At 39.6% G+C, this 58,285-nt stretch overlaps 2 protein-coding genes across 3 annotated transcripts; both read left to right on the top strand.

Annotated features, from left to right (window-relative positions):
* Positions 1–2,659: 2,659 nt before the first annotated feature.
* On the top strand, positions 2,660–12,166 carry LOC132155434 (potassium voltage-gated channel subfamily H member 2-like). Its single transcript, XM_059564277.1, has 4 exons — positions 2,660–3,010; positions 3,783–4,013; positions 11,035–11,193; positions 11,712–12,166. The coding sequence occupies exons 1-4, from the start codon at positions 2,935–2,937 to the stop codon at positions 12,164–12,166; spliced, it is 921 nt and encodes a 306-aa protein (XP_059420260.1). The 5' UTR covers positions 2,660–2,934.
* A 249-nt stretch (positions 12,167–12,415) lies between these two features.
* Positions 12,416–46,411, top strand: LOC132154980 (potassium voltage-gated channel subfamily H member 2-like). 2 transcript variants are annotated; one of them, XM_059563736.1, is made up of 11 exons: positions 12,416–12,611; positions 38,890–39,312; positions 40,160–40,556; positions 41,377–41,576; positions 41,713–41,965; positions 42,688–42,881; positions 42,967–43,087; positions 43,161–43,415; positions 44,504–44,699; positions 44,794–44,986; positions 45,073–46,411. In XM_059563736.1, the coding sequence occupies exons 1-11, from the start codon at positions 12,501–12,503 to the stop codon at positions 45,430–45,432; spliced, it is 2,703 nt and encodes a 900-aa protein (XP_059419719.1). In that variant the 5' UTR covers positions 12,416–12,500; the 3' UTR covers positions 45,433–46,411. The 2 variants fall into 2 exon arrangements, with proteins under 2 accessions (XP_059419719.1, XP_059419718.1); XM_059563735.1 differs by lacking the exon at positions 12,416–12,611 and adding an exon at positions 28,950–29,296.
* The last annotated feature ends 11,874 nt before the right edge of the window (positions 46,412–58,285 follow it).

The following is a 58,285-nucleotide window of genomic DNA, read 5'->3' as shown; positions in this document are numbered from 1 at the left end:
CGCATATAGATTTGTTCTTGGTTCTCAAGTATCAAATACATGTCTCAAATAAATTTAACACCATACTGCTGCTGCTTTTGTTTTTTTTATAAGTAAGATTTAAAGGGTATACAGTAAATTAAACGCCAAATGAATATACAATAATAAACCTTTGCTTTTATCAAAAAGTAAATCATGACACCACATAAAATATAAAAAGGTGTAACAATTTCTCCAGTTTAATAAAATAAATAAACACTTAAAGTAACAAACTGACTCTAATATTTTTTTTTTTTCACATCATGCTAAAGTTTTACAGACTATGAGACATTCACACTTCCCATAAAGGACTGATTATGGAAATGTAATGGTTCTTTTGTATTGCAAATGATACTTGACTATGAACTGTTGCTAATCATTATTATTTTGTCTATAATATTCTGACCATTGGTGCCCGTATCACACCTAGATTGCCTACACTTTTTTGTTAACAGTATACCGTAGCCTTTTCGAAGTTCTTTTTGCCCCTAAATGGAGAACGAAAATGAATTTCGTTTGAAGTATCTGGGCCTGAAAGTTCAATTTGATCAGCCAATTCGAACTTCCAGTATGAACTCAAATGAGCTTTGTTTCGGTTTGATTTTTTTCTAAATGACATCATATCAGTTCATTGTTCGATTTTGTTTGAAGTATACCTGGGCCTTTACAGAAAACCCTCTCTCAGAAAATGCCCAAGTATTGAAATGAGAACTCTTTTGCTGCTTATTGTGCTTGAATGGTTTAAAAAACATTTAAACTAGCAAGACTAGCAAACACATGCAGATACATTGTCAACTGTCCAGAGTGTCTTTCAAGCTGAATATTGTTGAAAATATATAATTAATGTCCACTAATGAGCAGTAATGGAAAGAATATTGAAAAAATATACTCAAAAGTACCATCACATTCCCAAAAATGTAGTGTGAGTAGAGTAAAAAGTTTATCTGCACACGGAGAGCCACACAAAAACGAACTGAGCACTTCTTCACTTCATCCCATGCTTGAACGAACAAATACACCTTGCCAGTTTAAACATACAAACACGAAAGGCTTAATTCAGCACCAGCGCACTGTTCTGTGCACACAGTGTGCATGCAGAGATCCGCGTCTCACAGCCCTTGAACACTGAATTGAGTTTGGTCTCTTCTTGCTCTTGAAATAAGTATCCTCTCAAAAAATTATCGGTTATGTCTTAAGTGAAAGTAAACCGTTGAGAAAGAAATCAGATATGTATCATTATACTGAATGTATTGTCTCTTAAAGTGACCGCACCTACTAGCTGCTGTCAGTGTCCTTAATGTTAATCCAAGTTATTAAATGGGAGAAAATCATTTACTGCTCTTTACTGAATTACTTTGTAGTTTTAACAAGAATAAATCTTTAATCTTTGATTATTCGGTTTCTGTACCTGGACACCTACAACCTTGAAAAAAACGTAACGTTGTTTCATTTGTTTATTTGTGCTATTTACATCAAACAGGGCCTACAGGTACAACCTGCACCTGGGCCCCACAAACCCCATCTACGGCCCTGCTCATGAGTACTGAGCTGCAGTTTCTGCCCCCTTATAATAAACTCTGTACACTAAAGTTTACATTTACAAAACATTGTACATAGTCCTACTGTAATTCACATTATATATATCTTAAAGATGATAATTTATGTTACAATTTAAACATAAAATACTATGAGAAAATTAGCATTTTTTTGATTTAAATTATAAAAAAAGACATTTTCCATGATTTTCTTTTTTTTTAGATGCACCTATATATATATATATATATATATATATATATATATATAGGTGCATCTAAAAAAAAAAAAAGGATATCATGGAAAAGGTCTTTCTTTATATATATTTATATATATTTGATGTTGAAAATAATGTGCTTTTAGGCTACTTCCTTTAAAACAGTGGTTTTCAACTCCGGTCCTGCTCTGGACATTTTGTATGTCTCTCTTATCTGATACTGAAACACTCAGTTCAGTTCATGCAGCTCCCTCCTAACGAGCTGATGATCTGTCAGATGTTAAATAAGAAAGATACAAAATGTGCAGAGCAGTGGATCCCAGGACCAGAGTTGAGATATACCTGTATATTTTCAGTATCCACATAAAGTATACAGGATAAATGTGTACATTAAGAAGACTTTAAAACAATGGTTCCAAAAAATATATATATAAATATTATCTTATATTATAACATCTTTATTTTAATTATTTTAATTTATACTTGCAAGTTAAAAGGAAGGTCATTTGCAAATAGCCTATATGAAAATCATCTGAAGGTTACTCTATCCATGTTATCTAAATACAGTAGGCTACTAACCATTTTTTAGCTTATCTATAAGTATTAGCTATAGTTTACGCTTGACCTGGTCTAACTAACTTACAATCGCGGTATGGCACTCTAAAATCGGATTTGTGCTCACTGAACACTGACATACTGAGAGGTAACATCAGGGTGAGTGAATCATGTGGTTCTCCACAGCCTTGACTCCTTCCCCTCCCCAACCATCCTCTCAAATCTATACACTATTACTCAATCTTATTTTTAAGCGCTCCCAAACACACAGAGGGGCTGTTTCACCGCGTGTAGGAGCAAGTGATTGAGTGGACTGGGACAGAAAGTAGATTTGCATCCATTTGCAAAAAAGGAAGCAGGTGAAGTGAGGTAATTGGTCAGACACAGAATTTACTGACCGCGGGGATGCGCTCACTGACAGATTCCATGCTTAATTACTGTGAGACTTTAAAGAGGCGCGCGCTCGTGTTGCTTTTACGTCGATGAGTAAACGTAAAGCTTGTGTGCATAAGTGAGACCGGGCGGCGCAGTCAATATATCTCTCTAAATAAAGATAAACACAAGCTTAGGAAGAACTTGCAGAACTTTTTGCCCTGCTAAAGTAAGACATAATGCCTGTTCGACGGGGACACGTTGCGCCTCAGAACACCTTCCTGGATACCATCATTCGCAAATTCGACGGGCAAAGTAAGTGTATGACTTGTTAACATATTTATGATAATGATAATAATATTCACGATTTTAATAACTTTACTATCGTTATCATTCGAATTTTATTATTACAGTTATTTAGACTTATTTTTCAAAGTGACGAAATACAAGGTTTAGCTCTTCGAAATGTTAACTTAGAATATATATATATATATATATATATATATATATATATACATATATATATATATATATATATAAACACAGACATTTTGTTTTGCTTCTTATTTTCATGACTTTATTTTTACAATGTTAATCTGATTAATATTATTTTTTCTTGTATTTTACTGTTATTGTTAAGCACCACTACACCCAGATAATTACCTTGTACATGTAAAACCCTGGTACTTGGCAGTAAAGGTGATTCTGATTTAAAACAGTTGTTTCCTATTGTAATTGTCAAGCCAAGAAACTGGACATTGTAGTTGTAAATTCAAATTCACAGGATCTTTTTTTATTTTTATTGATCAATTTATTTAATTTTGATTTAATCTAAATAAACAGAATACACACATATACATACATACATACATACACACACATATATATGTACTGTATATATATGAGCACACGGGTGAGGATTTTTTTTCTGAGACTTTAATAATAACTTCTTCATAATTTTAATTATTTAAAGTTATAAGTTGATCTTTCTTTTAAGCGAGGTAAAACAGACATGCTTTTTTTGTTGGTTCTACATGAATGTGATTTATGAATAACTTGCATCTCGTTTCATGCTTTACCTCAACAGATCGCAAATTCATCATAGCCAATGCTCGAGTTGAAAACTGCGCCATCATCTTCTGCAATGATGCCTTTTGCGGCATGTGCGGCTACACACGTGCAGAGGTCATGCAGAAGCCGTGTACCTGCAGTTTTCTGTATGGACCGCATACTGGACGACCAGCGATGGCCCAGATGGCCAAAGCCTTACTGGGCTCTGAAGAAAGAAAAGTGGAGATCTCCCTATACAGGAAAGATGGTAAGTTTCTTGGGGGTGTTTGTTATATTTGTGAATTTATACATTCATTTTGTACGTGGCATTACAGTGACATAAAAAAAAACTGGCCTAGCACTCATCGTATTTCATCGGACCCACCAATACTCATTCCCTGAACATTATGCTATTTCTATTCTGCTGTATCCATCTATGTGACATTTGATCTGTCCCATAATGATTGATCTTGAAGTTTAGCCTCTCTTGTGGAAGTCTCTCTTACCATAGCATTCTTTTATTGTGGATACTCAACTGAAAGATGAGGATTACAGTATAAGTGCTATTCTAATTATGTCTATTTCTGTCCTCTCCTATTTAAAGATTGCATTTCTGGATGATGTATTGCTTTCCAGGACAGCTGGGAGTTTGAGAATAGGAACAATAGTCATACAAGACAATTGCAACAGACAATTTCTCACTATCCAGATCAGTTTCCCTACCCAATTCCCAGTGCTATATGCTAGTAATCCAATTGGTTGCATAAGGGTGTCATTACAATGTGTCCTCTAGTGGTGCTCAGGTCAGAGGACGATGCATACAGTGAGGATTTGAGTCTACAATGCTAACAAGTAAGCAACTCAACAACATCCATGATAAACCAGAGATGCTCCATATGACTATTTTAAAGTGAAAAATATGCTAAAATGTTAACAGAGCAGATAAACATGCACATAAACCATCCTAGGGTTTAAGCAGCAAGTCCCCAGTACAGGGTGTTTTTCCACTGATCTGGATGTTAGGAATACTTCTCAGTGTGACCCTATGTAACCTAACCACCCTAAAATTCTCAGGTGTGCTCAGACTACATTTAGTCCTTCCGAAATATGAGACCTCTCAGTTTTCGACTTCCTTACACCGTCGTCTCAATTTCTGTACAGTATATCATTGGTGACAAAGTTTAGGATATGTGTATAATCTTGGTTATCTATTGACGTATGGGGGTCTGTGGGTATTGTCATTGTATCTTATGTCAATCCATCACCCTATGCCTACAGGATTATTATTTGCTGGCATTTTCAGTATGTTTATCAGAATACAATAGCAATATAAATATAAGCTATAATTGGTGTTCAGATGCCATGTTCGAAAGTTTAGGTGTGTTTTATTAAGGTGGTGTAAAATGCATTATGTAAAATACTTTTTAGCCACAGCTATCTCACGGCAAACAGAATAAAAATGTAAATGATTAAGGAATGATCAAATCTTGACAGAATTGTTATTAAAGATTTTAGACTAAGTTTAGACTCGTATAATCTGCATCTAGTGTAAAGTGATTGAAACGAGTTGAGTTGAAATCACACAGACCAGAATAAAATTCAGGCAGGTAAATGTGGTAAATAAATGTGATGTCATTGAATATATTTAATTCAGTACAGTTAAAATCAATCTATTAGTTCCATGAACTAAATATTTAATGAACTTAAAAAGATTTGTAAACATTTGTACATCTCTGAAGTTGTTCATACATGAAATGTTTACATTTGAATGAGAGCTGTTAATATGATAATGTAAGTTTAATGTCTATGCAAATTCATGAAAATGTCTGTGTGTCAGTAGCACATTTTACATATGAATACATATGCATAACATATGCATTTGCCATTGTGTTTATGGGTTTCTCCTATTTGTCAGTGGGATGCATTGTCACCAATAAAAATCGAATTTAATTCTTAATTAGTCATGGAAATTTAAATAAAATTCTTCACGCAAATATTACACAAAGAAAAAATGGAACTTGCCTTGGAAGAGATGTGCTTTCTTGTATCAGTGCCAAAAGAGACATAAAATGACTTTAAAATGAATTAATCAGTAGCAGGACTTTGCTTTTTTAATATTTTTTTAGCCAAAAAAACCTAATGTGAAATGTGAAATGTGAAACCTAATGTGAGGAAATGAAGGTGTCACGGTCAGGAATAACGACCTGCAGTCTGGAGAAGACTACTGGAAGTTTCAGCACAAATTACCTGCTGGAAGGAAGGACACACAAAAAGCTCCTCCAAGGGAACTTTGAAGGATAAAGATGCTTCAATGAAATTCTGCAATATGCTAAGGCCATGGGGCATATTTAAAATCGTCTAGGGATGCACAAAAATCTATTTCTGATTAGAAAACTAGTATAATCGGCATAAATAACAGTTTTGTTTTATGAACCTCAAGACGTAGTGCCTTCTCATTATGTTACCCAGTGCACCAATGCCAGTTTCCTGTAAATGCGCTCTTGTTGCAGTAATGATCCTTGCCTCTGAAGAGAGTCCTTGGGAAGGATGTTGAAAACAAAGCGTGTAACTGATGGTGGTTGCACCAGTAATCTTCCAACACAAAAGAGCAATTCCAATTAGGGAATGCCCATCCCTCTTTAAAGCCTGTTGCTTCTCTGAGGTATATCTATGAGGAATTTATTGGGAATTGCATAAAGCCTAGCAGATAATCACTTAATGATGACCCCTGGGGCAGATTATGCTCTTGCAGTAAATGATCTGGGGATGACTTTTAATAGGAACTCCCCATTTCAAACTTTGCTTACATTTTTTTTTCTTTAACTTAATGAGATAAAACAGAGCCTCATTAGCTTGAGCTTTATATTTGATGGAAATAATGGTGATATTCTTTCCTTGTTAAGAAATCCTTCACACAAACTGAAAATTTAAAGTCATTTGTTGCATGTCTTAATGAGTACTTATTTATAGTAGAGTAACCAAGCTTCTCTTTCCCATAATAAAAGTCAGGGCAACATTTCCATCTATTCTTCACAAAAACTATTGTATGACTTCAGAGCATTCTGAAATACATTTGGAGCATGAAAGTCTCTGGTCCCCATTCACTTGCATTAAAGGAATAGTTCACCCAAAAATGAAAACATGCTGAAAATCCACTCAAATTCATCTACATCTTGGATGACCTGAGACTGAGAGCAAGTACATTTTTTCACCAAATTAATTTTTTGGATGAACTATTCCTCTAAAAATTTAAAATAAAGAATCTAAATAATATAACATGACCAGTGTAAAGACAACAGCTGTCACTTTAAGAGGTGAAAACTCTATTTACAGTATTTTTCACCCATCTTCTCTAGACATTCAATCTTATAAGCATGAATATCTTTCTAAGAAGTATTTTTTTTAATAACAAGTAAAAAGCAATTAGCAGTAAGCTATTTCCCATTGAATCATCAAAAATTCTAAAACATGACCCAATTATGAGTGTAATAAGGAAAGCTCAAAAGGAAAGCCTCTGATCAACAGATAAGACAGAGGATGACCCTGCTCATCAGTCTTCATATTCTGGTAATGGCCTCCTCAGCTATAATTAGACAGAGTAATGACTAAACCATCTCTGGGAGTTAATTATTTAAATGTCCGTTCTTCATCCCTGAACTCTCATAGGAGAGTCTAGTCAGAAAGCCCTCCTTTCCGTTCACCTGAGTTTGGAGTTTATTTTTTTATTTTTTTGTATGTTGCTAACCTGGTTTTGCAGTTGATATCACCATTGGATCGAAGTTGGAGTCAAACTTAATGAATACTTTACAAGTGTCAAAGAAAACTATCAACAATATTTAATCTTTAATGTTAAAAGATAATCTGTTATTGAGTTTACAGTCATCCTGTATAGTCCAATTCTCTTTACATTTTTTAATGTTTGGTTATTTTATATTTATTTAGCTGTTATTTTCCTGAAAGAACCTTAAACCTGTTGTTTGTCCATTGACTTACTGACTATATTTTGTTTGCTTTATCCATGCCACAGGTTCAAAATTTGTTTCATTGCTCGAATTTCGAGATATTTTCAGAGCTGGCAGTGTAACATGAACCCCAGCAGGCTTGTGTTGGTGTTTTCCTGAGAGGAGTCATAAATACACCAGTAGTTCAGCTCAAACCTCAGGCTATTATCTAAATTTGCATGCAATTTGCCTTTGATATTAAAATCCTATGAGTAAGGAGGCAACAACACGTACTGGTGATACAGAGCAACCTGCTACATCTTGCTTTCTTTATTGTAGCAGGTATTTAAAAATATAAATAATTGTCCACCATGCAAAGTGTAAAGCTGCAGTATTTATTGTACCACATTTAAATAAATTCTGTAGAATTTAGCAGTTAAATTTTGATTATTTTGGCTAATTTGATCCTTTCAGAAACAAATACTAAAGCAGAGGTACTTAATTCTAAAACCCTCTTTGAGATCTTGATAATTTTTAACATGAAATTCAGAAAACATAAATAAATAAAATAATAATAATAATAATAATATAATCATTTTGGAAATATGCCTATTTATCAGCAGGGGCTGTTCTAGGGTTAGCAGATATCTAAAGGGTTATCCCAGAGATATCCATGTATGTGTCTGAAGACACGGGATACACTTCAAATAAAGTAGGTTTAAAAGTTACAGGCTAAGTGGCTTAATATTTATTAAAGTGACAAGTATATTTAATCACACAATGTTCTTAAGCATACACATATTTTTAAGGAGCTCCTGCATACATTTACACTGCACTAAGAAATTGCATAAATATTGAGATTTATTTATGAAATATAAAATGTAGAACACAGAAATATGAAATGATAGAAAAAAGTAGAATGATACTTTTAAAAATGAGACTAAAATTGCCAGTAGGAAGACACTGTCTTAATGACTGATTAGTTGAGTTATTCAATTGATTTGTTCAAAACGGCTGATTCGTTCAGGAAGGAAGTAAGAAACTGTTTTAATGAAAGGGTCAGTGAATCACTGATTCAAAAACTGAAACAAAAAATGAAAATTCATAGAAGCACATCATGGCTTTGTTTAGAACCATTTCACGAAATTGAGCAAAAATACCCTTTTCTCTATGATTTAAATCACTTAATATTAATTTCTTGTTTATTAAATTGTTGCCCTGAAACTTAGAAAAGTCTACCACAGACCATGATAAAAGATAACCAATCTGTTCATATAATCACTTTAAGTGTGTGTGTGTGTGTGTGTGTGTGTGTGTGTCCGTGTGTCCTAGAAAGTCTGTGCATATAATACCATGATTAAAGGTCTATATTTGTTGCTATACAGTTACAATAATCTAATTTTGACAGATGGTGAGATTAAGTATTATAAAGTTATACTGTAAATTACAGATAGAAGCAGCAGCACTTTGCTGTTTAAGTGCTGGTTTAATAGAAATGATTTTAATGCACATGAAAACTCTTGATGTCTCACAAGATATGGTAATGAAAACATTTGAGGCTTCAGCCCCCTTAGCCCACCCCTAGTGCTTCCCCTGTTTATCAGTTTCATTGCTTTAAAACAAGGCTTAAGGTATACTCTTAAAAATAAAGATTCTTTATTGGCATTGATGGTTCAGTGATGAGCTGTTAAACCAGATGTAACCTCTCCACTGCAAACCTTTTTTTTTTTTTTTTTTTTTTTTTACGTGGAAAAAGGTTTTATGGTTTCTCAAAATGTTTTTCATCCAAAGGGGGGAAAAAGATGCAGCTGGGGAAGGTGGAAGGTTTCAAAGGAACTCTGAAATTGTGCTGCAAAATGCTCTAGTGCAAGCTAACCAGCCATATAAATGTAAAGCAGCAAGCACATTGGGTGCATATGCAATATGAACCAATCAGCTTGTGCCAAGTAGTCTAACATTGTAAATATAATCAATTTGTGGTAAGGACCCATCAGCCTGTGCCATCTAGAGTTTCATGACAGAATTTTGAAAATTTTGGAATGAAACATAAAAAATCCCCAACACAGTTTAAATCAGATCTCAGAGAGCATAGTTAATCTCCAAATGAGAAAACAGAGTGTTAAACCAAGGTCAAAAAAGGCATTTTAAACTCAATTGATCAATTTGTATTTTTTCTATAATCACCACTTCAAAGAAAAATAGCATTTTTATTTTCTCATTGCAGTAGCTGGTTTGGAGGATGAAATAGATAGAGCGCATCTAAAGCTAACAAGAGGATATGGTGGAGAGGAGGAAGAAAAAGATGAGGGGGGGGGGGTGTCAGGCTTTAGAGCCACTAAATCCCATTGTTAATTTCAGTTTTCTATGGTGCTTATGTGCTTATGAAAACAATACAATTTCCTCTGGTGGCATTAACCTCCCTTGTCCTAATAGCGGTCTCTGTCCTTGGTACTGAAAAAGTCAAAATCCGATTTAGTTTGTAAGGTTGGCAAATTAAAGTTTGCCTTTTTCATGGATGTAAACAAACATACCTTGACATTTGCAAATTAGGGCTTGAGATTCACTTGGGAATGTGTGCGGGCATCTCTTAAAAGGCTTGGTTTTACAAATTAGCTTGACATTGGCCAGGTCACATCTTTTTTGTTTTTCACTACCAGTGTTATTTCTTGAGAAATTTTGATATAAAATGCTTTTATGGAGCATTTAACGTATAATAACCTTTCAGCATTTCTGCTCACCTGTATTGGTCTGCTATCTTGTATCCTCTGAAGAGAATTATGACGCAGAAGATGCTGGTGTTAAGCAGCAGATGGTTACACTCTTTGTGGTTTTACAGTAGCAGATGCTGCTGGTATGAATGAAATTATTTACAGAGGAATAGAGGAGTGTGTTTCATTCTTTAATCCCTGAGAGATGGCACTGTGTTCCCGAGCCATTGTTGTCCTGTCTGCCCTTGAGTTCATCTCACTGTGAAGTACTCCTGGCCATCAATACTGGCCCATCAGACTGGCACAGAGAGGGACTGATTGGTTTGGCATTGTGAGAGAGCAGGAACCACAGTGCCAATGTGGGGTAGCTATCAGTTGCCACAGTGAACAGTTGGGGCTCAGGACATCTGCCAAGCTGGTTATCACAGACCTTAACACAGACCTTTGCCACACTCGTTGATTGTAATAGTGTAAATCCTCTAGTGGAAAAAACCACGCATCAGTTATGTGTTTGGAATGTAGTGGGTATCTTTTGTTGTATGCTCCCCTCTAGTGGTGACAGAAACATATGAAGAGCTTTTCCTGTACTGATGTTGAATGACCATTATTGAAAAAATTTAGATTTCTCCTCTTTTCACAGGTGTGTGTTTACCATGCTTAGTGTATGTGGTTCCAGTTAAGAATGAGGATGGTTTAGTCATCATGTTCATCCTGAACTTTGAGCTGGCAGATCAACCCCACGGCAGCTCACCGGGCAGAGACATCAACCTCAAACACACCATCCCATGGCTCTCTAAAGGTACTCTGATGGGACAGATCTGATTCATTATGTTACAATATTTTGAATGTTATGTTATTTTGTCTGTCTGTGTGTTTATCAGTTCAGAAAGATTGGCTCTTAAGTAATTTAAGTGAAGTAATTTTTTTAAAAACACAATTTTATACACATTGTTGAATGCTTTTCTTTAGAGATCCACCAAATAGTGGTATTTATCGATAGACTAAGGTGTAAAAATAGCATAAATATTGCCACAATTTGATTTTATGCTTTAAGAGTCAATCATTCACCAGCAAAGCATCTATAAATTCATAAAATGATTAAATATTTATACTGTATGATGCTTGTAAAACATTTAATTTTGCCAGAATACACACCTATTTTAAAATGAGCTTCAATGAAGGTGCATTCAAGGTACATTAAAGTTTTGGCATTTATGGGACTTCAATTCATGAGTTACCATCACTGTGTTTGATTCACATAATGCAATAATAATCTGTCAAGATACATAAATTCCTTACCCTTTGATATTTCCTCAGCAAGAAGACACCGTATCAGGTTGCCTCTGCCTTTGCTGCGTTCCCTGAGTGGCAGTAAACAGTCTCTGCATGAAGATGCTGAAAAAGGCTACGTGCAACCGATGCCCCATATGGGCCATGAGTCAGTAGCCCTGGACAAACTGCTCTCCCTGCCTGAGTGTTCTGCAATCGGAGGATCTCAGCTGTTTTTGTGGGAAGATAAGGCTCAAAATGAGCCTGAAAGTGAGCCACATCCATCAGAAGTGTCCCCTCCCCTGCCTCAGGGCGTCTCTCAATCCTCCCTTCGTCTGCACCACCTCACCTCAGAGGCATCTCCGTCCAGCTGTAGCATGGCACACAGTCGCTCCTGTGAGAGCCTGTGTGGCATGCGGCCCTCACCCTCCACCAATGACTTCAACTGGGACAGGAAACTGCCCATCAGACCCAGTAGCACAGGTAATGATTCAACCAGTTAGCCAACTAGGTATTCTAAATTGTGTTGCAAAGAAAAGGGTGATAAGAGAATAAGCACCAACATGAATGATAGTCCAGTAAACAGTTTAATGGTCATTATAAAAAATATGACCACTGAACAGTTGCAACTGACCAGTCAGAATGAAGTATTCCAGAGAGACGTGTGATAATTGAAACCAAACACAGGCAAAGTAATAGATGAGATTAATTAGATTTTTGCTTTATCCTCTTCCAGGTGCCATGCACCGTAAAGCTAGCTTGCAGAACGCTACTTCCGACTCAGATCTCATTCGGCTCCGGACCTCAGTTCAGGGCCCCCGAATATCACACAGCTTAATGGATATGAAGCCGGATCCCTTAATCGCTGTTCCACCTGGTGAGATTGACATCATTGCTCCATGCAAACTGATAGACCGGACCCATAATGTGACCGAGAAAGTCACTCAGGTGAGGTTGAAACACTTTTCTGAGCAAAAAGCATTGTGACTTATTAACAATCTTTTTTTTTTTTTATTGAGAGAATGTGGCTCAATGACAGAACTGCTCCATAAAAAACAAATTACACAGTGCTCTGTTTTCTTTATGATTAAAAAAATGTTTAAACGTTTTTGGGTTGGTCTGTCTCTGCGGTCTAACAGCACTTGTCAGTGTCAAAATTATTAGAATGTGCCAATCAAGTCAAAGTAAGCTGGGTTTACTGTTCACAGAGGCAGAGTGCAAATTCCAGCATGACATCAGTCTAACATTGAAAGAGAGTGAAACAAGATGGAAGTTGCAAATCATTTAATATTAGCCAGCTGTTTTACAAAAGAAATGTTAAATGCCCGATAGCTATATCCAGTGATTTAAACTACTCAACTTTTCTCAAAAATGGCTTTTTTTAAGAGTGAGGATGAAAGTTGTGTGTGTGAATTACATTCGTCTGTGTGTCTCTTTCTTTCTCTACCAACAATGACAGGAGCTGTACTGAGGGCTCCTGTAAACATGAGTCCGTAATGAGACCCAAGCTGCTTAGGCTGAGGACTACATAACATAACCATCTCCAATTATGAAGAGGATTAGGTTGAATTCAGCAAATAAAATCTTTGTATGACAGTGACATCCATGTTATAAAACCTGTTGAAGGTAGACAGTGACGTCCAGCTGGTGGCTGCATAAATATCACCTATAGAAATCCCACTGGACCAAGCCTAGGAGGATGTCATTCCTCTGGTGGAGTGGGCCCTCACACCCATAGGAAACTGCAAGCCCAAGACGTAAGCCTTGGCTAAAGCATCCACTATCCAGCAAGATAGTCTTTTGCTTCATAACTGGCAGCCCTTTAGAGTGGCATCCTAAGCTATGCAATAATGTAAGGAGGATGTTTTCTCTTGTCTTTAATTACCACTATACACTTTTTCATTCAAAAAACATTATTTCTATCTAGCCAAGTTTCATATGTAAGTTTCCCCTTACAGTAAATGAGAATGTTGCAAAACCGGAAGTATACACAAACTTGCGTCGTTGAAGTGCATCGGCGCCATCTTGTGCACCGAGCCCATTGGCCAAGCTGACACGTTATCTGTATCAGCTGCTTAATTAGTCTAACTGATATATATATAGGCCTGTCACTATATAGTGCATTGTTATTTCACCCTCCCTGGAATGATGTAGTAGATGATACAGTGGTTTTTAGCAGTTTTCTTTATCAAGTTGGTGGCAGTACAAACTTTTATGTAATACATATGCATGTAGCACTGTACATTTAGGTGGTATTTTAAACTGTGGTCTCAAGGCATTCTCCAAAGAAATGTAAAGACTGTCCGTACAGTCTTTTATAACTGTCCCGCGGGAATATCTCATACCTGGCATAAATGCGGCATCCTGTTCAGGGTCATATAGATGACGGCTCAACCCTCTACATCGCGAGTAAATCGCTAATATGTGACTAAATCTTTTTCAAGAACTGCTGGGTTTTATGGCAATAGGCAGAACTAATGCGCAAACGAAAATCTCGTTGGCTGGTGCTCACCTATTGTTCCTGTTTTGATTTCAGCAAATCAGTTCGAGTGAACGCACACAACCTTATTAATATTCATGAATCCAGTAGCTCATTAATCCTTACTGCTTTTTATATTGTTCTTATTATCAGAATTCGTATCATTATTATCTTATCAGTATTTTTCTTATTTTCCCCCCATTTGTTTTTTTTACAGAAACAGTGAATGACCAAAAAAGCACCACAACCAGTCCAGTTAAGGTTCAGTTAAAATGACTAATATGCATTCAAACATGGTTATCGAGTTTTAATTCTAATTACTATAGTTATATTATTAAATAATACTTAATTATCATGTTATAATGCTTGACAGACTTATGTTAACAGTGTACTTTCAGTTATTTAAAAAGTGCAATTTTACAGACATTTATTATACAGGTGCTGGTCATATAATTAGAATATCATCAAAAAGTTGATTTATTTCACTAATTCCATTCTAAAAGTGAAACTTTTTATTCATTCATTACACACAGACTGATATATTTCAAATGTTTATTTATTTTGATTTTGATGATTATAACTGACAACTTAAGAAAATCCCAAATTCAGTATCTCAGAAATTTAGAATATTACTTAAGACCAATACAAAGAAAGGATTTTTAGAAATCTTGTCCAACTGAAAAGTATGAACATGAAAAGTATGAGCATGTGCAACACTCAATACTTAGTTGGGGATCCTTTTGCCTGAATTACTGCAGCAATGTGGCGTGGCATGGAGTCGATCAGTCTGGCACTGCTCAGGTGTTATGAGAGCCCAAGTTGCTCTGATAATGGCCTTCAGCTCTTCTACATTGTTGGGTCTGGCATATCGCATCTTCCTCTTCTCAATACCCCATAGATTTTCTATGGGGTTAAGGTCAGGCGAGTTTGCTGGCCAATGAAGAACAGGGATACCATGGTCCTTAAACCAGGTACTGGTAGCTTTGGCACTGTGTGCAGGTGCCAAGTCCTGTTGGAAAATGAAATCTGCATCTCCATGAAGTTGGTCAGCAGCAGGAAGCATGAAGTGCTCTAAAACTTCCTGGTATACGGCTGCATTGACCTTGGACCTCAGAAAACACAGAGGACCAACAGCAACAGATGGCATGGCACCCCAAACCATCACTGACTGTGGAAACTTACCACTGGACCTCAAGCAACGTGGATTGTGTGCCTCTCCTCTCTCCCTCCAGACTATGGGACCCTGATTTCCAAAGGAAATGCAAAATTTACTTTCATCAGAGAACATAACTTTGGACTACTCAGCAGCAGTCCAGTCCTTTTTGTCTTTAAACGCTTCTGACGCTGTCTTTTGTTTAAGAGTGGCTTGACACAAGGAACGCGACAGCTGAAACCCATGTCTTGCATAGGTCTGTGCGTAGTGGTTCTTGAAGCACTGACTCCAGCTGCAGTCCACTCTTTGTGAATCTCCTCCACATTTTTGAATGGGTTTTGTTTCACAATCCTCTCCAGGGTGCGGTCATCCCTATTGCTTGTACACTTTTTTTCTAACACATCTTTTTCTTCCCTTCGCCTCTCTATTAATGTGCTTGGACACAGAGCTCTGTGAACAGCCAGCCTCTTTTGCAATGACCTTTTGTGTCTTGCCCTCCTTGTGCAAAGTGTCAATGGTCGTCTTTTGGACAACTGTCAAGTAGGCAGTCTTCCCCATGATTGTGTAGCCTACAGAACTAGACTGAGAGACCATTTAAAGGCCTTTGCAGGTGTTTTGAGTTAATTAGCTGATCAGAGTGTGGCACCAGGTGTCTTCAATATTGAACCTTTTCACAATATTAAACATTTCTGATATACTGAATTTGGGATTTTCCTTAGTTGTCAGTTATAATCATCAAAATTAAAATAAATAAACATTTGAAATATATCAGTCTCTGTGTAACGAATAAATATAATATACAAGTTTAACTTTTTGAATGTAATTAGTGAAATAAATCAACTTTTTGATGATATTCTAATTATCATCAGTCTGGTGATAAAAAAAAAAAAAAAATTACTAGCCAGTGGCGATTCAATTGCCAAGGTGTCCGTAGAGGGTTGCAGCTGTTAATGGCTGGCTGAAGAGACACTTACCCTCCATTCCTGTTTGAAGGGCATTCCAACAGATCGCAGAAGGAATGAGGTCATGCCAAAAGTCACATGGTACATGCAGCGAGGTGTCCTTCCATTTTCAGCTGAGTTATCTGGATGCCCAGATAAGACAGAAAGATCTATATCTATTATCTAGATGTTATCTATATATAACTGTTTTTTTTTTTTTTTTACAAATCGCACCTTGATGTATAGTTTCACAAAACTGAAGTCAAACCATTCTGTTTTTGCTTAAAAATTTCGAAATTATACAAACTATTTTAAATTAAAAACTGCTCATGTTGCATGTATGCAACATCTTTGTTTGGATCATGATTAAAATGCAGTGGTTGCCTCTAATTTTAAATGGAAACAGCACAGACCAAGCCTTATTTTGTTTATATGAATTTAGATTTATTTTATTTGTGTTATTTATTTGGTTTGGGGCTTGTTTTAAAATTTCTATTTAGTTTTGTTATTTACATTCCATTTAATTTTAATCATTTAGCAGGCACCTCTCATCCAAAGCAAATTAGGACAATAGAAGCAATCAAAACCAACAAATATTATTATAGTTATATTTCAGTTTCACAAAGAAATGTACAGAATTTTGTCCAAACAGTGATAAAAGGACACATTCAATTCATAATTAGTCTTAAATAAAATTTTGTAAAAAATAAATAAATAAATAATAATTGTGAATCGATTTGTGAATTGAGTGAATTGTTACATTCCTAAAGTAAGTTGATAACAATAACAAATGTTTAAGAATGAAGGATCATGTGACAAAGAAGGCTGTAATGGCTTGTTACTTAAAAAAATATTACAATAGGAAACAATTAATTTAAATCAGAATCACCTTTATTGCCAAGTACCAGGGTTTTACATGTACAAGGTAATTATTTTGGTGTAGTGGTGCTTAACAATAACAGTAAAATACAAGAATACATTATATTAACCAGATAAACATTGTAAAAATAAATTCAATAAAATAAGAAGCAAAATAAAATGTGTATATATATATATATATATATATATATATATATATACATCAATTTTTTACATTTTTTTTTTGTAAATGTTATAATTTTTTTGTAGCCTAATTCGAATTCATTGGGCCCTCCAATTGATGTCATTATTCATTTCAAAATGTATTGATAACACCAACTGAGAGAATGAACTCAGTGCCAGACACTCTGGACCCCCCCCCCCCCCCCCCAAATGGTTTAGTCCGCCCATAGACGGCAGCCAGCGGCAAACAAGTAACGCAGTCGCAGTGAGTCTTGAGCGGTCTAGAGCCTGAGAGCCTGATCATGCTGCGCAAAAAAAAGCCCAAATCGGGCTTTCAAAAAAAAGAAAGACAGGAAGGAAAAAGAAAGGAGGCAGAATGAGGGGAAGCAGCTGATGACTGATTTCTTTCCAAAAGGTGAACTGAGTTTGCTTGTTATGCACCTACATCCAATTAAAGTTAACGTAGTCAACTCCAGACAGCTGCTGCTAATGTATGTATGCTAATGTTAAATCTTTAGCTTAGTTTGTCAACCAGGCTGCTTGTTACTGTAAGTAAATTATGGGCCAGGCCTAACGTCAGGTTGCCAACATTAACCAGTTTCAGAAACAAACAATGCTGTGCTTAAAAGCTATAGTCAATGCTCAATAAATTCATGATGTTATCAAAACCAATGAATAGGGTTGCAAAATTCTGGGAATTTTCAAAGTTGGAAAATTTCCATGGGAGTTAACAGGAATATAAGGGAATTAATGGCAATTTACAAAACTGAAAGGTTATTCCTTTCTTTTTTTTTTCATTATGGCAGGCTTAGCTTATTTGATTGGTTTCTGAGGGTACAGTTGTCTCGTGTTCTCCTGTTCAAAAATAAATGTTTTTAATTTAAAACTTGCATCAGTATCATGGATCAAAATGTTAGTACACAAACGAACCCGATGTAGCCTAAGGTTTAAAGGTATTTGAGCACAAGAAGGCCAAATGCATCAATTCAGGTGGTGAATGAAAGAACCAGTCATTACTATAATCTGATATGATTATAGATTTAAACACTATTTATACTTGTTTATATTCAAATAATTAAAAAAAAAAATTCATTCAAAATTGAATTTTCATTTTGCTAACCCGCATCGTACAATGGCATGTGTAGGGGGCCCACTGACATTGAGAGTATACAGGGCCCAGAATTTGGTGCTACGCCCCTGTATATATATATATATATACAGTACAGACCAAAAGTTTGGAAACATTACTATTTTTAATGTTTTTGAAAGAAGTTTCTTCTGCTCATCAAGCCTGCATTTATTTGTTCAAAAATACAGAAAAAAAATTTATATTGTGATATATTATTACAATTTAAAATAATTGTTTTTAAATTTATTATACTTTAAATTATCATTTATTTCTGTGATGCAAAGCTGAATTTTTAGGATCATTATCACATGATCCTTTAGAAATTGTTCTAATATGATGATTCATTATTATTAAAGTTGGAAACAGTTCTGCTGCTTAATATTTTTTTCAGAACATGTGATACTTTTTTAGGATACTTTGATGAATAAAAAGTAAAAAAAAAAAAAAGCTATGTTTTTAAAATATAAATATTTTGTAATAACAATATACACTACTGGTCAGTAATATTTTCTTTCTTTCTTTTTTTAAATAAAATCAATACTTTTATTCAGCAAGGATGTGTTAAATTGATAAAAAGTGATAGTAAAGAAAATATATTATTAGAATATTTATTATTAGAATTTTTTTTTATTTTGAATAAATGCAGTTCTTTTTAACCTTTTATTCATCAAATATATTAGACAGCAGAACTGTTTCCAACACTCATAATAAATCAGAATATTAGAATGATTTCTAAATGATCATGTGATAGACTGGATGTTACATGTGACACTGAAGGCTGGAGTAATGATGCTGAAAATTCAGCTTTGCAACACAGGAATAAATTATTTTTTAAAGTATATTCAAATAGAAAACTTTTATTTTAAGTTGTAATAATATTTCACAATATTACTGTTTTTTCTGTATTTGTGATAAAATAAATGCAGGCTTGATGAGCAGAAGAAACTTCTTTCAAAAACATATATATATATATATGCTATGAAACATAAATATAAAAATATGGGAAAAATACAATTTTAATAATATTTCACAATATTGCTGTCTTTATAGTATTTTTGACCAGTAGCCCTAAATGCAGCCTTGGTGAGCGAGAGACTTTAAAAAACATAAAATCTTAAAACACAAAAAATCCCCCAAACTTGTATTTACTTGAATTTGGCACATCGTTCAGTGCAGAGAGTGTTTTTGTTTCTTGTAAGGAAGTTGATTTCACAGAGTTGTGTTTTTGCACAGGTGACTTGCAGCTGCAGTAGTTGTGAATTGCCGATGTTTGTGTAATAGGAACTTCTGACTCTTCTAAACAGGGACTGATGGGTTATTTTGGTCATTATAATTCAGCAGGGAAACCGAGGGATACCTCGTCCCCTTTACACTACCTCTGTCTGTCCCCTCACAGAGGTGGCATCATTCCGTTGTTCCTCTCCAGAGCCCCAACCTACTTAAAGTGTCATTAGCTCATTAATCACATTGGCATACTCACAGGAGGCCTGAGCTCTTGCCTGACCTGCTGGAACAACCACCCCAAGCTATAAGCTCTTTCCATCAGAAACTCTTCATTATTTCTCTGTTGTTATATGTGTGGGTGGCGGGTCTTAGAATTATTGGGTAGGACGACAAAAACAGTTTGTTTAGTTAATGAATTATGCATTATGGAAAAGTTATGGTGCAGACCCAGTTGTATTTGATTGTAGACTAAAATCATGAGAGTTTGGCCTGCAGTCTTTTGCATGCATACAATTCTGTGTACCTTCCACCCACTTACAATGTGCTGACGTTGTTACAGTCTCCAGCCTCTGTATAATGCTTAAATATTAACATGTCATTGCTAAGCCATATGGCTAATCCTGAACTGATGCTGATAAACATTCATTCTGAGATCATGCAAACGTAGAATAGCTAATGAAGCTGCTGAGGCAACTCAGGTGAAGTTGCAATGGTGGTCTAGATGGAGACCTTTTCACAGGATGTGCTTTTGCATTCATAAATATCTGGACAGAGCTAAATGGAATGGAGCAGTATTTTAGCTTGACACACAGTGTCTTAACGCAGCATTCATGAAGGGAGATGCTAAAAAATAGTGAAAGTTGAAAGAACCATTAGAAAACAATTTAATGTTTCACATTACTATTCAACAAACTTTGTAGTCGTTTCCGCTGATGTATTAAAATGATCCACTGTGCTAAATTTTTATTACAATGTAAAAGTATTTACTTTTAAAATAAATTGTTTATTTTTTACTTTCCATTTGTGAAAAATTCTGAAAGTTGTGTCTCCACAAAAATATTACGCCACACAACTGTTTTCAACATATATACATGTGCAAATCTGTATATTAAAATGATTTCTGAAGGATTAAGTGACACTGAAGACTGGAGCAATGGCTGCTGATTCAGCTTTACCATCACAGGAATGGGTTAGGTTTTAAAGTACATTGCAATAGAAAACATTTTTGTAACCCCAAATTTGAAAGTGTGCTGTATGTTCAGTAAAATACATTTGAAAGGCAGCAAAGAAGCATATTTAAAGCACATTCTATTTTTATCTCAGGCTCTTGACATATCCCTAACCAGATAGACAATAGCAGATGATTACATGCTGCATTGATCAGCTTGTGTGGGATGCACAGTGAGTTTGTGCAGTGATCAGTAACTAGCTCTGCAATGTTCTAAGAGAGGATTTAGTTTTTAGAACTCTCCCACCTTATATATATATATATATATATAAAGCAGCAGAGTATGATGTTTCAGTTACTCATAATTGTTAGTTCATGGTTTTCTCCATGTGTTACTGTAGATTCTGCTGTGGAATCCAGACAGGTAAAAACATTTCCTGTTAGAAATGCATTACTGACCTTTTTTTTTGACTGAATCAGTTCAAATGTGGAAATGGTGTCCCATATGTGTTTAAACAAACAGGTTTTATATGGCTTTTATTTTTTTTTATTTTTTTTTTAGGCCTGTATTACCAAAACAACACCTGGGGCCAGGCTGCTTGTAGAAATTACAAGTGGCCTCCGTGGTGAAATAATGGCAAAAAATAACTTTGGGAATGACCTTCTTGGAGATTACTCTTTATAGATTTGGGACTTTTACTAACTGGAATGGATTTATGATTATGTTTATTGGGTATGGATTCTGGACACGAGCAACACAGAGTTGAATTCATCCTCAGAGATGTCCTGATGGATACAATAGGTGGATCCACAAGCTTTGCCACCAGGTGTGCAGTGTTTGAGATTCCCTCTCACGGGAGGGAATATGGAAACACTTGCTGTGATTATATTGAAAGCCATCACAGTAGTGACAGGAGACATAGGGCTTATGGTTTCATCCACAGGGCAGTCAGTAACCTCACCAACAGTGAAGGATGAGCCACTTAGGCACAATTCATGATCAAAATATAGAGAACAGGTTGTAGCTGCTGCCGGTATCTGTTCAGATCATCGTCTAATCTGCACCAGAAGATTGTCTTCAGGGTATCATCACGCCATGGTACCCTAAAGGAAAGGTCAAGTAATTCCTAGACAATTCTCAATTGGACGGCCATATTGGAAAATGGAGAGGAGCAAATAGGATAGGATAGGATGTCCATGGTTGTTGTTGGAATAGGTCTGGTCTTCTGTCAGCAAACAGGTGGATCAACACAGGTAAATGTCATTAACTCAAACAGACTATTGGTAGAACCAGAATACAAGCAGTGAAGCAGGTGAGTAATTGTTCAGACTGCAGTAGTCAAACAAACTTGGTAAGTCTTAACTTTCCATGTATTACAGGTGGGGGGATCAGCACCAGATCACAGAAAATGGAAGCAGATGGTGACTTAAAGAGAGAGATTTGTAGCAGGTAAATAGCATGGGTAGGTAGCCAGTTACATTGATGCACAGTAGTGGACAACGAAGGTGAGCAGTATTCTCTCAATGTAAGCAGTCTTAGTCACAAACCACACTGGTGAATGTGGTAAAATGCAAAGAAGAGACCAGACAATGGCTGCGTTTACACTTGGCATTAACATGCAATCACCGTGATCCAATCAAGCAGATCGGATCATCAGTAAATCAGGAGAAGGCGCGTCTACACTTGAAAACATCAACTGACTTTTCTATCTGGATAACCGATTGGATCAGTCTTTCCCACACAATATTTAAATACAGAAGCATCTCAATGAATTAAGATGTCATGGAAAAGTTAATTTATTTCAATTAATTCAATGCACACACACTGAAGTAGTTTAAGTCTTTGGTTCTTTTAGTTTTGATGATTCTCGCTCACATTTAACAAAAACCCACCAATTCACTATCTCAACAAATTAGAATACTTCATAACACCTATAAAAAAAAAACTTTTCTGGAAAGTGTTAATTTACTGTACATGTACTCAATACTTGGTAGGGGCTCCTTTTGCTTTAATTACTGCCTGAATTCGGAGTGGCACAGAGGTGATCAGTGTGTGGCACTGCTGAGGTGGTATGGAAGCCCAGGTTTCTTTGACAGTGGCCTTTAGCTCATCTGCATTTTTTGGTCTCTTGTTTCTCATTTTCCTCTTGACAATACCCCATAGATTCTCAGTGGGTTTCAGGTCTGACCAACACCATGGTCATTTAACCAACTTTTGGTGCTTTTGGCAGTGTGGACAGGTGCCAAATCCTGCTGGAAAGTGAAATCAGCTTGAACAAGCATGAAGTTCTCCAAAATTTCTTGGTAAACAGGTGCAGTGACTTTGGTTTTCTAAAAAAATACAATGGACCAACACCAGCAGATGACATTGCACCCCAAATCATCACAGACTGTGGAAACTTGACTGTGGAAACACTGGACTTCAAGCAACTTCAAGCACCCTTCCTCCAGACTCTTTTGTATTTCCAAATGAAATACAAAACTTGCTCTCATCTGAAAAGAGGACTTTGGACCACTGGACAACAGTCCAGTTCTTCTTCTCCTTAGTCCAGGTAAGATGCCCATTGACATTGTCTCTGGTTAAGCAAATTCCTTGACACAACTGTGTGTGGTGGCTCTTGATGCCTTGACCCCAGCCTCGGTCCACTCCTTGTGAAGTTCACTCAAATTCTTGAATCGATTTTGCATGACAATCCTCATAAGGCTGTGATTCTCTCGGTTGGTTGTGCATGTTTTTCTTTCCTCACTTTTTCTTTCCTCTCAACTTTCTGTTAACATGCTTAGATAAAGTGTGTGGTGGACATTCTGGCGCAATATGGATGCTGCACACTGGTGGTGGAAGAGGAGATACCCCCGGACAATGTAAAGCATTTTGAGTGCTTAGCAAAACCCTATATAAATGTAAGGAATTATTACAGCACTCTGTGAACAGCCAGCATCTTTGGCAATTAACGTTTGTGTTTTTCCCTTCTCATGAAGGGTATCAAAGATTGTCTTCTGGACAACTGTCAGATCAGCAGTCTTCCCCATGATTGTGTAGCCTAGTGAACCAAACTGAGAGACCATTTTGAAGCCTCAGGAAACCTTTGCAGGTGTTTTAAGTTGATAGTAGCTGATTGGCATGTCACTATATTTTAATTTGTTGAGATTGTGAATTGGTGGGTTTTTGTTAAATGTGAGCCAAAATCATCACAATTAAAAGAACCAAAGACTTAAACTACTTCAGTCTGTGTGCATTGAATTTATTTAATACGCAAGTTCCACCATTTGAGTTAATTACTGAAATAAATGAACTTTTCCATGATATTCTAATTTATTGAGATGCACCTGTAAGTCTGCAGAGAATGGCTCAGTGCAAAGTCAACTTGAAGTCGTGGGTTTTCTTTTGAAAAGCATTTTCAGTCGCGGGACATTTTACAAATTAAAGAGAAGAGGAGTCTAATTAACGGTCCACACGGGTGTTCTCCATCCCTCTTCGGAGAGTTCATGAAAGAGGGGTGGGGTTTTGCGTGAAATTCAACTGCGAATGCAGATCCAATCACAATGCATCCTCGACTACCTCTGGACAAGGATAATATTCCAATCAGAAGTGCATTTACACTTTTCAGTGTGTATGTAGACAAAATCCAGATACAGATCGCATGTTAATGGCAAACGTAAACACAGCCAATGTTGGTGTGTTTTAAAGCAGAGTGATAAGGCTAATGGTAGACAGGTGTGGTGATTGTGGAATGTGAGCAGGTGTGAGCCAGGAGGGATTCTGGGAAATGTAGTGCACAGAAGTGACAGGCATAGTGACTGGTGAGGTGACAGGTAAGTGACTGATGATCCTAGTGATCCTGACATTGTGACTGTAAGGTACTTGGAAACTTGGGGAAAAGATGGATATAATATATAAATCCTTTGATTATTGCATTTTCTTTGTTTTCGACTTCCTGGTTATAACAGACTATGAACTTGAATACACCATCACAGAACACACTGATAATAAATGAGAGCAAATATAGCTTATGGTACATATAATTAAAAGACAGAGCAAACATATATTATGTAAGCTTTAGCATTATCTTACTTGAACTACGTTCCAGTCTCCGATTGTGTACTGGAGAGACATACTCTATATGCTTTTGTTAGTACTATTATCATCTTTTCACCACTAATCTGGTTCTGAATGTATATATATATTTTTTTATGAATGCATTAATGCACCTAATTATCAAATTGAAGGCATTACACCTTGAGTGTTTTTGCCCTCTGGGTGCTGTAATGTTAATATCCTTTTGTGGTACTTACTTTTTGGTACTTACACTGGACTGTAACTAACTCCATTAGTTTGCAAAACTACATTTAAGAATTTTTGGCAATGGTAAATTACAATGTTTCAATTAAGTTTCAATTAACCATCTTTTCCAAATCAAGCTGCAGGGACTGCACAAAGTCGTGTTCATCTTTGCAGTTTTGTAAGAGTTTTGCAGGAAAGATTGCAGAGTTCCCTTGTAGAGGCAATTATTTGATTGTTTCACCAAAATTATCTGAATAGTTCCCCTTTCAATAATAGATTGTGCAAGTTTGTCATTAGTCATCATGAAATGTGCCTTTAGCTATGAGTATCTTGAGCAAGGTCAGTTCAAATTTGTCTAAGCAGGTTTAGAACACTGACTATTCAAGTGCCTTTAGACATATTGTTCAGTGAAAACTGTATGGGTGTTAAATAAATATATTATTAACCAGTTTTTTAATGGTTGTCAGCATGGAACATCTGGAGTTCTGGTTGTCTTCTTAAAAAGACATTAAAGTAATATTTCACCCAAAATGAAAATTTGCTTGCCCTTAAGCAAGCGGTTCTCAATTCCAGTCCTCACGCCCAACTGCTCTGCACATTTTGTACGTTTCTCTTATCGCTTCAGACGTTTGTTCTGTTCGAACATAAGTGCCCTGCGAAGTGGACATCATAGGATATTCCGCCATGATTCCAGTTTGAAGCGAACGTATATGTTCCATTCAAAGCGCATTGAAGTGTGTGAGACGTGAATTTAAATTGTATTGATTTACAGAGGTATATGATGTCACACTTGTCCGTGTGTGCAGATGGACGTTGTGCAACGCAAATCGGTGAATGAATGTTCCAAAGTGAAGTAAACTTCAACAGATTTCCTCTGCTCAGGGAGTAGGGAGCAGTAAACACTGTGTAGAGACCATGTCAATGGGAACACCGTTCATGCACGGTGCTCACTTCTAATGAGCTGATTTTCTGAATCAGGTGTGTTAACAAAGAGAGACATACAATATGTGCAGAGCAGTGGGGCGCGAGGACTGGGAATTGAGAACAGTCACCTTAAGCCAACCAAGATGTAAATTAATTTATTTCTAAATTTAGCATTGCATCACTTCCTCACAAATTGATCCTCTGCAGTGAATGGGTGCCATCAGAATGAGAGTCCAAACAGATGATAAAAACATCACAATAATCCACAAGTAATCCAGACGACTCAAGTACAAGTTGATGCAATGCTAAATTTCTGCTGATCTATTTGAATGAAGAAAAAAATTATTTACATCTTAGATGGCCTGAGGATGAGTAAATGTTACTTTTTTGGTGAACTATTCTTTTATTATTAAATAAATTTGAGACTTTTAGATAGAATTAGACATTGAAAGTTGAAAGAAGACATCGACAGTATGAGAGCAGGAACATCATTTCTTCACAAAGAACTGTTTGTGGGAGACTTGAAATTTGAATAATTTATCATTCAGAGCTCAAAAAATTTAATGACAGGAGTTAGTCACCATCACATAAAAAGCCGAGACATACAATGCATTCTGTGGCCTTTTCCTTCAATGCCTTTGTGTTATTGTATTGTCTCATTTGCAGGATCATTATTGGTTAAATCAAATGGCTCACTTCCATTAGAGAGGAAGTGGGATCTTTGTTGTCATGTGAAAGGTGACTTAACATGCATGATGTCATTCATGGGCAAGTAGTTATGTTGTCAGGGTTCATTTCGAGTAAGCGCATGACCTAAGATCGATTGATTTTCATAGTGAATGCTAACCAGCACACCCCAAGCACATCCCATTTTTAATTGTTGTTTGGCAACCAGTTCTAAGTAATGTATTTTGGTAACTATTTAGATTCAGTTAGCTATTGCATTTGGTGTAATTAACTAGCAATAAACAATAACATACCTTGATGACTGTTGCAACAGTATTTTTGCATACACATAAGCTTTCAAACATTTGGAGTACGTATTATTTTTTTTATGTATATAAAGACATTCACTTTAATTCAATAGGTACCTTAAATTGATAATCAAGTAGTGATTTTATAAAGTTGCAAGATTTCTATTTCAGATGTAATAATTCAATCTAATAATCCTGAAACATTTTTTTAGTAGTTTCCACAAAAATATTAAGCAGCGTAGCTGTTTTCAACATGATTAATAATAAGAAATGTTTATTAAGCAGCAAATTATCTTTAACAAGTAATCTGAATGGCCTATATATGTGCACTATTTTAAACGGGCCTTCTCTAACTGAGTTTAATGCCACAGTTATGTTAGAATTCATCTCATTCTTGTTTCTGTGGCGGTGCTTCGCTCTCGTCATGAGGCGCGCGATCCCGAGTGCTGTATGACTGATGCATCAGTTCAATTGAACTTTACTTCAAATATATGAACTTACCTGTTTTGAATACTTTATATTAAACCTGTTCGTTTATGTCCAATATTAGTGCCAAACTGTTGGACTTTAAATTAAATCTACTATCGATTTTCACCATTGACTGATTTTGCTGAACATTTAGACGGATAACTTTTGTGCGCAGATGCGGCAAATTTGTCACAGGACGCACGATATGACAGTTGCATCCGACTATATATGGACTAGCTGTTTTAATTACAGTATTTTTATATTTAACGTTAACCATATCGCCCAACACTAACCTGGTGTTAAAGAGATGAGACCTGGTGTTCACTTTGAAATTAAATTTTGATAAGTTTTAGTTTACCTCAAGGGCATCCAAGATGTAGGTTTCTTTCCGCAGTATTTCCCATTTTGATATTTTTAGGTCAAACCGTTCTTGTCTGTGACTCACATAATGGAGGTCCATGGTCACCACCTCAAAGAGCATGCACAGAGAAGTCCAAATTAAACAATTGCCCATCGTAAGTACACATTGATGACCTAAGACACGAAACGAGCGGTTTGTGTAAGAAAACGAACAGTATTTATATCACTTTTACCTCTTGTACACAACCACGTCCAACTGATCTGAGTGCGCGAGTGCTTCCTGATGTGATGTGCGTGTGCGCGGTTTTAGTTTGCGCAAGCGCGGAAAGTGGCGGAAGAGATCTCTCGCACATGAACGTCACTCATTGTTTACACTTACTGTCTATGGTTTACACAGAGATTTCGGAAGTGGTTTAATTTGGACTTCTCTGTGCATGCTCTTTGAGGTGGTGACCATAGACCTCCATTATGTGAGTCACAGACAAGAACGGTTTGACCTACAAATATCAAAATGGGAAATACTGCGGAAACAAAGAAACCTACATCTTGGATGTCCTTGAGGTAAGCTAAAACATACCAAAATTTTATTTGAAAGGGAACTATCCCTTTAACGAAATGAAGCTTATTGTAAAGTGTTAGCTATCTATTGATTGAGAATAAGTATACAGATCTGTACAGTATATGCAAGCAATGACCCATGTTTGGTAGAAAGCAGTTATTAACTGCAGACACTGGCTTATGTCATTTAAGTATGATTAAACCTAATGTGGGTGAAAATGATCATAAGAGAAGTGAGTTAGAGGTGAGGGTATGTAGCATGCCTGGGAGCTGAGTAGATAGAGAGAGAAAAAAAAAACTTTGCTTATCAAGGGAACAGAGGATATCCATCAAGCCCTGCAGCTGGGCTACTGAGAGTGAGGAGGTGGATCAGACAACCAGCTGCAATTACATATCTTCCCAAGTGGGATTCCACAGAAAAGAGAGAGAGCGAGAGGAACACACAAACACAGTGTTTCTGAAAGCAAGGGAGGGATGGAGAGGGATGGAGAGGGATGGAGAGGGATACCACAGGCAGTTTACTCTCTTTAAAAGGCAAAGCGTGCAAAAAGTGGAACAGCTGGCCTGACAGCGTGACGATGGATCCATGATGCACCCGTTCAGACTCGTATTCTGTTTTCTGATTTCAAGGGATGGAAAAAGTGAGTGAAATTTAAAGACCAATCAGACTTTTATTGGAAGCCACTTAAGAGAGATACTCTGAAAGAGAAGCCTTCAGACTGACGAAACCCAAGCGATCCACCAGTGTTGGCTGTTCCTGTGAGCAGAAGGTGAGGTGAACAGTAGAGTTTAGGCTGCTAACTGTATGGAGCAGAACTATGTCCTTTAGTGCCAGAGGCAGCATTGCTCAGGAGGGGGCGCACGGGAGCAATGAGCAGAAAAACACACGGGTCAAGAGGGCTGTTCGCATCTCTAGTATTGTCGCACAAGAGGTGAGTTCACAGGGTAAGGTACTCTTTGTTTTTACCACTTGATCTGCACTGCTGTGCAAAGGTTTGGGGTCAGAAAGAATGAATTATTATTATTATGATTACTCTTTAATACTTTCAGCAAGAATACATTAAATTGATCGAAAAGTGATAGTAAAGACACTTATAATAATACAGAAGATTTCTGTTCCAATTAAATGCTATTCTTTTTCTATTCATTAAAAAATCCTATTAATCAAAAATTATATTAATCAAAAAATCTTGAAAATAATCATCACATAGCTGTTTTCAGTGCATTATATTAAGAAATTATACTGAGCACCAAATCCGCATATTAGAATGATTTCTGAAGGATCATGTGACACTGAAGACTTTAAGTAATGGTTTATTCACAGGAATAAATTACATTTCTAAATATATTAAAACTGAAAACTGTTATTTTACATTTTAAAGACATTTCACAGTATTTTACTATTATTCACTAAATATAATTATTTAGTACTATTTTAATTGTATTTTTATTCAAATAAATGCAGCCTTGGTGAACAAGATACTTCTTTCAAAAATATAAAAAAATAAATCTAGCTGACCCCAAACATTTTAAATGGTAGTGTATTTCACTTTGATATATAGGTAAAATCAGACTATAAATAGCTGAATTCTTTGGAATTTGGTATTCCTGTTATAATTTCTGTAAATTTAAAGTAAAAGGAAACATAAATTTTTTAATCAGTCATAATCTAATGGTCCAGTATGTTATGACTGGAGTGAAGTCAGATGGTGTAAACAGCTGCTCCTAGAATGGCGTCGTTTCAGAATTGATTGCATTGTCAGTGTAAGCATTATTTCAGGAATTACTGCAGGTGTTCTGGGACAGAGTAAATAAAAGCATTCCCGTCATCATCTTTCTTACAAATTTGAAACTTGAAGGTAAACAAAACTTGAATGTTAACCTTTCAATATTCGCTGCAGTAAATTCATAGAAAAAAAGGAATAGCAATTATGCTTTCTTAAATGACTGAATTATTTCATGTGATTATTTCCTTGAGCACTTGAGATCAACAAAAAATAATATTCAACATGATATATATAGTATTCATGTTTCATTTAGGGGTAAACTATTCCCTGTAAATGTTTACAGAATGTGCCTGTTCCTGTGTTTAATGTGATGAAAATGCATGACATGAACACTGGCATTTGTTTCTGCCCAGAGCCTCATGTTAGCCGTGTGTAACATTGGTGTTGTGGTGTCAGAACTGGGCTCTGGACACCATAGTCACAACCGTGTGGTCAAGCACCCCACATTCATCTCAACACAAGGATGCCCTTGACTGCCACACCACCGTCTGTGAGGCAATGAGACAATCGCTCACTGCAAATGGCAGTGCCCTATGGGCTGTAGCACTTCCTTGATCGATGGATGCAATTTCTGACTGCTTTCCTGTGAGATTAACTTCTGTTTCAAATGACAGCTTTCTCTCAACATTCTTTAGTTCAGTACATCAAAACCTTCTACCTGTGATGTTTCTTCACAGTCCGATTAGGATGCTCTGGAGCTGCATATCGGTTGGTTGTTTTAATTGATTTGAGGGAGATAATTATGAACCTCAGTAATGGTCTCTTAATGGAAGGTCTTTCTGTGTGAGGTCTCCACGTCATGACATTGGTGGACAGCTGGTGCGAGGTAGGAGATCAGGAAAGTTTCCGCCTTGATGAATGTATAATCCTGAAACAACGCACAAGGGATGGGTATAGCATAGGTGAATGTTCTGTCAACAAGAGTAAAGGTTAGAGAAAGATCAAGGTTTTATATATATGTATATATTTATATATATATACACACACACACACACACTGAACAAAATTATAAACACAACACTTGTTTTTGCCCCCATTTTTCATGAGCTGAACTCAAAGATCTAAGAATTTTTTATGTACACAAAAGCCCTATTTCTCTGAAATATTGTTCACAAATCTGTCTACATCTGTGTTAGTGAGCACCTCTCCTTTGCCGAGATAATCCATTCGCCTCACATGTTTGGCACATCAAGATGCTGCTTAGACAGCATGATTATTGCACTGGTGTGCCTTAGGCTGGCCACAATAAAAGGCCACTCTAAAATGTGCAGTTTTACTGTATTGGGGGGTCCGAAAACCTGTCTGTATCTGGTGTGACCACCATTTACCTCATGCAGTGCAACACATCTCCTTCGCATAGAGTTGATCAGGTTGTTGATTGTGGCCTGTGGAATGGTGGCTGTGCGAAGTTGCTGGATATTGGCAAGAACTGGAACACGCTGTTGTATTCGCCGATCAGAGCATCCCAAACATGCTCAATGGGTGACATGTCCAGTGAGTATGCTGGCCATGCAAGAACTGGGATGTTTTCAGCTTCCAGGAATTGTGTACAGATCCTTGCAACATGGGGCCATGCATTATCATGCTGCAACATGAGGTGATTGTCGTGGATGAATGGCACAACAGTGGGCCTCAGAATCTCATCACGGTATCTCTGTGCATTCAAAATGCCATCAATAAAATGCACCAGTGTTCGTTGTCCATAACATACGCCTGCCCATACCATAACCCAACCACCACCATGGGCCACTCGATCCACAACGTTGACATCAGCAAACCGCTCACCCACATGACGCCATACATGCTGTCTGCTGTAAAATGACCGTAAATAGGCAGTTTCTCTCTTTATGAACGTCACGTTTATTCACATCCAGCCATATACTAGTTCACACATACTGATTTCCCCCCCGTGTCATCCCCCGACACGCCCCTGATGATTCACGTCACTCAGATTTAAAGTAACAGTGTTGAAACCACCATACACTATATCACATCACATGACATCTCCCCCTTTTTCTGAAAACAAAGTCTGCTATTCTCTTCTCCTCCCCCTTTTTTTTTTTTTTTTTAGAAAACCCTTGACAGTAACTTTATCATAAATAACAAACAGCATGTAATCAGCTTAGGTAAACATCTCTCAATAACATGAATTTGAGCAATGTAACTGTTAATGTACTATCGAACAGAACAAACACAACTACTGTAGCACAACTAGTTACGAAGCATATCGTTTCCTGATTTTTTTTTTTTACAGGTCAAGCCTGACAACCGGTCTACTGACTCTTCCTGACCTGGTAAGCAACAGTCCACGCTTTGGAGTATGAAATGTTTCCCTGCATGGTTGGGTCGGTACAGTCTCGGTTGTATCAGTATGTGTAGGCTCAATGTCCACAGTCCCTTTTGTTTGTGGTGCAAGTGTGTGTACAGCCTGTTTTGTTGCTAATGTTGGTGTTGGCACTGCTTGAAGATGACGTCGGTTATGCCTCAGTACCGCTCCTTGTTCCGTCTCGATGACATAGGAACGAGGTGTTACACTTTCGTGCCTGATCACTGCTGGTGAAGCCCAGACCTTCTCGTGGTCCAGCTTGGTAAGAACAGTGTCACCTGGTCTTAGTGTTGACAGATTCTTAGCTCCATTGCGACGATTATAGTAGAAAGCTTGTCTGTCTTTCTCTATTTTGTCTTTCAGCATGACAGACTTCCTATTTGGCCACCTGGGATGAAGATTCTTCTCTAGGGTTGGAAGTGTTGTTCTGATTTTCCTTCCCATAAGAAGCTCTGTCGGACTAACTCCAGTAGTGGCACAGGGAGTCGATCGGTAGCACATGAGGGCTAACAGAGGATCTGTCTGCTTCAGAATTCTTTTTGCAATCTGCACAGCCCTTTCGATGTGCCCGTTTCCCTGAGGATGGTGAGGACTTGATGTAATGTGTTGGAAATCCAGCCGATTGGCTAGTTCTCGAAACTCTGCACTAGAGAACTGAGGACCGTTGTCACTCACCACCTCATTTGGAATTCCGAATCTGGCAAAGACAGCCGTCAACTTTTGTGTGACATGAGATGTCGTTGTAGAAGGTAAGTGCAGTATCTCCAGAAATCTGGAATAGTAATCGGACACAATTAGATAATTCTGTCCCCGGTGTTCACAAAGATCAGCTGCGATTCTTTTCCAGGGTCGTTCTGGGAGTGGTGTGGAGATCAGGGGCTCTTTCTGCTGTGTACTTCTCAACTCTTGGCATATCTGACATGACAGCACTGTGTTCTTTATGTCCGCTGAAATTCCCGGCCACCACACAGACTCCTGTGCTCTCTCTCTAGACTTTGTAAGGCCCTGGTGACCTTCGTGAATCTTTTCCAGGATCTCCTTCCTCATCGCCCTTGGCACAACGATTCTTCTTCCCTTGATCACTAAGCCCTCATGCTCTGAGAGCTCTGCTTTTGCAACCGTATAGTCTCTGGCTGCTGCCAGAACTTGACTGCGGTGTTGTGGCCATCCAGCTCTGATCAGCTTAATTACGGCTTGTAGCTCACCATCTGTTATAGTGGCGTTTCTGATACAGTCCATTTTATGGGGCGTCGCAGGTACCCCTTGTATTACTGCATTCACGTAGCGCTCCACATCGGCATTCGTTTCTGAATCTTTAGTGATAACAGTTTGCGGGCTTCTGGACAGTGTATCTGCAACGACAAGTGTCTTGCCTGGTGCATACTCTGCTTTGGGCTTAAACCACATTAGACGCATCAAAAGTCTCTGGCACCGTACAGGAACGTTGTCAAGACTTCTGCTATTGATGAGAGGAACCAGCGGCTTATGATCCGTCACCAGCTTAAACTCATCCAAGCCGCTTAGATACTTTTCAAACCTCTCACATGCCCACACACCAGCCAGACATTCTTTCTCGATCTGTGCGTATCGGGTTTCTGCATCAGTGAGACATCTGGAGCAGTATGCTACCGGCTTCCATCCTTCTTTGTGTAGCTGCAAGAGCAACCCCCCAAGTCCATAACTGCTTGCATCAGCCGAGACAGCAGTGGTCTTAGTGACATCATAATACGCAAGAACTGGTGCCTTCATGAGAAGCTCTTTAATATTTTCAAACGCCGTCTGCTGCGTGTGTGTCCACATCCATACACTTTTATGTCGGAGTAGTTCGTACAGAGGCTGGCTGACCGTTGAGAGGTTAGGAATGAACCTCCCCAGGTAATTCACCATGCCCAGCACCCTTTTCAGTTCCTGCACATTTTGTGGTGGAGATAGCTGTCGGATGGCATCCACCTTGTCTGGATCTGGCTGCACCCCTGTCTCATTAATAAGGTGACCCAGGAACCGAAGTTGGCTTTGTCTGTACGTACATTTTTCAGGATTTAGTTTTAACCCTGTAGACTCCACTCTCTGAAGCACTTGCTCTAAACGAGAGTCGTGTTTTTCCAGGGAGGACCCGTAGACCAGTATATCGTCCATGAAGACCTCTACCCCCTCCAGACCTTGAAGCGTCTCCTGCATTTTCCTCTGGAAGATCTCTGGAGCACTCGAGATCCCGAAGGGAAGCCTCCTGAAACAATATCTCCCAAATGGTGTGATAAAGGTGGTAAGTCTGCAGCTATCTGGATGAAGAGGGATTTGCCAGAATCCGCTGGCTGCGTCTAAGGAAGAGAAAACTTTTGCGCCGCTCAGTTTGGCAATAATCTCCTCTGCAGTAGGTAGCACGAAATGTTCTCGTTTTACTGCTTCATTCAATCTTTTGAGATCCACGCAAATGCGTGCTTTGCCATTTTTCTTCAGAACGGGAACCATTGGTGCACACCATTCAGTCGGTTGTGTCACGCGCTCTATGACGCCATTTTTCTCCATCCTTTGCAACTCCTCTTTCACCTTTTGCAGCATTGGTATTGGAACGCGCCTCGCTGTGTGTGTCTGACATGGCTGTGCTGAGTCTTTTAACTGAATTTTGACGGGGTCGGTTTTTAGTGTGCCGTGCTCACCAAACGCATCATAGTCAGAGGCCACCAGGTTCGCCTCCTCCACTCTCCTTACCAAGTTCATATCAGCTGATAGAGACCGACTCAGCAGGTTATTGACTTTGTATCCACGGACCACATAGGCAGAAAATGGATACAACTGTCCTTTGTACACTGCAGTGGCTTGGAACAGACCCAGACAGTCTATCTTCCCCCCAGGGCTATCCAGTGTAACATTAGCTGGCTCTAGTGTCTTTACTGGGACTAGTGTGTTGAAAGTCTCTTCTGCCACAATGTTTACGTCAGCCCCTGTATCAATTTTGAAATTTACAGGGGTCGCCCCAATCAGGAGCTGCACCATCCACTGGTCTTCTCGTTCATTTACATTGTAAACTGAACCCAGAAAGTATGAAGGCTGGTCTAAACGTTCTGTGACTTCTCTCACTGACCTGTTACTGTGGCAGACTCTGGCCCAGTGTCCGATTTTTTGGCATTTGTGGCATTTGCCTTTCTTTGCAGGGCAGCGCTCATCACTTGCATGCACAGCATTTCCACAATATCCACATTTTCCATGACTGTCAGCTCGGATTTTGTCTTTAGGCTTGCGCTGTCCCTTCACAGGTTGCTTACTTGTGCTGACAACTGCTCTGACCATGCTCACCGTCTCGCCTTGCATGCTGACTTGTGTGGCCACCTCCTCCGATTGACGAACAGTCTGGATTGTTTGTGCTAGTGTGAGATCAGTGATCAACTGCAGCCTCCGAGAGAGATCTTTATCCAAAATGCCGACCACAATGCGGTCGCGAATCGTTTCGTCCCTCATGGCGCCAAACTCACAGTGCTCAGACAGCTCGTACAGTGCTCTGATAAACGCTTCTGCTCTTTCGCCGGGTTGTTGCACTCGCTGGTGAAAGCACGCACGTTCGTGAATGACATTTCTCCTCGGGAAAAAGTACTCGTTAAACTTTCCCAGGACTATTTCAAAGTCGTTTTTCTGTCTATCCTCTGCGAACACGAACGATTTATAAATATTCTCTGCCTCACTCCCCATGGCGTAAATGAGACAACTCACTTGCACTTCTCCATCCTCTTTATCTAGCTTTGTAGCCGTTCGGAAGCGCTGAAATCTTTGTCTCCAATCCATCCACTCCGTTGGCTTGTCGAAAGAAAAACTCGATGGTGGATTAAACTTCGCCATTATCCGCCACTTCTGACACCATGTAAAATGACCGTAAATAGGCAGTTTCTCTCTTTATGAACGTCACGTTTATTCACATCCAGCCATATACTAGTTCACACATACTGATTTCCCCCCCGTGTCATCCCCCGACACGCCCCTGATGATTCACGTCACTCAGATTTAAAGTAACAGTGTTGAAACCACCATACACTATATCACATCACATGACATCTGCCATCTGCCCTGTACTGTAAAAAGAACACCTCTTCAAAGTGCCAGACGCCATCGAATGTGAGCATTTGTCCACTCAACTGCAGTCAGGTTGTTGTAAAAATCACCAACAAATACACCAGTTTTTTTTTTCTTTTTTTCTATAGATCAGCTGTCTCTGTAGTGATGAGGAGTATAAATAAAAAATCTGAGAGATCAAATGGTGCTCTTTGGACTTGGTGACACAATTTAATGTGAGCTGATTCTGTATAATCAGGAATGAGGGTGAATCAGGCCCTGAAATGAGGAACACAGAAGGATTTTGGTGTGACTTATCTGAGGTGACAGAAATTCAGAAATTACAGTTAACTCCTACAATCTGGATATTAATAAATCAAGGAAGAAAAGCCTTATACTGTATAAAATTCAGTTAGCATCTTTGCAGAACAGCTTAACGCATGAACTTCAAAGAGAAGAAATCACACCATTTAATTTTTGCCAAAAATAAACACTTTTCTAATAGCATTGTCCTTATAATTGTCATTCAAAATTATGTGCAGTTGAAGTTGGAACAGTTTCTTTCTTGTAAGTAGATTAATAACAAATCTGCCCAGATAAGAGCTATAATTTAATTTCATATATTAACACTTAACTTACAGCAGATTGTTCAAACAGCACAGAGCATAGAAGTAGATGAACGACAAGATACCGGAGAAACCACCACTAAATGAAGAGCACAGAAGTCAGCAAGATATAAGCAGAGATATAGCTATCAGGTGGTGGCAGGGTCCTGGATCCAAAGGAGAGCAGTTCTTGTTCTCATCCTTCTCCAGGAATGCTAAAGGAGTCTGGGATTCTGCCAGTCGAGCCTTGAGCAAATGGTGGTCTGAATATTATTTGTGGATTATGATTCTGACCTTGGTGCTGAAGCCATTGAACAAGCTCTTCCAGTCCTGTGCTCCTTCTGTTCAGTCTTCCTTTCACTCACACATGCCTTGCAAACAAGGCTCTCAGAGTTTCTGCTTTTGGGACAAGACGAGTCCCATTCTTGGCCAGGAGAGCAGAGAGGTAAGAGTGGCCAGAGACTTTGAGGTTGAAATAATTATTTACTTATGTGGATTATTAGTCTAGAGGGCCAGTTATTACCAGTTGACCTTTTTTTTTTCTCCCACTTTGCTGCGAATGTATTTCTTCATCATAATGGTACATAATGAACAAGATAAATATTAGATAACCATAAATGAATAATCATTCTGCCTCACTGGTTTTGGTAGACTAAGTTCAGGGCTATCTTAAAACAGGAAATCATTTGAACTTGTATTTACATCTTAAGGTGCTTAAACATATATATTTGTACCTACACTTTAAGTACTTCTGTGAATATTATTTGTGTTTTGGTGTCTTTATTAGTATAATCAAGGCAGTAGATTATAAGTAAGAGTAATCAAAACTCTCTCACTGGAGCTTTGAGCAAATGACTAAGCTTTGGTTGCCTCTTTAGGGGCCTGGAGAAAAATAATGAGATGACGTTTGCCGCCTAAGAGGGTGTTTACAATGTAAAGCATTAATGTTCTCCCTGCAGTGATGTGTACTCAGTGGATATCTCAGAGACTAAACATGGCTTCATTACTTCACCCACACTGAGTTAACAACCCACTCAGTTCCTGTCAGAAACATGATAATATTTCTGTCCTACAGCAAACTTTGGAAAAACATGGATAATGGACTGAACAGTTTCTGCTTTAACTAGATAGACTATGAAATTAGCAATTTTTCAAACTTTATTTTTTGAGAAATCATGCAGAATTCGTAAACTAGTAATATCACTTGGTCACCTATGTCGGATCATACAGTGTTCAATAAACGTCATGAAGTTATAAACAATCCATTTATTGTAGTATTGCAAATATTTGTCCATCCATATATTTAATGAGAAAGGCATTTCCTCGTTTTTGACACTGATCATAATGTCTTTAATACAAATAAAAGACGGTAATATTGGGAAATAGGTTTTCTGTTTGAATATATATATATATATTTTTAAATTATGTATTTCTGTGATGCAAAGCTTAATTTTCAGCATCATTACTTCAGTCTTCAGTGTCACCTGATTCTTCAGAAATCATTCTAATATGCTGATTTGGTGATCAAGAAACCTTTTTGTTTAATCAAATTATCAAAAAGCAAAACAACATTGAAAACAAAACAACTGCTTAATGTTTTTATGGAAAGCTTTAATGTAACCAATTTTCTTTTTTCATTCTCAAGACCAGGACATCTTCACTTATGGTTTAAAGCTTCTTGTCCAAATGCAGATTTTCAGCAGCAGTTGCATAATTCATTTAATAATCTGAAAAGACCTCTCATTGTGAAGTATATTTCTCCTCAGGTGCTGTCTCTAGGTGCAGATGTCCTCCCTGAGTATAAACTCCAGGCTCCCCGAATCCACAAATGGACCATTTTACACTACAGCCCCTTCAAGGCAGTCTGGGACTGGGTCATCTTGCTGCTGGTCATCTATACGGCAATCTTCACACCTTACTCGGCTGCGTTCCTGCTCAACGACGAGGAAGAGGCTGCCATGCAGCGCTGTGGCTACTCTTGCAGTCCACTCAACGTGGTGGACCTCATTGTGGATATCATGTTCGTAGTGGACATTGTGATTAACTTTCGCACAACCTACGTGAACAGCAACGATGAAGTGGTCAGCCAGCCCGGCCGAATAGCTATCCACTATTTTAAAGGCTGGTTCCTCATTGACATGGTGGCTGCCATTCCTTTCGACTTGCTCATTTATCGCTCTGTAGAAGATGTGAGTGAACTTATGGGTAATTTTGACTTTTAAAGGAATAGAAATTAATTTACTCGTCCTTAGGTCATCTACGATGTTGTTAGTTTCTTCATCAAAACAGATTTGGAAAGATTTAGCATTACACCACTTGCTCACCAATGGATCCTCTGCAGTGAACGGGTGCCGTCAGAATGAGAATATCACAGACATCACAAACAGCAAACATCACAAAAATTGGAGTCTTTGTTAAAAATCTATCAAAGTGTTTTTAATTTCAAACTGTTGTTTCAGTCCTCAGTCCTCTATCCATAATATTGCTTTCTTTATTGAAAAAGATGTCTCGTCTGAATCAAAAGAGAAATATGCACATATCACAGATACACCGTTTACAAGCAAAAACAGTTTTAAAAAAACATCAATGGATTTTGATGTGAGAGGACAGAAGTGGATTCTTTTTTTCCACTGGAAGCATTGCTATGGATTATGGACTGGAATTTTTGGTCAGAAGCAACGGTTAAAATATAAAATGCCTTGATTATGAAATTGTTTCTTACAAACACAACATTCTCTTCACAAGACATCAGTTGACGGACTGGAGTCATGTAGTTATTGTGTTGTTTTTAATAATCTGTTTGGACTCTCATTCTGACAGCACCCATTCATTCACTGGTGATTCATTGGTGAGCAAGTGATGTATGATAAATATCTTTAAATATGTAATGATGAATTAAAAACTCATCTACATCTAGGATGTCCTGAGGGTGAGTACATTTTCATTTTTGGGTGAACAATTCTTTTTAATATGCTGTTATAGCTTTTGCTAACCATCTCCTAACTTTTCAGTGCTCCTTTTTTCATGTATTGACAGACGACGACTCTGATTGGCCTACTGAAGACTGCTCGGCTTTTGCGATTAGTTCGTGTGGCACGTAAACTCGATCGCTACTCCGAGTATGGAGCCGCGGTGCTCTTTCTCCTCATGTGCACCTTTGCACTAATTGCCCATTGGCTGGCATGCATCTGGTATGCTATTGGGAATGTGGAAAGGAGCGGCCCGTCTGGGATCGGTTGGCTTAATTCTTTGGGTGAACAGCTGGGGAAGCCGTATAATATCACAAATCCTTCATCAGGACCCTCTATTAAAGATAAATATGTCACTGCCCTGTACTTCACCTTCAGCAGCCTCACCAGTGTGGGCTTTGGAAATGTCTCCCCAAACACCAACTCTGAGAAGATCTTTTCCATCTGTGTCATGCTCATTGGAGGTTAGTGTTTATTCTTAGGTCAGCCAAAAAAAAAAAAAATGAAAATGTAATTTATTCTTGTGATAGTAAAGCTGCAATTTCAGCAGCCATTACTCCGGTCCATAGGCGCCGATCCTGTGGGGAAAATATTCACACTAGATATGCTACATTAACTAATCAAAAATCGGTTATTCAGGAACCTCACTGATTGGTGGATTGGGTCCCTGCCGGTCGTAATGCTCTCAAATGCCTCTTTAGAGTGCCTAGTTGTTAAAGGAGTTTTCTTCGTTTAGTTGCAAAACATATATTTAATACACATGAGCATCAACCACTATACGTGTCTGTCTGTTGACTTTATTTTATGTGTTGATTATTTGGTTTTATTTGAAAAACAGAAGCATGCTGAATGGACTTTACGGCTTTAACAGTTCTGATAAGTACTAAATGACATGATACTACTGTCCTCACACTTTTGAATAATAATGTATATTATCACACATAATATAATTTTTCAGTTATTCAATGTCATTTTTATGATTTATTTATCATTTATTATTAATATTCTAATATATTCTAATATAAATAAGTCTTTATACATGAAAATAAATAGCTGCCTTTATATTTCAGGAAGGGTTCACGCACAAGGAGATTATCATATTTGTGGGTCTTCGGTTTCAAAAATCCTTGGACATTTCTCAATAAAAATCCTATGGGCTGATAAAGAGCCAGTAATAGTAAACGTCCCCACTACACATGATTAGTAGACATGCCTTTTTGGGGGCATTATGAGGACTAAAGTGGATAAATCGTGTGGATTAACATTATGTTGTTTTCTTCACAGCACTAATGTATGCTAGCATATTCGGAAACGTGTCAGCCATCATCCAGAGGCTGTACTCTGGCACCGCGCGTTACCACACTCAGATGCTACGGGTTCGGGAGTTCATCCGTTTCCACCAGATCCCCAACCCACTCAGGCAAAAACTGGAGGAGTATTTTCAGCATGCTTGGTCCTACACTAACGGCATTGACATGAATGCTGTGAGTCACAGAGCCACATACAGAACACCTGGGCATACTCAGTTTTTTCCACTCTGTTTATTTTTGCATGCACACATGACAGAGCACATAACATGGCACCATTTATCACATTAACCTATGTTTTATCATATTGCAGGTACTGAAGGGGTTCCCAGAGTGCTTACAGGCAGACATCTGTTTGCATCTGAATCGCACATTGCTACAGAACTGTAAAGCTTTCAAGGGCTCCAGTAAAGGTTGCTTACGTGCTTTGGCTATGAAGTTCAAGACTACACATGCTCCACCAGGAGACACCTTGGTCCACGCTGGTGATGTGATTTCGGCGCTATACTTCATTTCTCGTGGCTCCATTGAGATCTTAAAGGGAGATGTGGTAGTGGCCATTTTAGGTAATTAAAGAGCATCTCATTGTGATCATTTGCACATGTCAGGGGATTTCCATGGAGCCCCATCTCCGAAAGAAATTCCTAAAATAAAAATACAAAAATAAAACATCTTTAAATATCTATTAAATGAAAATATTCTGAATATTTGTAAAATATTATGTAGAATATATATACATTCTATTACGGTCATCTTTTTTTTTTGTACTTTTAGATGTATAAACTTGAGGAGAACATTGGTCTAATGAAACAATTTTTAATTTAGTTTCAATGTGAGTTTTTTATTTTAGTTATTTATTTTTGGATTATGACTAGTCTTGACTAGTAATGCAGAATAAAACCGCGAACATGTAAATAATCTTCTGCCATTTTTATTTTATTTTATTCGCTCTAAGTACAAGAGTACTTGGTACTTTTGAGACTTCAAGAAAGCTGTTGAAGTGTGGCTCCGTCTTGTGGACATTTTTTTATTCTTCATTCTGCATTTCTTTTAATGACACGTGGTGCCATCTGTTGATAATGCAAAGGATGAATAGCATACTACATACTAGAATACTGAATACTATTATTACAATTTCTGCTGTATATTTCTATTGCAAAAATAATAAGATTTGTGTGGAAGTATGAATTCAAAGTGTTTAATGTCTGTTAACTATAGGAGACATTTTGAGATTTCTTTTTGTTTTAAAGCTTACAGTAAATATCTCTTCCTTCGGCTTATCCTGCAGGCAAGAACGATATCTTTGGAGAGCCTGTTAACTTATATGCACGTCCTGGAAAGTCAAGGTCTGATGTGAGAGCATTGACGTACTGTGACCTGCATAAAATCCACAGAGATGATATAGTGGAGGTCTTGAACATGTATCCAGAGTTCTCAGACTACTTCTGGAGCAACCTGGAGATCACCTTTAACTTGAGAGATGTAAGCTCGCACATGTCTGTGTAACTTTAATAGTACATAAAGACAAAGGTTCAAAAATGCACTCATTTGGTTATCTTCTCAACAGACTAACACTAAAGCTGGGTCAATGAGCAGTGACCCTGACGATTCTGACCGTGGCTGTCATGACCATCACACACCAAGGGCAAAGCTTTTCTTCAAGTCCAAAAGAAACTCTATCCCACAAGGTAAGAGCAAACACTGTGTGACCACTTCTTTCAGATTCTTGAAACTCACATCTACTGAAATTCTTCTTAGTAGCAGATACAGAGAAGACGGAAGAAAAACTCAATAGGACGACATTCAGAACACATAATTTAAGCAAGCAGCACAAGGACAAACAAACTGCTCATCAGGACTCAGACATTTTTGCCTCCCAGTCCAGCAGTGATGAAGAGGAAGAGACCCGGCGGTCCACTGCAATAGCAGACTGCTCTCAGAGCAATATCACTAGTATTAGCAATGCTAATAGAGACAAGATCCACAACAGCAGTAACTCTTTCACTACACTGTCAGGTAGGATTCAGAAAATGTGAACTTTTGTGACTAATCTCTTTCCTGTTAAAACTGGCATACTGTCTAATTTACAGTAGGTGTATTATATAAGTGTTAGCTCACGTATCTGAAAGAAATTAACTAGGAAGAAATAGAAGAAAAAAATTCAAAGATCCTAACAATAGTTCTTTTGAATTACATAATTGGATTCATTTTCAGTTAAGGAGTAAGTTCAGCAGAACACTTAAGTTGTCATCATTTACTCGGCCTCATGTCATTCCAAACCCATAAGACTTTTCTTCATCCTTGAAACATAAATGAAGATATTTTTTACTAGTTAAATCTTTTTATAAAATGCTTGTCTCTTCGGGAGACTTGGATTCATGTGGAGTTCCATTATGATTTTTAAGAATCACAGTTTTGGGTAAATTAACTTTTAGTGGAGGAACATAAATCTTTCAAGGTTCATTAAAACATCTTTTTGTGTTTCTAATGGATTTTGAACAACATGAGGTTGAGGAAATTCTGATTAATTTTTTTTTTTAGCTGAGCTGAGCCTTTAAAAGATACATTCAGGGGGGGTGGGGGGGGGGAGAACATTTACTCACCCTTACGTTGGTCCAAACTTCCAAGCTTCTCTCTTTTGCGAAAAAACAAAAACAAAAAACAAACAAAGGTTTCAAGCTTCCAAAAGGATGCAGAAGCACCATAGAAATATTGTAAAAACATTGCAAATGTAGCCCTTGCAAGTCATTATTCACTGATAAGCTTACAAACTAGTGAGCTGTTAACCATTACATCCAGATCATTGAGTGAGTGAGAATTAAAGAACTGGATCTGATTCATGAATGAATTATTCAGACTGGTTATATGAACTGAACAAACAGATTCATTCATTCAAACAGACATCGCTACACAAAGCTGTTGTATCGACTCATGGTGCTTGATGCTAGAGTGAAAAAAGTCATCAGGATATTATTTAAAAATGTATACAGTTTTGGAACGATGTGGTTGTGCATAAATATAATTACCACATTTTCAATTTTGGGTGAACTTTTTCATTGCAGTGAATGCATAAATTTGACATTATTACCCTTCTCTTAAATTAGGAGCACTTTCGGGGGTTTCTAACATCTTCAGCTTTTGGGGGGATAGTCATGGCCATCATTACCAGGAAGTACCCAGCCACAGTATGTCTTTCCCCTCATCTTCAGTGCCCTCCAATACTGTAATGCACAGTGTTACCCATCGCTACTGCACTGAGGTAGAGAATAGACTGGAAATGATGCAGAGACAGCTCCACAGGTGAGATCCCGGTACAGTATTGTTATTATCTTGGCATCCTTTACTCTTTATTCATATACTTTGAGCTGTTTTTGTTGTCTTGTGTCTTTCAAAGATTGGAGAAGTGCATGTCAACAGACACGGGGGCTATAATGCAGTTGCTTCAGAGGCAGATGGTTCTAGTTCCACCAGCCTACAGCTCTGTGACGTCACCTATAGAAGCATCTTCAAATCCACCCAAACCAGGCCAGAAACTGTTCCGTTCTGTCAACCCTTTGGAGACAGATACGCCAGCCCATCTCTCTGAGGTATTTCACAAACTTTAAAATTACAGCCATCATTTTTTATTGAATCTCATATGAGTCTTTAATTCATTCTCTTGGATTTTTCCCAGATACTTGATCACCACAAATTTGCTGAGAGTCCCATAAAGTCCAGTGGAAATCTGTCAGGGGCAATGGAGCTCCAGCTCCTGGACTCTTCCTTAGAGCCCTCCTCTGAGACTCCTTCTGGGTCTTATACAGAAAGATGGCCATGTAGCATGGGCCACAATGACCCTGATTGTCTTACAGCACACACTGACCACCAACAAATAGACACAGCTGATCAAGGTAGTTATAGTTTTTTGGATGCAGACCCTATCGGAACTGTTCACCAACCACAAGCTGGACTGAGGTTAGATTTGGAGTGTTTAAGACGCCTATCATTGCCAGTGCAGCATCATGTAGAGGATGATTCCTCAGTCCAAAAATGACATGGCTCTAATCCTAGGTGTTAAGATTGATAATTTTGTTCAGCATGTCAACGGAAAACAATGCATACATCCTGACGGACCGCAACAATGTTGGCAGGATGTTTTGAAGACCTTCTACTTCAGGTTCATATTAATTACCTCATAAATTCTAATGTAGAGGCATCATTAATGTCCCTGTAGTTTGGTACATTTGTGTTAGCTGGTTTAACGATGCTTGTTGTTCTTACCTGCCTATCACTGAAAATGTTTAATTTTACGAAAGTGTTCATTTGTTATTATGAGGTGTAAATGTAATGATTTGTATTAGCATATCAGTTTTTTAAAGATGTGTTTTTGTGTTGAATTGATGATTGTTTGTTTGGAAGTCTTGGACATACTCTAGCAATACACTGCAAACTCTACAGAGTATGACTTAAATGGACATTTGGAAACTCTCAGGTGGACTAACCCCAAGCTCCTCTTTAGTAGCTAAAATACCTCAGAGTGACTGATTCCAGGGAATAATGGTTAATCCTGTTGAATAACATTCCAGTAGTTTACATGACTGAAAGCATTATTTATATCTCTCATGCCATCCACTGTACAGATTTTCCTTTGAGAATAAGTTATCACTCTAAATATATTATCATCAGTTTGGCCAAAGGGTCAAAATGTGTTAAATGTGATTTAGACAGATTATGAATAAAAATCAATTTTGATCATAATCCATATCGCTAGTACAATTACTGTTGAATTATGCATATATAAAACATACAGTATATGATAATTTGGCACTGGTTCATGCCAAACACATCCAGTAATAAGCTATACTATAAATGTGCTAGAAAGATATTTATAGGGAATGTGTTATACAGAAAGGGTATAGCTTGGGATGTGCATATGTATTATAACATGGAATATATTGTAATTTTAAGTAGGAATATTTATTGTTAGTTTACTATAAATTGATTATTGTGGAGATTTGATCTCTTATTAACTGATAATCTCATTCACACTGAATAAATTAATTCACATAATTCATCAGTCTTTTCAAGTTTATGAAACGTGTCTCACCTGGCTGAATGAGAACCACCATCCTTGCCTTGTGTTTCTCTGGTGTGAAAAATATTGTTATTTTTTTTTTCTTTTTCTAAACTTCACCACCTCTGCAATGCCACTGCCAGCCAGCACCAATAAAATTCATTTTCAAGGCTTTGATTTTTGTCAGTGGATTCAGTCTATAGAGCTGAGTGAAACTGAAAGTCTGCATCTATGCTCAGGCTCTGCCACAGGACCGCAAAATTGAAACAGGAAGTTGGTGTGTGTTTAAAAGTGATATGTATCCTTCTGCTCATTGCTACCTCTTGTTCCCTTTCGAGAGTACTCTCGTACTGCGTAAGCTAGCTTACGCTATGGGAAAAGGTCCCCTTTTCTCGAGAATATGAAGCCAAAAATTATCCTTAATTTGTAAATAATGTAAAACGCAGTGCTGCAGCACAGCAGACCCAAGCGAAGCGGCTCGCGCACTTATTGGCTGTGCTGCGGCAACTGCAGCAACCTATGGTGAGGCGGCGGAGAGTAACGAACCAATGGGGGCGCTTCGCGCCCATTGGACGTCAGAGCGCGCCAAAATAGGCGTGGCTGGAACTATATAAGCCACCGCTTCACCATAGGGATCAGATTTCATCTCCTTCAGCGATCTCACCTGCACTTCGCTGTCTTCTCCGGAGAAGCCTCTACACGCCGTCGAAAAGCCTCTCAGCGGGATAGCACTGCAACGCAGATCTGAGGACGCCGGCTCGTGCTTCATCTCGACGCCGCCTTCAGCACTCGCTTCCTGCTGCGCCATCCGGCGTGACTATATCCTTTTCAAAGCTAGTGTGTTTGCCACTGCATCACACTTTTTTCCTCCAGAATTCGAGGCGTTGTTTCAAATGCCTCGGGCCTGCGCTTCCTGCCGAGGACCGCCACATCATCTGTTTCTCCTGCCTGGGCCGCGAGCATGCTGAGAGCGCACTCTTCAAGGGCGGCTGCCCTGAGTGCGACGACATGGCTATATCGACCCTGCGGGCTCGATTAGCTCAAACCAGCCACGATGCTCCACCCGCTCCGCCTCTTCTCTCTCAAGTGCCGCGTAAGAAACGCCGCGATCAGAGAATGCCTGAGCATACTGCTACACGCGAGCTCACGCCGGAACACTCCCCGCGTGCCTCGCCCGCTCTCTCTCCTTCGCCTGTCCTCTTCGTGGACGAGCAGCGCCAGTCCCTGCTCACCAGCGCCCCCCTTCTCCTTCGGAGCGCCTGAGGCGGAAGAGGACAGACACGACAGCCTTTCTCTCGCCGCGTCCAGTAGTGAGGAATGGTCGGGCTCCATTGCGGACCCCCCCCCCTCTACAGCACCCAGCTGCACCGGACAACGCGCCGATATCGACGCGGAGCTTACTCGCGTGCTTACAAGGGCTGTCAGCGACCTTCAGCTCGACTGGTCTCCTCCAGACGAGCCCGCTAAAAGCAGGCTGGATGAATGGTTCCTGCAGGGGCGCCCTTCGGCCCCTCCGCAAAGAAACGCCCCCTTCTTCCCGGAGGTTCACAATGAACTCACGAAGTCGTGGAAAGCCCCATTCTCCGCACGCTTGAAGACTTCTGTCTCGTCAGCGCTCTCCTCTGTCGACGGCGCCCGAGACCACGGTTACGAGAGCCTCCCCCCTCTCGAGGAGGCTATTGCTGCACACCTCTGCCCGCCCTCAGCCGCTGGATGGCGGTCGAAGCCTGTGCATCCATCCAAGCCGTGCCGCACCACCTCAGCTCTCGCTGGCCGAGCTTACACCTCCGCTGGTCAAGCTGCTTCGGCTCTACACACCATGGCTGTGCTGCAGGTTTTTCAGGCCAGACTTCTCCGTAACCTGGACGAGTCTGCCCCAGATACCTATGACTTTAAAGATCTCTGCAGCGCTACTGATCTAGCCCTGCGTGCGACAAAGACCACAGCACAAGCGATCGGCCGAAGCATGGCAAGCCTCGCTGTTTTAGAGCGACACCTCTGGCTCACGCTCACGGAGATGAAAGACGCCGACAAATCCGCCTTTCTCGACTCTCCTATCTCGCCTTCCGGCCTCTTTGGCCAGTCAGTTAAGGGTTTCGCTGAACGCTTCACTGAGGCTCAGAAAACGTCACAGGCAATGAGACACTTCCTGCCGAAACGCTCTAGCTCTGCTGCGGGACGCCGTAGAAATGCGCCGCCCCCTCAGACCTCGAAGCCATCGCAGCCAGACTTACAGTCTCGCCCAGCGACCAAAACCCAGCACCGCTCTCGCTCTACGAGCCGCAAACCGCCAGAGAGACGGTGACCTCGGCCCAGGATTGTGCTGAACCCCGAGCCTCCGAAGCCCTCCTGACCTTCGGGCTGAAAAGACCGTGGTTAAGTCCCGCTGCGGCCGGACCACCACACAAGAAACCTCACATGCTTCCTCCAATCCCCTCACTAAAGGCGGTTGGAGATGTCTATACTGCAGTAAACGAGCCTGTTACAATGCACGCACGCCTGCACACAAACGCCGTTTTCACGGCGACCTCAATAAAGCACAAAAAGAGCTTTTTCTATGTAGGCAGTGTGCCCACTACACAGTACGCACCCCTACATGTATACACACTCCCTCAAGTGTCACAAAGACTCACTCGGGTCTCCTTTCATGCCCACCTTCCCGCTCGCGCCGGAGGTGCTCTAAATGTAGCGCGCGTGCCCACTTCTCAGTGCGCAACCCTACAGATAAGCGCTGTCACCACAGTGTCACAAGCACAGCGTACTCGAGCTACTGGTCCCCTCATAACAGGCGGCCAGTGCCCGAAGCACATTCAACCCATAGCCGCACGAGCCGCTGCATGGCAGGCCATCCCCGGCATATCAAATTGGGTTTTGAATATAATAAAACGAGGTTACTCGCTCCAGTTCGCTCGCAGACCGCCGCGCTTTCGCGCCGTGGTCGAAACGAAAGTGAAAAGCGAAATGACACACGTCCTTCGCGCCGAACTGATAAACCTTCTTGCAAAAGGGGCGATAGAAACTGTCCCCCCTGCGCAGCGCGAGTCAGGCTTTTACAGCCGCTACTTCCTCGTACCAAAAAAGGATGGCGGTCTCAGACCCATCCTAGATCTCAGACGTTTGAACAAAGCGCTTATGACGCGATCGTTCAAAATGTTAACTACCAAACAAATACTCGCGCAAATTCGCCCGAGGGATTGGTTTTTCTCAGTGGATCTGAAAGACGCTTACTTTCACATTCAAATAGCACCCCATCACAGGCCATTCTTGAGATTCGCCTTCGAGGGGCAGACTTATCAGTACATGGTTCTTCCATTCGGCCTCTCCGTAGCGCCCCGTACGTTTACACGGTGCATGGATGCCGCTCTCGCACCCCTGAGAATGCGGGGAGTGCGAGTATTGAACTACCTCGACGACTGGCTAGTTTTAGCCCATTCCGAGGAACTACTGACGACACACAGATCCTGGATCCTCAGCCATTTAGAATGCCTGGGTCTCACGATCAACACTGTCAAGAGCGCTCTGTCTCCCAGCCAGAGGATTTCCTTTTTGGGGATAGACATAGACTCTGTGACATGTACAGCGCGTCTGACGTCACAGCGCGCTCTCACTATTCAGCATTTAGCCGTGTCGTTCAAAGCCGGGTCTCTTTACCCGCTCAAACGATTTCAGGAAATGCTAGGTCTGATGGCATCAGCCTCTGCGGTTCTCAAACTGGGCCTGCTGCGCATGCGCCCACTACAGCGCTGGCTGGGAGACCGTGTTCCAGCGCGCGCCTGGATTTCCGGCCGCGCGCGCAGCAGGGTGACCCACGGCTGCATCACAGCTCTGGCCCCTTGGAAAATAGCCAACTGGTATCAGTTAGGCGTAAGCACGGGCGCTGTCTCGAAATGGAAAGTAGTCTCGACAGACGCATCCAACCTCAGTTGGGGCGCCCTGTACGAGGGCAGGTCTGCCTCCGGCCTCTGGTCGAGCCCGGAGCGACTGTTACACATAAACTGTCTGGAGATGATAGCGGTCGAACTATCCCTGAAAGCTTTCCTCCCATTTTTAAAGGGCCACCACGTTCTGGTCAGATCAGACAGCATGTCAGTGGTGGCCTACATAAATCGCCAGGGTGGTGTCAGGTCAGAAACCTTGCACACCCTGACCGAGCGTCTTCTGACATGGGCACATTACAATCTGCGCTCGCTAAAGGCAGCGCATGTACCTGGCATCCTGAACCGGGGCCCGGACATGCTTTCCAGGGCGAATGTTCCCCCTGGGGAGTGGTCTCTTCACCCACAGACGGTTCAGTTGATGTGGAGCATCTTCGGCAGGGCAGAGGTCGACCTCTTCGCCTCAGAAGACAACGCTCATTGCCCAATATATTTTTCAAAGAGCAGGGACGCGCTGGCCCTCGATTGGCCCAGACGCCCGCTTTATGCCTTCCCACCGGTCGCGATGCTACCGCAGGTCATCGATCGGGTCAGGAAGAGCAGATGTGCTATGCTGCTAGTAGCCCCACTCTGGACGACCCAACCTTGGTTCTCCGAGCTGATGCAGCTGTCCAGTACAGCCCCATGGCCAATACCGCTGCGGAAAGATCTCCTCACGCAGCTGAAGGGCGCGCTCTGGCATCCCCACCCCGAACTTTGGGCCCTTCATGTATGGCCCCTCAACGGGTACCCGGGAACCTCCCTGAGGGAGTGTTAAAGACCATTACGGAAGCCAGAGCGCCCTCAACCAGGCGCCTATACGCGCAGAAATGGTCAGTGTTCTCCACCTGGTGCGGGACACGGAACCTAGACCCTCACTTATGTGACGTGACGGAGATACTCTCCTTCCTACAGGAGCGTTTAGATGCGGGCAGATCCCCGTCTACGCTCAAAGTGTATGTGGCAGCCATTGCAGCTTCTCATGCTCCGGTGGCCGGCCTATCACTGGGAAAAGACGAACTGGTCATTCGTTTCCTTAAGGGAGCTCGTCGGATGAACCCTCCCCGACCCCCTTCAATCCCTTCCTGGGACCTGTCTACGGTCCTAGAGGCCTTAAAGGGCCCCCCTTTTGAACCGCTTCAGCCTGTCGATATGAAGCTTCTTTCGTTCAAAACCGCTTTTCTACTGGCTCTGGCCTCAGTCAAGCGAGTGGGGGATTTACATGCGCTATCTGTAAGCGCTGACTGTCTCGAGTTTGGGCCTAATGACTCCAGAGTCATTCTCAGACCAAGACACGGCTATGTCCCCAAGGTGCTCTCAACACCGTTCAGAGCGCAGGTCATCTCGCTGTCAGCCCTTTCCTCGCAAAGCGACGAAAGCAACGCGAGCTTCATCTGCCCCGTCAGGGCTCTTAAAACCTATATTGCGCGCTCCGCCTTATTCAGGAGGTCGGACCAGCTCTTCATATGCTTTGGTGGGCGCACCCGAGGTCTCGCCACCACGAAGCAAAGCCTATCGCGATGGATAGTAGACACTATCTCGCTGGCTTACAAATCTAAGGGCCTTCACTGCCCGTTCGGCATCAGAGCCCATTCCACCCGAGGTATGGCCTCGTCATGGGCGTGGTCCTGCGGGATACCACTGGATGATATCTGTGCGGCGGCAGGCTGGGCCTCTCCGTCCACATTTATTAGATTCTATAATCTGCAAGTCCCTGCCCTGCAGGCCAGGGTACTTTCTATATAGACGTGCTAAGCCTTATCACGTCCCCCTTTTTTCGTTCCCTATATAAAGCTCACTAAGGTTGGCTGTTGGGACTGGGATTTCTCCTGCTATAAAGCCCCGAGCTCTCGCCTCGGGCTGTGACAGGTCGAAGTTCCCGAGCACGCACGGCGTTTTACATTGTGTTCCCATAGCGTAAGCTAGCTTACGCAGTACGAGAGTACTCTCGAAAGGGAACGTACTCGGTTACTAACGTAACCTCGGTTCCCTGAGATGAGGGAACGAGTACTGCGTAACCTGCCGTGCTATGTGCTCGGACCGGGTGATCGCTTCAGTCGATTTAAAACCTGATCCCTATGGTGAAGCGGTGGCTTATATAGTTCCAGCCACGCCTATTACGGCGCGCTCTGACGTCCAATGGGCGCGAAGCGCCCCCATTGGTTCGTTACTCTCCGCCGCCTCACCATAGGTTGCTGCAGTTGCCGCAGCACAGCCAATAAGCGCGCGAGCCGCTTCGCTTGGGTCTGCTGTGCTGCAGCACTGCGTTTTACATTATTTAAAAATTAAGGATAATTTTTGGCTTCATATTCTCGAGAAAAGGGGACCTTTTCCCATAGCGTAAGCTAGCTTACGCAGAACTCGTTCCCTCATCTCAGGGAACCGAGGTTACGTTAGTAACCGAGTACGTTTTGTTCCAAACTATAACTGCCCTTTGAAATGAATATAAGAAATTGCTTTATAAGGAAATTATAATTTGACATAGGCTACTTAAGCCAAAATGTAGACAAACCCTTCCATCTTTGACAGACAGAAAAAAAACCCATCTAAACACTTAATATAGAAACTGTAACCATACAATAAACACTTTAACCCGTCGGTATGTCTTTAAGACCAAATAGCATAAAAAATAAAGAAATTATATTGAAATGTTCATGCAAGCATAGCTCCTAAAATGAAACGGGTTCAGTGTGATAGGAAACCAGCATAAAGAGACACACCCACTTACAAAAAATAAAAGGATTCCTGCACTAAGCCTATTATTGTTATATTTTAAATAACGCTACTTCATCATGTTCCAGAACCGGATAAACAATACAATAGATGGATTCCGTCTTTCCACAACACTTGATGCTCTTTTACACTCGCAGCCTATTTTTATAAGGGTGCCATAAATGTATAAGGTTACATTCAGGGGATTTTCAAATGCATTTTCGTATGAAGAACTGGAAACTACAAGGGTATCACGTCTCACGTCGGACAGTCTGGTGTTCTTTGATACGGTGTCATCTAGTCAGATGCCCAAACAGATCTATTCAGTGCCAATTCAGCGCGCCGATGCTGATGTATTGATTGGCGAATCTCTCTGCCTCTCATCTGTCATCAACATGCCCATTGAGTCCATTAGCTGTCCATCAATACCGGTGGGGTACAACCGAGAAGATGCTCAGACCAAGAGCGGCTCGAAAAGGGAACGAGCACAATTTTCCTGAATTGTGATTGGTCGAGGGGGATAAGGGGCGTGGCGTCGCCCTGCGATCACAGAGGCGCACTGTTCGAGAGGCGGATCTGACTGTGCACATCGGCCAACACTACAGCATACTGAATTTTAAAAACAACAACGGGTAAGCGCACTTTGACATTTTGATTAATGCTTACATTATACAATAGGAAATACCATCAAGGCGCGTGCATTAAAAAGCCTACAGGTAACGAAGACAACAATTGTTAACGAATCGGCCCCGCAGAGATCGTGATGCAGTCTCTGTTTGACAGGCGTTAGTTATTGCTATTTGCTAGCGAGATAATCATGCAATGTAAATAAAGAGTGTCCAAGACTCAACGCTCTTTCGTTTCCAAACGTTCAGAATCATGACGACCTGCCGATATGTCTTTGTTTGGGCACTGCCGCAGTTTGGATGCTCAGGACAGGTGTCCTCCGCAGTAAAACTCTATTGAAAACTACTGTAGTTACATAACTGAAGTAGCGCACAAATTGCTTTACCATTATGGGATGATGAAATCGTGCGAGGTTCCTTATTAAGGACGTTTTAAGCTTTACACCCAATGTAAATCGCAAGCGAGGTACGCAACAACCCAGAACGCGTATTTTAATAAACCAAGCTGCTTTGATTGTAATAAGCGCGTTGTAGTTTGACGCTTCGCATCGCATTGTTTTCATTCATACTAGCACGTAGCGCGTTCATTGTCTGTGCGTCGCGTGCTCGGTTCTCTGCAGTACACCTCTTCAACATGCCTCATGGACATGCGTCACACTGCAAAATGCAATCGAAATGGAACAAACGATTAGAAACCGACGCATTATAGGTCATGTATGGATATCTGGGACTGTGTGAGAGGTGCATGTGTGTTATGAAACATAGCTATTCCCTCGTGGCCTCTTTTTCTCGTTTGATATTCTGAATTGTTGCACGAATGAGTGGCAACAACACTCTGACCACACCCCCCTTAAGTCTTATTCCTGGTTCATAGCACATTATTTCTCCTTCTTTACACTGTGACTGGCTTTGTTTGCTTTGCATACAGGTCATGGACAAATGTCAGTGGTGTTTATTAAGGTAAAGCGGGCGTGAAGGACAAGGAGGTGCCCCCATCTTTATTCTGTATTTGAGTCTATTCTTGTCTGTATTTATTTTGCCTGTAGGGCGAGGTCAGTAAAAGTGGGGTATTAGGTAAACTGTGAGTAATATGTTCAAATATCGAAGTGCTTTTAAATATCAGGAGACCATTAAATATACCACAGAGGTTGTCATTCTGCAAATGTTTCCATTTGCCTGATATCGTCATATTGGGTGAGATCGTGCCTTAACATTGAAATGATCTCAGGAAGCACGTAAAAAAATCCACTGGTAAATGAGAATGTTCCTCTCTAACAAAAGCTTGTATAAATAATATAAAATCAATCTAAAGTATTACTTTGTATTTTAATTGATTTGGTTTTGCAAAACAATCTATATTTTCTTGGTAATCTTTAAACCCATTCTTACGGATTATCATAATAAATCATCATACTTTTATGAGCTGAATCATTTAAAATTTAAATATTTCACGATAGCCCAATTGTAGCTGTGCTGTTATTTTATATTATGTTATATCTGATGGTAGCTGGTTTGTACAGTTTCTAACCTGACCAAATTGGGGTCAAGCTAAACCATTGATAAAGGGATCAAGCTAAACCATGATAAAGCTCCTTAGTGCTGGTAGACAATGTCAGACTGATAAAAACCCAGCTGCCATGCTTCAAAAAGCAGATTGGACACTTTATACTTATATTACATATTTTTTTCCCCAGCAGGGATATAGACCTTAATTTGACAGATTTAATTTGACAAAACTAGGAACACAAAACTTTTTTCTGTGCTCCATCATGAACATGAAAATGTTCCTTAATAAATAGTTCCAGCAAATCTTTTTTCCCCAAAAATAATTACTTTATAATTCAGTAAAATAAAAAATAAAAAGTTTTATGTAAATATAGGGTGAACCAGAAGTGCCATCTTATGTTGCTGGCAAAGGGAAGCTCTGTAAGACGGCAAGATGGCATGCTGTTTTCTGGACTGCTGTGATTATGGGGTGTCAGGTCTGGGAAGCCCTATGTCCCGTCATACATAACCTTCATTCCCCTCACTGATGGCCTCTGGATCTAATTCACACAGACACCCCCCCCCCCCCCTTTCAATGTTGTGCTGTGACCATGGGCAGGATCTTTATTGGGGGAACCCATTTTAGGACAATGATGTAAGATGAGGGTGAGAAATTCAATTCAAAATCGTATTTTGCTACAAAAATATCAGGTTGGCTGATAATAATGAAACATACAAACAATCTAACAGACAACAGTTTGACATTTGAAGGTGCCTTATATTTGGATGCCTCATTTTTACTCAGAATAACTAAGAGAGAGAGATAGAATGGTAGTGGCACAGATTCATAAATCCTGCCACAATGAGTGGCAGCCAGGAACTGCATGCTCAGTGGCTTTGGCACACAATGGAACACATTGAGCCAGACCCCCATCCCACGTTCTGTGTGCATTCACACAGGAATGGTTGGAATACAGCGTTTACACAGCTTCACAAATGGTTGCCAAATGCCAGTGCTCAAAAACTCTAGTGAGCTCGCCATTCTCTTTTAAACCACACAAGGACAGAGCGTGCTTCTGTCAGAGTCTGTTTAGATTTTGGACCATTGGGCTTGAGCAACATTTAAAGAAACACATCTGGTCCATTGTTGAATCTCTACGTTTATTCAAATTTATGCTATCACTCAAACAGTTTGAATTGAAAAATTCTCATGAATTTAAGAACGTCTCAGTATCTATCTCTCTTTTTTTTTTACTTCATAGGGATAGTCCACCCAAAATGAGCATTATATTTACTCACCCTCATGTTGTTCCAAACCTGTATGCATTTCTTTCTTCTGTGGGGCCTTAAAGAATATATTTTGAGGAAAAGTGTGAACCCAGCATAGAAGCTCACTGACTGTCATTTTATAGACCAAAAAAATATTTCTCAAAGTTATCTTCATGTACCACAGGAGAAACAAAGTCATACAGGTTTGGAATGACATAAGGGTAATTATTGGGTGGAGTATTCCACAAGTGTGTCAAACCTGACGATCATGTTCTCCAGCATGATTTGAGATGATTCAAAGAGCATCTTGTGCTTCAGTGGAAGAAGATCATCTGACTGTCTGTACAAAGAGTCAAATGATCAGTCTCACACATTTAGTGACTTAAAATAGTCTAAATTTAAATGTATTAAATTTATTAGTAACCGTGGTATACGTATAACGTTTTTCTAATAGTCAAGAATTAAGACAAGAAGTTTCTTTAATATAGCCTCATGTGTTCAATATAGTCTCAAGCTTTTGGACAACACTGTACTTACATACACGCATACACCCACCCACAGTGTTCAGGACTCTTGAATCAAACGGATGATTTAAGTGAATTAGATTGTCTCTCCAAAACAGAGAGTGATGGCACTCTGTGAGATGGCACTTTGTGCCAGGGCTGGTGACATCACGCAAGGCACAGAGAAAAACTGCTGAATCACAGCAGGACACGGGGCCGTGTCAGAGGCAGAGCAGTAAAAGTGCAGGGATGTACCTGGGTCTCATTTGCCACGGTCTGATGAGTAAGCCTTAGGATACCACACCATATGACCTGCCATATGACATGTTTTTTCTCTCTCTGAAAAAACTAGAGTTAGGCTTTAATAATACAGTGTGTTATTGTTAACCTAAAACTGAATAGAGATCATTTTTGGTAATTGAAATTAAGCTGAAATAAAACTAAATAAAATGTAAATATTATATGAAATACTTATTCTAAAACATAAATGGAAATTATATTACCTTGGAAACTTACTGAAATGAACAATTATCAACTGTAAACTTATAAATATTTAGTTAGATTCATTCAAGATTTTTAACTTTAAAATGACTTCCACTGAGATCAAATAAAATAAATTTAAGCTAAATGGAAATAAAAATTACAAAGAAACGTTACAGAATTACCAAAACCTAAACTGAAATCAACTTGAAAACTGATCATAAAAAAATAAAAGCCAATTGAAAATATTAATGAATACTATAATTGTATATAAATAAAAAACTGTTTTAAGAACACTGATGAAAATATGCCCAGATATATGATTTATCCACAAAACTGAAGGGGATGATATAGAAAGATTTCTGTATGAAGACATTTTAGGGATTGCAGCAGTCAAGCTTTATTTTGCCTAATGTTTTGTTCATACAGTTACTGTTACTGTACGTCAGTGTGTGCTGCTGTACAGTAACAGCTGATTTTGTGATGTCGTCAGGCTGACAAATACGAGGGAGAATCACACTACCTCTAATCCCTTCATTTTTTTTGACTTGCTGGGCCTCTTACCATCCATCAGGATATCAACAGAATTGCAGTATACATCCATCTACATACAGGGGGATGGGGAAGACAAAGAGAGGAAATAGGAAATGCAAAGATAAAGCTGTGGATAAGTAATAAAAGTGAATAGGAAAGACGACCCGCTGAAACAGTAGAGAGAGTGAGTGTGAGGAAGATTCAGGGGGAGAAGATGGATTCTGGGACTGGGTAGGTTCTGGGGCAGCAGCATTTTAATCCCATGTTTAGCTTTGAACAGACTTGCATAATCATATTAATGTCTATACTG

Source organism: Carassius carassius, chromosome 12, assembly GCF_963082965.1.
Source record: "Carassius carassius chromosome 12, fCarCar2.1, whole genome shotgun sequence".
Classification (NCBI taxonomy): Eukaryota; Metazoa; Chordata; class Actinopteri; order Cypriniformes; family Cyprinidae; genus Carassius; species Carassius carassius.
This window is presented reverse-complemented; position numbering and strand designations above follow the sequence as displayed.

Excerpts from the sequence above, each read along its gene's own strand:
- LOC132155434 (XM_059564277.1), top strand. The coding sequence starts at position 2,935 with ATGCCTGTTCGACGGGGACACGTTGCGCCTCAGAACACCTTCCTGGAT. Across the intron at positions 3,011-3,782 it reads TCGCAAATTCGACGGGCAAA|ATCGCAAATTCATCATAGCC; the intron begins GTAAGTGTATGA and ends TTACCTCAACAG. Across the intron at positions 11,194-11,711 it reads CATCCCATGGCTCTCTAAAG|CAAGAAGACACCGTATCAGG; the intron begins GTACTCTGATGG and ends ATATTTCCTCAG.
- LOC132154980 (XM_059563735.1), top strand. The coding sequence starts at position 29,183 with ATGTCCTTTAGTGCCAGAGGCAGCATTGCTCAGGAGGGGGCGCACGGG. Across the intron at positions 29,297-38,889 it reads CTAGTATTGTCGCACAAGAG|GTGCTGTCTCTAGGTGCAGA; the intron begins GTGAGTTCACAG and ends ATTTCTCCTCAG. Across the intron at positions 43,088-43,160 it reads AAGAAACTCTATCCCACAAG|CAGATACAGAGAAGACGGAA; the intron begins GTAAGAGCAAAC and ends TCTTCTTAGTAG.